We start from the raw sequence: 72,089 nt of genomic DNA, 5'->3' as shown, positions 1-72,089 counted from the left end.
ACAACCGTTGTTAAAATATATGTGGTGTTTTATTTTGTGTCTTATTTTCATGACACAAAAATACAAGACTTTAAAGATTATACAGGTCAGGTTGCAGCACAGCGAGAGAAAAGGCCTCATTACGACCCTGGCGGTAAGTTACCGCCAGGGCCGTGACTTTACCGCCATGGTGCTAACTACGTTAACGCCATGGCGGTAAGGGGATTTACCGCCCCATTCCGACCTTGGCGGGGCGGTAAATCCCCAATCCCCATTTACCCTTCCCCATTCCCATTTTTGCCCCATAGGGCATAATGGGAGTGGGGAAGGCGTTAATTACGCCACCGTAAATTACGGTGGCGTAATTAACACCAAGTTCCCTTACCGCCATGGTTTTTTACACCCGCTAAAAGCAGGTGTAAAAACCGCCATGGCGGAAAGGGAACTCGTAATTGGCGGTAAGGGGTCGGCGCAGCTAACGCTGGCGCTAACCCCTTACCGCCAGGGTCGTAATGAGGCCCAAAATCCCCTGTACTGACCGCTGTCACTCGGGAACGTTTCTCTAATGGCACGAACGGCACAGGCGGGTATCACTCTTCGAACGCGGTGTCCAAGCCTCCCGTGAAGCCACCATGTAAAGGAACGATAGGCCACCAGCCTGTACCACCTGTGAAAAGGAATGAAACAAACTGTTTTTAAATTGTCAATGACAATTCTTGTAACTAATGGCATTTTACACGGACAAATGCTATCTAGACAATGCACACTATTCAACGACTTACATGCGTTACAATGATATGTAGATGTAATTTTGGATATAGTAGAAGACCATGAAATAGGAGTGGCAAGGCAAGCAGAGTATACTTACTCGTTACTCAGATTACGAGGACGAACAGTTGCTCGAAGTTCGTGCATAAGCACCATCATTATTCTCAACACGGCCCGTGTGAGGCAGGCTGCCCTGAAGTCTGGCAGCTCGGTGTTGCATTGCGGTCGTGGCTCGCCTTCCGAAATGTAGGCCAGGATTCCCGAGTTTTCTCAGCAGCAGCAGTTCTCGTCCTCGGTTGGCATTAGCTCGCACCGATTGCATGTGCACCAGGTGGAGACGCCGTCCATTCGACTAGGCCCAGGCTCTTCATCTGTTGATTCGTCCTGCCAACTGCCGTCCGAATCCCCATCGTTTTCGCGTGCTTCCCTTTCCAGTAGTTCCTCCTCGGTATACTCGGGCTCGTACATGTAGGGCATTATTGTAGCCATTGTGTGTTAAACAAACTAAAATAATTTATAGCGGTGGTAATGGTATCTGTTCACACGGGCTACAAGCGGCGAAGGTAGCTGACCAGAGCACTGAAACGAGTCACAGAATACTCAAAGTAACACAGAGAGAGGAATGGAATCGAAAATCGGCTGCTGTGTGTTGTGAAACGGTCTGTTTATATTTATTGAGGAGAGAGGCGTCCTGCCATTTCCATGGCAACACGTCATTAGCTGAAGCGCAGCGAATGTTGACACGAGACGTGCTTTGGCGTTGGGAAATGGGTGGTACGAGTCTGCTGATGACAGGCTCAGGGGCGGGGGAATTGATTTTAGTGCCGCAAAAGCAGGTCAGCCAGGGCGATCGGGGAAAAGATAGGATTATCAGAAAATGGCGGCTCCCTGGTGCTTGTTTTCGCGTGCGTTCAATGGACGAAAACTCGGGTAAGGACCATAGGAAAGTTTTCTAAAATCGAGCCACTTAGGCTTAAAAAAACATGGCCGACCCATAGGGACAATAAAATTTTTTACTAGACCATGCCTTTAAGTACATGCACAAAGACCAGAATGCAACACTGGAACAGAACAGGGAATCATGACAATGTCAGGTGCCCAAAGAGGAGCACCCATAAAAAGGGAAAATAGATGAAGGTGTGTCCGAAGTGAGGGTTGAGCATTGAAAAATGCACACGTGAAACGCAAAAGCAAAAGTTGAAAGGCACAACACATCTCCTCCTGATGATCAGAGTAGAAATAGCAGGACCAGAGCACAAAGAACAGATGCACACAAGCAACCATTATGTAGTGCCTGTGAGGAATAGGTATTCCAAGACAGCGCAACAAAATATTATATTTAGTGGGATCGCAGGACCAGTGTTTAAAAAGTGCATGAATGCACCCAAACCTGCCCCTTAACATTTCCTGCAGAGTAGTACAGTCGTTACAGGATACCACAACCAATCTCAAGAAAATTCTAAGTGCATCATGGGAATTCTGTGGACTTCCCATTATGCTATTATGGTGCTTACTGGGAAACAAACGCTCACATCTTAAGGTGATGGCCACCACACTAGCACCCCCGGCCTGCAATGAGACCCCTGATGCAGCATTGCTATCCTGTGATGTTCCGGAGACGAAACGCCAGCAGACTACTTTTGCCGCTCCATTCATTGTTCAGGTAAACCCACTGGGGCTATTATCCACTATCTGCGAGGAACGCCAGCTCCATTCCAACATGGCCGCTCTGGGCTTGCCTCCAGGGACCTGGCACCAAATCTTTTGCCTCGGAGATTGGAATAAAGGGAAGAGATTTGTGCACAGCAACATAAAGCATTACCAGTGATCCTGCAGGCGAAGCCAGTCCACAGCGAAGGGCCACTGCAAAGGGCTGATTCTAACTCTGTCTGGGCCTGTCAGGCCCAAGAAGGCCAACACTCCCCCAAGTTCCCAAGGTACTTGCACACAGCCGAATTATGCAAGCCATCCTGCTTCCTTCCTAAGCTGTTCTCCCATTAGGCAAGCATCATCCTGACCCCACACCCCCTTTCACGAGACTCCCATCCACGTTCGCACGAACGCCCACCCTCACCACCATACAGCCCCAACTCCTATGGCAACTCCATCAGTGAACATGTCAATTCCAGACCTCCCTAGTGTGCCTGCCAGAGGCTCGTTAATATTATCCCATCTGTCGGCACGTAACACCCCTTATTCCTATGTACCACAAGCTCTGATATTGCGGAACCTCTGACTAAAGTCCTGTTCCACTTTCTTCACATGCTGCAGCTCATCCTGTGCTTCAGCCCTAGTAGATATCAAGCTGCACTCTACTAAGACCAATGCTCCAACTGAACCCAACTCCAGGGCTCAGTTCACAACACTGAACAGACACTGCGCCCTAAGCAAATTCCTCTGCCAGCCTCTCTCTCTCTCTCTCTCTCTCTCTCTCTCTCACACACACTCACATCACTGTGAACAGTACCTTAGTGACACCTATGCAGATTACTAACAATGGACCTCATTACACGGACGGCGGTAAGGGTTTACCGGTATCGGTAAAACCTTACTGTCTTACTACGAGGTCGCTTTGCGGGTTGGGGAATTTAACGGCTGCTTTTTGCAGGCGTTAAAAACCAACCCGCAAAGGGACCAGGGAGCTAATTACGGTACCGCAATTTGCGGTGCCATAATTAGCACCTTTCCCATTCCCATTATGCCCTATGGGGCAAAAATGGGAATGGGGAAGGGCAATGGAGGAAGGGGGAATTACCGCCCCACCAACCTTGGAATAGGGTGGTAATTCCCCTTTCCACCAAGGCGGTGCCGGTATTTTACCGGCTTGGACCAAGGTGCTAATAGCACCTTGGTCCACCGCCGTCCGTGTAATGAGGCCCAATGACTCCAAGCATGCTCGGTCCACTAATACCCCCCTGTGATGCAAGCAACTCCCAGTCTGCCCATTTTTAGTGCTGCCCTCTGCCCAAAACAGCACTCTTGAGGAATGTTCCCAATTTTTCCCTCAGTGCGGAAATGTTTGGTTTCGTGCACACATTATTATTCTATCTGCGCATCTTAATAATAAGGTAAGCCACTTTTTGAGCGTGTGTAGTTAGTGAGCTACCATCTCCAAAGACCTTGGAAGGAAATGTCCCTTTCCCAACCACTGCAATTTGTTACTAATCAGTGTAAAAGTTGCATTTTACAACATTTTTTCCAAACATATAGGCTAAAATAACAAAATATTGTATATGTGATTATAAGGGGAGTTCATCATCCAGTGCCATAATACCTACAAAGAGTACTCCTGTACAGAGAAACAAAAGTGTATGTGCACAAAAAGATTTGTATGCTCAGGATAAACACTAGATTTAATTCCGGTTATTTATTTGTCGACATTGCTCAGAGACATTGCAGAAAGTGTCTAATACCACTGGAAAAGAACACTCATGTTCATTACAAAAAACACATATTGCTTATCACTGATGTGGCTGTCAAAAAATGTAGACAGGTTACGATTTTTCCAAAGGAAATAATGGCAACTAAAAGGAATATGTCCGAAAACAATAGTTCATGTGCAACTTTAATTAAGTAGTTCAAGGGCAAGGAGAACATGCCTCTCATAATCTATGTACTGACAATTGCATCAGAATAGCTGCACCAAAGAATATGATGATCAGAATTCCTGGGGCTCTGCTTACTATCCACGTTACGCTGCCATGTGAGTTGTGACAGTTGCTCAAAACCAGTCTTACAGCTAAGAGGCATATACACCATCCATTTTATACTTCCTAAAAACAGGCAATGTCCCCAACAAAAACGGGAAACTATGAACATATAGGAGCCTACCCCCTGCTTCTACCCACAAAGTTCCACTGATATTTTTTCAAATCTGTGACCAGTAGAGCAGTGGCATTGGTAGGAACTCAAATATTATTACTGTCCGATCTCAAGAGGAATATTAAGGGAAATAGAATTTTAATAAGCATGAAACTCAGAAAGCGAGTTACTTTTTTATTCCCTGAAAAATCATTTGATTCCAAGCAGGGAACAAAATCAAATTAGAACCATGCTCGTAACCCTGACATATGAAGTGAAATGACAAGGCACATAACAAAGCTTATAGTTTTGCCCACCCTTCCTCACCACAGCCTAGACAAAATTCAACACGAGCCTTTCTGAGGTTTCTTCAGGTGCCCTGTTGAAGAAAATCACATATATTTGCCTTTTAAGTCAATTGATTGCAGCAATGCTCAGAGGTACAACAGATTCATAGCCTTCTTCTTTAACTAGGGACCACTCTTCTGCAATTCACTGATATTAGCTGAACAAGATGCATTAGGGTTGCTAGAGGCATTAAATGCAAACACATGATTATATCGAAAAAACCCTCATCAGCAGAGCATAGACAGAAACAGAAGGTGCAGTTTCCTACACTGCTACTAGTGTTTCCAATCTTTTAGCAGACAATCAATGCATTTGCTTCACTGTACAGTGCTGTCAAAATTTTTGATTTCGTTTTTGAAAAGTTGCTAATTTTTTCTTCACCCTGAGGGGCTGCTCTCCTGTGATCTTCCAACCATACCCCTCCACTGCTCCTGTGCTAGCCACCAATGCAAGTGTAGAGGGCTCTGTGAAAAGTGAGGGATTGTAGCAGTAAAACACTAACTGGGATATTTGCATACCCAGAATACTTTGTGAGCAAAACATATGTAATGCTTCACCATGATATCATGGTCTCGGGAGGATAGCTCAGCGGCAACGTGCTTGCCTTGGAAGCAGGAGACAGAGCAACACAGGTTCGATCCCTGGGCCTGCGCTTAGCAACCTCTGGATATGAAGCGCGTATAAATAACCTATCATATCATGTGCAGTTTAAGATAATGTCATCAATCTGATTGTACATAATTACTATGAAGTGGATACAAGATTGTTAATCCATCTTTAAATTGTTGGTTAGGATTATACAAGTGCTCAGTGCAACTGTTTTTGTATAGAAGTGAATTGCCATATAATTTGTTAAGGTCTATGCCCCATGGAACTATGAAAACTTGGGAGGGCTGCAGATTGTGTGAAAAGCATTCTAGTTATCTGAATATCCGTTGCCCTAATCGTATATACAAATAATGCCAGGCATACTCCACATCGATTATCGCCTGTAGGCCAAGTCAATGATGTTGCAATGTTGCTCTCCACTTATAGAGTAATGTTAGGAATGCTTAAGTAGGAGACATTGAGCATGACATTTGCCTACTCAAAATCCTTATGAGGGCATATTAATATTTGAGTTTTATAATGTGTTAAGGGGGCTGCTTCAAAGTGTGTGTGTGACATATGTCCAATACACATCAAAGTAGCCTGCTTACTTACAATCATTATCAGATATTTGAGCTGACAATTGGGTTACATAGCCTGGGTGACACTTTTGCTAAGGCATCATGAGTAAAGAGAAAATTAATGTGTTTGAATGTCATTCATATTATAACAAACATAAAACAAGTGGATATAGGTCAAAGTCTGGTAGCCATTACAGAGCCACGGTAGACAGTCAAGGTTGTCTGGTAATATCTGAACGTGGCCTGGGGCAGATGTTTGAGTCATAAGGTATACATGGGGTAGAGTCAAGTATAGGCGTCATGGGTGGGGAGGGAAGATCATTTGGTTAATGTGTTTATGCATATCTTATTTATACCTTCTGTTCACTGACCAACTTTTTCATATTTGTTTTTAACTCTTGTGGGTGTATTCTTTTTATTGGGTGTTTAAAGTCAAGCTTGCATAGTAGGGCACTATAAGTATGCTACACCAGAATATCAATACTAGTTATTACAATTTAGCTTCATTTTGAGAGAAGCAAATATTAGGTACCAGCTGTGGCTTGTGCCTTATTACATCTTTTTGTTTAGATGGGATTTTTCTGTGTGTGCTGTAAACATTTTTCTGAGCAGCACCCAGAAGGAAGCTCGGCAAGAGCACATGCGCACAGCTTAGAGGAAACATTGCTCTTGACCAAAGTCATGCCTTGAAGGCTGGTCCCAAGCAGCATACCCCCAAGCAGGACAGCCCCAAGCAAGACAGCCCCAAGCAAGACAGCCCCAAGCAAGACAGCCCCAAGCAAGACAGCCCCAAACAGCATAGCGCCAAACAGCATAGCCCCAAACAGCAGAGTCCCAAGCAGGACAGCCCAAAACAAGACAACCCCAAGCATGATAGCACCATCTAGCCTCACTCCCTAACATCACAAACATTCACAGTTTGTGAAACACTTATAAAGGCATCAACCTTTGGTCTCCTGCTTCACTTATTTGTGCACTAGTGAATGCCAGGTCAATACAAGCCCACCCTTTAGACATCACTGATCTCATCACTACTAACACATTGGACATCTTACCAGTATCTGAAACCTGGCTACAGGCTGCATCCAGCACCACCCTCTCTGTCGCCTTACCCACAGGTTATACCATCCTACGGAAGGATAAGCAAGCACCAGAGGTGGCTGAGTTGTAATCAAAGCTAAAGAGTCCCTGCCATTTAGAGAATGATCCTCATCTCCCTTACCCAGTGGTAAATTTCTATCAGCCCACTCAAGCTCAATCACACATCCTCAATCACCATTCATCTGGTTTATCGCGCCCCTTGCCCCCCATTTTCATTTGAAGAAGATATCATGCACCTTATGTCTACCGACACTACGTCCTCCTCCAAAGTCCTACTCCTTGGACACAGATGACAGTTATGCAGCATTACCAGCTACCTCCCCTACCTTGATTGGTTGCACTCAACACATTCTCAGTCCCATGCATTACAAAGGCTGATCCTGGACTGGTTAGTAGACCTGAACTGCCATGCATTAATCACCTCTCTCTTACTGCCTATGGACATACTATCACCTCATCACTTTCTCTATTCCCTCCTTGTTCCATAACCTTCACGCCACCCCCTCCTGCCAGCCCCCTCAGCCATAAGCTCCCATAACCTCACCAAAGATGGCATCTTGCCCCTGCTGCACGAGATTCAACCACCTCTACCTCTGTCACTTGACCCAACCATCCTCGTCAACCTCTACAACAAACCAATCACAACTGCTGCGGATACTATCGCTCCCCTGGCCATGCGTAACCTTAACCCAAGCAGTAGAGCACTGTTTTCACTGATGATCTCCACACCATCCAACATGAAAAACACAAGGCGGATATCGCCTGGAGGAAATCCCCCACAGTCACTAACAAAGCAGACTTTGCCTACATTGCAAAAAAGTAGAAACTGACAATGTTCCAGGAAAAAAGCACCACTTACAAATCCAGAATCGCAAATGTCAAATAAAGCTCCTGTGTGCTTTTCTCAATCTTATATGAGCTAGAATCACATGCAACCTTCCTGCACCAAGGATATTTCCTGGTAGTAACAACATTGAGACCTTACAAAAAAAGATGCTCTCTAAAAAGACCACCCTTGACACTCACTCAACACACTCACTCAACTCCCCACTCCCCTCAGACAAACTTAACCAGCCCCTATTCCAATTGTCGCCCTGTGGACATGGCAGAGGTCTCCCTACTTGTGAAAGTTCTTAAACCATTTCACTGCATAGGGAACACTTGTCCGGCCTTCATCGTCAAAGACTGCACTGAAACACTCTTGCCCTTTATCACCTCTTTCATTAATTTCTCATTTGCGACCAGTCAAGTGCCTTCTAGCCTGAAGGAAGCATGGATTCTCCCATTACTCAAGACACCCACATTAGACCCAGACTTCCCCACCAACTACCGTCACATTACCACTGTGCCTTTTCTTCTGAAGATCCTCGATCAAGTGGCCTATCTCCAGATTCAACAATACCTCAAAGCTAACAGCACCCTAAGCTTTCACCAATCAGGATTCAGACCTGGCCACAGAACCAAATCTGCTCTACTAGACCTGAAAAACCAGCTGGATGAAATCAAGGATGCAGACAAGGCCGCAGTCCTTGTCCTGCTCGACCTGCCAGCTGCATTCGACCTGGTTGATCACCAAATCCTGTGCCAGCACCTGTCGACAGCACCTAATTTATCACCAGATGGCATGGCTGATAGATATATGAGAGTGTTTGCAGACAACGCCTCCGCCCCCTCTGCCCGAAGTCACTTGTGGCATTCGCCAAGGCTCCTGCGTCTACCCCACATTGTACAAAGCTGTTATTTGATCTGCTGGATGAATGCAGAGTCTCGTACACCAACTATGCAGATGACACACAGATCCTCCACCCTCTCTCTGGCAACTATGCATCTGACTCTGATATGTTGCAAAGTATATACCAAAGTATTCAGGCCTGGATGGCCACTCACTTGTTGTGTTCAAACAACAAGACAGAAATCCTTCTTATCGACTCCCAAACGGTCCTAACAGCTCATTCACCATCGAGGGGATCTCCACCCCAGTATCCAGCGATGTAAAAACCCTTGGCATTGACGTTGATACCAGCATTTTGCTAATGCACCCGGTCAACACCATCGCCTCCTCAGCAGCCAACACCATGAAACTTCGCTTCGGCCGGACACTCATTGGCTCGATGCTTAATTATTGCAATGCAGTATTTGCAGGTAGTTCTGCTCGCAACATTACCAAGCTTCAAGTCCTTCAAAACAATGTTCTCAGAGGTGCATTAAATATCCTCAAGTGGAAGCATATATCCCCTGCCAGAAAACAGGCCCACTGGCTCCCAGTATGTGAGCGCATCTTTTTCAAAATTCTAGCCACCACGCAAAAAGGCCTTTCAAGCATGGCCCCTACATACTTGTCACACAAATTCAAAAAAATGCAGTCCCCAAGACCCTCTAGAGCTGCCAACACTTTCAAACTGACCATCTCACGATACAACCGGAAGAGATCTGGTGGATTTAGCTTCCCAGTCATCACCTACAAATATTGGAACTCCTTGCCCATGCACTCACAGCAGAACAATCCTCCACTCCTTATTGCAATAGTGTGAGTGCCTGGCCTTCAATGCGAACAACTGCCAATGATGCCTGTGTCTGGCCATGAAATGACAATGGCCGGTGTTTGAAAGCAATACCTGGTATACGATGTGTCATGATGTGGCCACAGCATGGCAATTCATGGCACAACCTGACCATCAGATGGCAACAGCTTGCCTAATGATATGGCAAATTCCCGTGAAATTCCTATACAAAGCAAAAACTATTGACTTTACCCATGCGTGTTCCAGCTTCCCCCACTAAAACATTCACACTCACTACTGCAGTCGAACAATGAGGTATTCATAAACTTAAAATGAAACGTCTCCTACTCAAGGACAGAGAGGAAGAACGCAAAGATGTAACACATGGAAATGTTCGTTAGAGCACTAGTCGACAGTGGCCACGCCTTTGCGTTTCTGTGCTTTGGCCTCTACTGAGGAAGCATGGCTTGGGGAGACGTGCATGCTGGGACCGCCTGTCGGCAGAGGAGAACAAATCTACCTGTGCTCGGGCGGGTCTCAGCCTAAATTTAGAGCCCCGTCGAGTCCAGGCCCCGGGTGGCCCTTGCCTACCGAGTCACAGGAACCAACGTCTGCACACCGAGGCCCTTCCAGCCGGAGCGTTTCCGTTAGCTTTTCCTCTTCACGCAGACCAGGGAAAAGGAAACTTAACAGATGATTTATTAACATAGCACTGCGCCAAGCTCGCATCCGGGCCATCTCACGCAGATGAAAACTGTAGGACACAATTAGGTTGAGTTCTGAAATTTGATGTGCACTTTCGAAGTGCAAAGCACATGCTTTTCTATCATTTAAAAAAAAAAAGGTCAGCATTGAAATCAAATTCTAACACTTTCTTAAGTACAGAACATGTTCTGCTGTGATATATTCACAACTTCTTTATAACACCGTCTCACCCCGTTCAGAAGGAGCTTATTTGCATTTGTCATCCTCAGAGTCAGCATCTCTCCATCCACCAGCACTGATGGGTGACACGTTCACTCGCGGGCGGAGCGGCTCTATCTTTGCAGCTGATCCACAGACATCAAGAGCGCCTGCACAAAGACAACAGTGCGAATTAATTGTGTGAAATATGACCCGATGCATGTTGGTGATTTAAGCCAAATATGAATTCCTAAATGTTTTTTTTTAAACTATTTTACTTTTAAACTTTATAGATAGGGTGACTACATGTCCCGGTTTTCCAGGGACAGTCCAGGAAAATTGCCCTCCGTCCCGCAGTACCAGGACTTTAAATTTCATGTTCCCGGTCCCGGGATTGGATGGGCGGGTGGCTACAGTCCCGGTTTTTGCCAGATCCGATTCATAAATCATGTTCCAGCGTGACTCTTCCGATGTGTGAAGGCTTTTCACGCCCTCATTTCCTTCCACTTCCCCTCCCTGGTCACTCTCCTCCAATGAACGGAGTGTGCCTGGAACACACCCACCAGCAACAGGCCAGCGACATAGAAGTAGGACTACAGTTTTATCTGAGTCCTGTTTGTGTTTTAATGGAGTCCTACTTCTATGTCTATGGTCTGTCCCTGTTTTATTTTTCAAAAAAATGTTGTCAACCCTAATTATAGAGGACAGAACAGACCATGTCTCTCCTTTGCATTTATAAAATATGTACAAAAGGTTAAAAAATGGTGTCATTAGTGACACTCTTCTGTTGGAATACGTAAAAAATGTAGAAAATGGCGTCATAAGTGACATTCTGCTGGTGGTATGTGTTAAAAAGGTACACAATTGTGGCGTTAGTGACATTCTTCTGATGGTATACGCTAAATATCTATACAATTGCATCAGTGACATTCCTCTGGTGTTATATGTTAAAAATGTAAACATTTGTGGCGTTATTGACATTAGTGGTGGTATACGTTAAAAAGGTACACAATTGTGGCGTTAGTCACATTCTTCTGGTGGTATACATTTTCAGGGATATTTTATTTGAGGTGTAAATAGCGCAAATGTAGACTATGCAATAGCACTAATTCCGCAGAATTATGGGGTGCAATGTTTGCTTTCAAAGCCTGTTATGAACACTGGCATTGCATTGATTGACGGAAGTGCAAATGTGCCGTTATACTACATTGTACCTTTCAGATTTGCAGTACAAATACAGAATAGTCCTGCTGGAGATGTCATGAAGGCAGCTTCTAAAAAATATTGTGCCCAGGGCGAAGAGCAAAATCGGTCCTCCCACGCTGGGGAGGAAGGATAGCTCAGAGGCGTAGACAGGGTAGGGCCTGAGTGGGCAAGGCCCACATAAAATCTGTAAATGCCCACGCAGCAGCACTGTGCCTGCATTTACAGATTTTAATGTCGCTGCAGTGGGTCCAACTACCTTAGCTTCAGGCCCCACTTGTTAGACAAACCTGGCTACGCCTCTGGGATAGCTCAGGGGCAACACATTTGTCTTGGAAGAAAGACAACGCAGCGCAACACAGGTTTGAATACCAATCCCCACTTAGAAACCACTCGTTGGTATTAAGTGTGTTATAAATGAACAATTATGATTATAATTGCTCCTCTACTGCTACCCCGCGCTACACTTCCTCTACAAAATAATGCCATAATTGCAATTTAAATACCATTTATTCGGCTTATACTTAAAATTAATAGATGGACCACGTACATAACTACATTTTAAACAGGAATTCATTTTCATTATTCCATGTTTATGTTCATTGACTAAATGAAGGGCACTCTCCTAGATTCTGTTTCTGCAAAAGCATCTATTTCAGCTCCGCAATCAGTTTTTCCAACAATTTTGCTCTCAATCGGAAGTGTAGGAAGAGACAATAGCTCTCCTCAGTTCTTAAACACAACACTTAGAGGCTGTTCCAAATGCTCCTGCAGAAGAATGGAAGACAGGTGTGAAATAAAGGGAACGCGTTAAAAAGATGGCATTTTCTAGCGATATTAAGTAAGGTTAGGCTACAAAGAGTGCCTTGACCCTACATCAGAGCTCTTTAGAGGAAGTAGGTAGGCTGTGAGGGGAAGCCTTCATGTTGCTATATGATCTGTGAACCTAGACAAAGTATAACAATGCCTGCCAAATGGTGTATGTGCATAAGCATGAAATGGGGAAACCTGGCATATGGTGAGAGTACCTGAGTATAGGATAGTAGTATCTAGTCAATAGCATGTGCACTTAGGACCTTGATGGCAACAGCTTCTTAATGGTGTGAGTGCTTAGGAATATCATGTAAATTTCTGGCAGATAGATGGTTACCGGATGGATAGCTCATGTGCAACATGCTGGCTTTATGAATGGGACAATGCCACGCGACAAGTTTGAAACCCTGGTCCCAGCAACTAGGTGATTCTTCATTCTGAGGGTCATGAATCGAAGTACCACCAGTGGGTAATAAGAGCAGTATTAATACAGAGCTTGGAAGTGGTCCATCTACATGAAACTATAAATATCACCAAATTATAATTATTGGCTGCAAGTACAATGCCAACATATCAAAATGCCTAGTAAAATGTGCCAGTTGGTGTTGTCTGATGGCAAAAGCTAACTATGTGTGTGGATATGTGGCAACGGTGTGAGTTCCGTACTGTATGATGACAATACCAGCAAAAGGTTTTATATTAACATAATCTGACAAAACCTATCAAATGATGGAATCCTGGACATGCGATTGTAACGCCAGGGAAATTGGGAATGCACATGACCATGTGATCTCAATATCTACAGTAGCTTGAAAGAAAACCTTTCACTGGGCACATGCCAAAACTGCTGGCTTTGTTATTAATTGTGGCTACAATCATTGTTTTCTACATTTGCACATACTTTTTTTCACAGTAAATAAAACACACACACTCACGACACACACAAAACAAAGGAAGTAATCACAAGAAACACAATCCCCTCATCCTTCACATTCCGGACCCCTCTGCTAAAACCTCAAGGGCAGCAAAAAAACATAGGACCTGATTCATTGAAGTACCCTCTGTACTGTGAATTAGCCCCATTTAGCGCAGAGCAAAGAGTACTTTTGCAGTGCAAAGTGACTTGCACTTCAAAAATACACTCCGCACCGCTCTGTGAATCAGGATGTTTGTTGGCAGTGCAAAGTCACTTTAGACCACGCTAAACAAAATCCACAAATCACGCCCATAATGTGTACACATATTGCTTTTTTCCATACTTACTGAAACTCTTTCTGCCTCTCAGTAAAGCACAACGTTTGGCAAGGTGGTGCCATGTCACCTGGGCACGTTTCCAGTCCTGGTCATTCGTGTGACAGATCAATGCATTCTAGGAATTGTAGTAATTTGGTTTAACTGGATCAAAATACCAGTAACAATGATTTTCAAAAGAAACCCCAGAGGTGTTGAACTGACACATAGTCATTCATTTGATTGCCCTAAAACATCCGACAAACAAGAAAAAGAGCCTAATCACCTGTTGAAATACCATAAATTAATGACATCCTCCCCTCCCCAAATTACACCTTCCTTTGCTCATTTACTTTTAACGGCGACTTCTGCCCCTCAACCAACCTCCTACTCCTACAGACCTTGATGCCCCTTTTGGTTAAGCCAACAAAAAATGCAACCCTTCCAGTCTCCCATAAACTCCCAACCCTCCAGTCTGGCATGCCAGTGCTATGCAGAAATGATCAATTAGTTTAAGCATGACTGATTTCACAAAAATACTAATTTACAAGGTGGAAGCCATCTTAAAAAATCTTTCAGCATTTTATTAAACCATTGGCTGCATCATGGGAGGTAGATGGATGTGAGCCGGGCAGGCTTTTGTCCCCTGCCTCTGTATGTGTCCTTGTAGTGCTCAACGATGCTAAACGTGAATGCTCCACACTCTCCTTGGTGGGAGATTTAACAGGCTGCCTGCTGCATCTTTTGCCCCCAACTGTGGCCCGGGCCATTTCCGGTTTGCCTGCCCCTAGAAATGGGCCTGGATACCAAGCAAGAGCAGGAACTTTGAACATTCTCAGAGGCAGAATGAATGGTTCTGAGCCTTTAGGTCACAGTTGCTGTCTCAACCAGCACCCGCAAAGATGAAACGAGGCAGATGCCCAACCAAATGACGGTAGGAGAGATCAACTCCTCAACAAAAGGTCGAGGGGGCGGGGGGGGGGCTGGTTGAGATGGCCCACAGAATGCACAGCCATGGTAGATTGCTGGAGGATCTCCAGTCCCAGTGAGAGAGACGCTGCACCCAAGCCAGAAAGACATTTGCATACATCCACAGGTACAGAGGAGGAGAATAGATAATGAGGCAGCCAGGGATGGCAAGGTAGCCACTTGAGCCTTGCACTGGTAACAATCACGACAAGGAGGAGAAAGAGAGGAAATCTAATGATATAAATGGGGATGAAAGGTTTCTGGAGGGTAGTGGAGAATTGAATGATAGCAGCAATGCTGCATACTGGAACTTGGAGGAGAGGTTCCCAAAACCCATGAGATAGTAAACAAGGGAAAAACGCTGATGGCTGGAAATGTGTGAAAGGTTTCCTGAAGCATAAGCTACAAAGAGAATGAAAACCAGATTGATGCATGTAGGAACTGGGGTTGTGAGGTAGTTCTGCATCACGCTCTAGGGTTCAATTACACACATCCTGGATGCAGCCAATATGTAGGCTGCAGTAACATTCCATGAAAATTACTACACTAATCAACGCTGGAAAATAACCTATGCCTTGAGGGGGGAGCGAGAAAGGTACAATGGAAAGGGGGTTGGCGGGGAAAGGAAAGATTAGAACAATTGTTTAACAGAAGTCAAAAGATTTATAACAAGCAATGAAATGTATACAACTGTCGCTAAGAACAGTAGTTAAACAGATGCCAGTAAATTTGAAACATGCGAAGGAACATACCCAACTCCCGCCAAACCAACCTTTGCCACTCTCCTTTTATTTCAGATGCACCACACCCCCATAATCCTTCCAAACAGTCCTTGGTCCAGAAAACCTGCACTCACATTTCCTACTCTTTCTGGGAAGCTTACATTTGACTAGGTGTTACTCACCGCAGCTTCACAGCCACGGGCGTTGTCGTCTCGTGACAGAGGGGAAGCGACAGGGAGCAGGATAAGGGTCTCGACAGTTAGCCTGATCCACCATGTCCTCTCCTTATACAGGCCTCCTCAACTCTAGGGAACTCTTTTTACGATACACCCCTCTGCTGTTCAAAGAAGACAGACAGAGGAGTCGATCACACAAAAGAGCAGGAAACACACGCACCGCTTGTACCAATGCTGTAAAGAAAGAACAAGCATTAATAGAGTCACAAGATAACAAATGCAGATCCCTATCCTTCAACCGTAGTATGGAATACCTGTTAGTTAATAGCAGAGGGTCTTAACCTGAAATAAGGAGAACCAATTAATACTAAGGGCTAGATGAAATATGGCTCTACCCTCCACCCCCTCTACCTAATGTGCCTTTCTTACCACCAAATCCTGAGGAAGTCAACTTATGTGTCAATGAAACGACAGGAAAAAATAACAAACAGGTAAGTTAGTATGTGGCAATCTACCCCGGGGGGCACGAGGGATGTGCTGGGTCTGGGATGGTGCACTGGCAGGGCAGCAGATCATTCACTGTACACGTGAAGAGCAGAAGAGACACAATACTGTAAAGGTTTGGTGTTCAGCAGCAAAGGTAAGTATAAGGTTGGTCTTTGGAAATGCAGGATAAGGAGAAGTGAAAATCCCCATGGAGATGGGTATGTCTTACTGAGTTTTCCAGTACACACGATTGCAGGAGAGGGTGTGTAGCACCAGAAGGAGTCCCAGAACGCAGAGGAAGTAAGTGACGGCGTCTCCAACCAGGTACGCAGGTTGCGTAGGACTCGATAAGCAGGTCTGAATGAGTTCTGACCTGGAGCGGAATTCAGGTATGAAAGCTTCGTAGCAGAATCGAATGGCGAGGCAGGGTCGGGCGGTCCACTTTCCGGTAACCAGGGAATCAAGCTGTAACTAATGCAAAGAGCGGAAGCAAGTCCAGTAGGCGGTCCGAAGTCAGGAAACACAGGAAGGCAGTCCGAGTAGCTTCGGAATAGACAAGGTAATTGTCTGAGAGCAGTCACAAAGTAACGCTAAATAGAAGCACCGAAACAAGGAAATTAGAGTATTTATATTTCCGGCAGGGGTGGAGTCTGTACGGACGTAACCCGACTAGGAATGTCGGTTTCCCACGTGACACGGGAGGAACACTTTGTTTGCCAGTTTCCAAGGCAACCTCCATTTCTTCCACAAGGAAGTGCTGACACACCGAAAGAAACCCTGAGGTCGCTGTAATCCACACGGTCTCTGCAAGCGTTGCGCAGATGGTGCAGAGCCACGTGTGACACTAGGTCACCAGCAGACATCTCTCTGGTTTTGCACCCATGCTTAACATCATACTAGGATTTAGATGCCTCACCACACTATTTCATCCTGTCACCAACACAGACAACACCAATGCCAACCATTTTGGAGGAATTCAACTACCTAGTTGCAAACACTGGGTTGGTTTTACGTCCCATCATGAGTTCAAATTGGGAAAAACCAGTTTTAGGATGAGGGGTAACCTCATATTGAAACACCCTCCAGATCATGTCTTTTTGCCAATCTCTGCTGTTCAAAACTGACAGTCATCCACCATCCATGACAGCACCGTTGACCTGCTCCAAACACCCATTACTCTGGGGGGGTGGTACAAAGTGGGTCTCTTATGCATCCCTCCCTTTTTCCTCCAGCCATGACCAGACCTTTGACACAAACTGTGGACCATATAACTCAAAGGTTGCATCAGCCAATCTTCCTTCCAGAACACGTTCTCCAAAAATGTTATTAGGCTCCGGTTCTTGGAAGTGATTTACTTGAGAACCCCTACCTCAGGTTTCTTAGAAATTGAAAGCACTACATAGCTATCTCTGGAGCCAGAGAAATTAAATGGCCCAAGTAAATCTATTGCGACTGTTCCCCAAGGTACCTTGGGAACTTGCGGAACAACCATGGGAGGCACCCTTTGTCACTATTACAACAGTCCTCACATTCCTTGACACACATCTCAATACATTCTTCCATGCATGGGCACCAAAAATCCAATTGAATTAAGGACTTCATTCTACATATGCCCATGTGGGCTTTATGACCCAATTCAACAACTGTCTCCCTCATGCCATGAGAAACCAGTAATCTTTGCAGATGATCTCTCCCTCCATTTTCAATTCATCCTTCACCCTCTTGTACTCACTCACACCCTGACTGAACACCTCATCACCTTTAAAATTGCTACCAAGTCTTTATGGTCAGATCGAACTATAAAAGTCCTCCCATACAAATACACAAAGAATTTCATGATGGCCCACATGACCAGTAATGCCTCCTGTTCGATAAAAGAATATCAATCTCTTTGAGTGTCTGAGACATGAAGGCAATGGTTTGTTCACCAGCACAGTCCTCCTGCGTTAGTCTGATGCATCTGTGTAGAGTATGGTCCTAGCTCCTTCTCTGAAACCCTGCAACATTGTAGCATGTGTGATATCGTGCTTCACATATACAAATTCATTCTGACAGTCTTTGCACCAGTTAAACATGACCTAATTCCGGGTTACTCATCTCAAAGCCACAGTCTTGTTCACCGACCCTTTCACAAACTTAGAGTAATACTCAATCAGAACCAAGAACAAGGCCACTTCAACTTTATTCTTAAGCAGTGACATCTCCACTATGTCCCTGGCAGTACTGAGCTTCGGATTTACACCCTGCTCAGACAAATTATAGCCAAAGTAATCTTCTGTGGACTTCCCAAATGTGCATTCATCTAAAGTCAAAGTAAGACTAGCATCATCCAGTTTCTTAAATACCTCTTTCAATCTGTTGTCATGTTCTACCCCATCACCACACCACACAAGAATGTCCTCTTGGTAACATTTTACTCCATATACACCATCCAAGATGTTATGCATCACTCTCTGAAACAGGCTGGCTGTTGAGACTAAGCCAAATGGCATCCTGACACACCTGAACATCCCATAATATGTGATAAACATGAGGATGTCATAGGAACTGAATACAGGTGAATTTGGTGGTGTGCTGATCTGAGATCTAAAAAGGAATACACCCTTGAGCCAGCCAAGTCAGTGATCAGTTCACCAATTCTGGGTAAGGGAAATCTCTCTTTGACAATATTCTTATTGACCTCCCGCATATCAACACAAAGTCTGATGGTCCCATTGCTTATCCTGACCACCACAATGGTACTGACCCACTCTGATGCCTCGGTGTGCTCAAACACTCCTTTCCTTAGCATTCTGTTGAGTTCCAATTTGACCTCTCTCCTGAACGACTTGGATACAGAGGTAAGTTTAACAGCAAAGGGAAGGACACCCTTCTTCGTTTTGTCTCTGAGCACACTCGGGGCCCATTTAGCCACCAACTGTGCATTCAGATCTACAAACTAAGAAACCTCATTGCTATCCGCAGTGTATACCTGCTCTGGGGCATTGGGATCTAGTTTGATGCCCAGCGGAGCTTGGCAGCTCCACGACAACAGGTCATCACCCATTCTGGTCCCCTTGAACACCAATTTGACTTGTAACTCTCCAATGATCACAATGGGATGTTCACCATTTGAATTAGCCTTGCTATTGGATTCTTTCAACACAGATCTGGATAATTATTCTCCCAAGACCTTTTGCTAATCAATGTGTAATCAGCTCTGCTGTCAACCAACAGCTCCACCCCAACACCATTAATCTCAATGATAATGTTGGGTTTCTTGATTCTCACCTCATAAATTGTGTTTACTACTTTCACTATTTCCAACACATCATAAACATCAGGGTCATCATAATCACCAATATTTTCACTCTACAGCATTTTGCTAAGTGACCCTTTCTGCCACAAAGCCTCCACTCAATGTAAGTAAGTGGCTGTGCACTCTTTGTCCATCACTAGGTGTTGGGTGCTACCACACCTATAACAGCATCTGGGTTGATGGTTGAACTGATGATTACCAGTCCCTTCTTTGCGAGAGAGAACTTCTCTTCCCTTTTTCTCTCACCATCCATTCAATGTCACTGTCTCCAGCTACATCTTTTTTTGCCAGTATTCCTGTACACAGTCTTATCCTTGCATACCAAGTTGGTCTCAGGTGGTTCTTCACCGCTCCATAAGCCCTCCCTGGACAATTCTACCTGCTTCACAATTTCTATGCCTATATCAAGATTGGGGTCTTTCTCCCTCCAGAGTTCTTCACTCACCTTGTCATCTGAGTATTTGATTATCAAATGGTCTCCTAAATCTTCCTCTTGAAAACACAGTATGCACGAGCACTTGGCCACTAAACCGCTCAGTACTGTCATGAATTCTTTAATGTGCTCCCCTTTCTTCTGCTCTCTACTGGCAAATCTATAACATGTGGGAATCGTAGTTTCGTTCACTTCAAAGTCTCTATCCAACTTAACCAAACTGGTTTCAGAGACATTCAAGGTAACTCCATCCTCAGGTGTGGTCTCAGGAAGTCTCTTCAAAACCTCTTGACCTCCATGTCCCAAGCAACGGTAAAGCAAGGCATCCTTCCACTCCATGGAGTATTTTGGGACATAGACAGCAAGCACACATTAGAGGAGGTCTTCTTCCAATCCTTCCATCTTACTACCAGCTCACCACCCTGTGGCAAGAAGAGAGTGGGCCCAGTATATTTGCCATGAAGTTCTAGTGATACAGCTTCTTTGCAACCTCTCAGCGTGCAACGATTGTCAACCTCCGCCAATGGCAGTGCCTAAGCACTCTCAGAGTTAATTCATTGTGATGAACCTAACCAACTGCAAGTTTAAAATCATTCGAAAAGTATGTCCACTAACTGTAACATATATAACTGAGACGAGGAGGAAGGAGAGAGAGTGCATTCTCCTTTCAAAATGGTACAAGATCCACAACCAAGATGGCCGTTCGCAATGCAACGTCCTCAGCTTGTTTCCTCTAGACTGAGTTGTGAAGCGTATGTCAGCCTGCGTACTAGTTGGTAAGGTCACAATGAATCGCAGTTACAAAATGTCTCAGTTGTATCAGCATTCCTGTTGCTATGGAAATCAACCACAATACCTCACCAAAACTGTGCAGCTCACTACAGTGATGCAGTGCCACTCAATTCCACAACCATGAGAGCGAACACAGCAAGTCCGATCCTCCAACGTTAGTACATCCGTTCTTTGAAGCGATGAATCAAGAGGCTGAACAGATTTCCACCCAGGCAGCATTAATGCCCATCCAGCCAAATCATGAACCCCAACCAGCTCCACCTCCAGCTCCATTACAAGCCCTCTTCTGCGGCAGCTCTCAGACTACAGAGATCACAGCTCCCTGACTCTCCATGCAGAGAGCGTCAGACAACCTCTGAAAAGGGAGCTCATCCCACCGATCCTCGGAGCAGCCCTCCTGCTGCTTGATTTCTGGCAACAGGTGTCAGATTCTCAATCCTCTGACTCTTGGCTCACCTGTTTCGTCTTGGATATCTTCTTTTGTAATCACAGGCATCTCCTTCTTTCTGGAAGTGCGAGTCTCATGAAGGAATGGGCGAGCCTCCGCTGACACCACCCTGCTGGTTAGTCCCAGACAGGTAGCACCCGGGGCTTCTGCCCAGGGTCAAGACGTTCCATCCAGGAAACAGGTCCAAAATCCAGGGAGGGTTCCAGGAAGCAATGAGGACTAGGATAGCCAGGAGGAAAGCACAGTAAAGTCCAGAGCCACTCCAGGAAGTGGTTTGTGCTGCCAAGTACGAGCGGTTAGGAGAAATAGGGTAAGTCGAACGGCGTGAGGCTAAGGACCAAAGGAAAAGAGGGCACAAGGATCAGGAACAGCCCCGCAAGGCAAGCGAGGCCAGGAAGGACAGAAAGGCTAAGAGTGGGCAGACAAACCAGGAAGTAAACACTATAGATGCGCTTAGCAGGGACAAGCCAAGCGTTGAGATGCGCCGAGCCACGGGGGTATGGCGCTTTTCAAGGAAGTTGATAAGCGAGTCTGGAGCTAGACTGCTTGTTCCCCCATGGCGTCCACCATGTTGCAAGAAAAAATGGACACTGCAGTGCAGTGTTGAAGCGACCAGGTCATCCAGAAGGGGTGATATTGGTGCTTCATGACAGCATGCCCCCTTCTAGACTCTGATCCCCCTGGTTTGCCAGGATGGATCCGGTGGAGTTGCCGAAGTGATTGGGGGCATTGATGTTAGTTACAGGTTCCCATGTGCGATCACTGGGTGGATAACCTTTCCATTCCACCAGGTATTGTAGACGTCCTCTTCTGTATCTAGCATCAAATATCTTGGAAATCTGAAATTCAATCTGATCATCAATGAGAAGAGGGGGAGGACGAAGAGCAGTCCTCGTAGACTGATGGTGGGGTTTCAGTAATGATGAATGGAAGACAGGGTGTATTACCGAGTTGGAAAGCAACAGGGTTGACCGTTTTAGTCACTGTGAATGGACCATAGTAATGTGGCGCCAGTTTATTAGGCCTCAGGTATTTGGGCAAATGTCAGGAAGACAGCCAGACCTTGTCTCCCACGACATAAGAAGGGGTAGGACGCCATTTGGCGTCTGCATATTTCTTAACATCTATCCTGGCCTTTGCTATATGTTCCTTAATGTCTTTGTGTGTCAATATCATTTGAGATATGCAGGAATCAACAGATGCAGCTGGGCTGGTATGAGGCAAAACCGTAGGTAGTACAGACGGGTGGAATCTTTGGTTGCAGAAGAAGGGACTGGTCTTAGTTGCAGAATGATTGGAGTTGTTGTAAGCAAATTCTGCTACAGGGATTTAAAACTGACCAGTCATCCTGTACCTTGGAAGCGAAATACCGCAGATGGTGCTCAAGGGTTTGATTTACCCTTTCGGTAATGCCATTGGTCTGGGGATGGTATCAGGAAGATAAGGCACGTTGAACACCCAATAATTGGCACAAGTACTTCCAGAATCTTGAGATGTATTGCGGTCCATGATCAGAGATGTTCTTGGTAGGCAATCCATGTAGTCGAAAGATATGCATTACAAAAATTCCTGCCATCTCTTGCACCGAAGGAAGCTTGATTAGTGGAGTAAAATGGGCCATGTGGGAAAAGAGGTCAATGATGACCATGATAACAATGTGTCCTTTGGAAGGAGGAAGATCTACTATAAAATCTGTGGCTATTACCTCCCAGGGTCAGGATGGCAGATCTGGCTGCAGAAGGAGGCCTTCCGGTTTCCAGTTATCGATCTTATTGTGGTTGCAAACAGCACATGCCTGGATGTACGCCTCTACGTCGTTGATCACCTTTAGCCACCAGAATGTTCTCTGGATGGTTAGAAGGGTGGCCTTGATTCCTCGATGCCCGGAGTAGAAGGTGTCATGGCACAGGTGGCTTACCTTATTTCTTAAGGTCCGCGTGGGTATAACCAGGCTCATGCCTGAAGAGGTACCCATCCTTGGTGTATAAGGCCCGTTGATTGGTTTCATTATAATCCTTCCAAAGGTCTGAAGTTGGGGTTTTCAGACCTTATCGTATCCAAAAGTGTGTTAGTCTGGGCAAGGAACACCGGGTTCGGAAATATCCTGGAAAAGATTTGGGCCTCTTCTGGTGCGTAATCTGGCCGTCTACACAGGGCATCAGTGATACTGTTGGATGTCCCGGGTACATGCTGTGTGCAAAACTGGTATTGGGCGAAGAAGAATACCCAACGTGCCTGACGGCTATTTCAGCATTCCATTGTTTGCAGAATCTGTAGGTTCTGATGGTCAATCCGTACCTGGACTGGGTATCTGGCACCAAGGAGAAGATGGCGCCATTGCATGAAGGCCTGACGGATAGCAAGCAGTTTCTTTTCCTTGACTGAATAATGTGTCTCACTAGGGTTCAAGGTCCGGGACAGATAGGCAATGGGATGTTCTTTGTTGTCTTCTGATTCTTGTTTCAGAACCACCTTATGGCGTACTCCGAGGCATCTGTCTCTACCAGGAAGGGTTTGGATATATCTGGCTGAGCCAGGATGGGCCCCTGCGTAAATTTGTCTTTCAATCTCTGGAAGGCTGTTTCTTGTGCATCCGACCATCAAAAGGTGTGTTCTTCTTTAGAAGAAATACGATGGGTTGAACAATGGATGAAAATGCCAGGATAAACTTTTGGTAGAAGTTAGCAAGGTCCAGGAAAGACTGAACTTGTTTTAACGAGGCAGGAGCAGGTCAGGAGGTGAGAGCGTCGACCTTGGCTGGATCCATTGCCACCCCTTGCGGACTCAAGATGAACCCTAAGTACCATACGGTGGACACATGAAAGATGCACCTTTCAGGTTTCGCTAATAGATGATGGTCCCATTACCATTGTAAAACCAAGGTGACATGCTCTTGATGTAAAGCTGGATTGTTGGAGTACACCAGAATGTCGTCCAAACAGACTATCACAAATAGAAACAACATGTGGGAGAAGGCTTGGTCCATGAAATGCTGGAAAACAGCAGGGGGATTGGCGAGACCAAATGGCATATCCAAGTATTGAAAATGCCCAAAGGGAGTCAGGAAGGCAGTCTTACATTCGTCACCCTCTTTTATGCAGATCAGATGGTATGCTCCTCGTAAATCCAGCTTGGTGAATATCACTGCACCACGTAGGGCTTCCAAAATGTCTGATATGAGTGGCATAGGATATCAGTCTTTTAGGGTACACTGGTTCAGACCCCGGTAATCTAAACATGGTCAAAGTTCCTTGGTGTCTTTTTTGGGTACGAAGAACAAGGAGGCTCCTGCAGGTGATTTGGAGGGACGAATGGTTCCATTGGATAGGTTAGTGTCCAAGTATTCCCGCAGGGCTTTCTTTTCGGGTTTTGAAAGGATGAACATTTTACCGAAGGGAATAACTGCATCTTGACCGGTTTCTATGGCACAATCCTCAGGTCTGTGAGGAGGCAAAGACTGTACGATGGCCGTAGAGAATACGTCTGTAAATTGGTGGTAGGCTTCAGGTACTTGATTGATATTGGAAACTGTGAGTGGTTGGTGGTTTTGCATTCTGCTATTTGGGGGTATGGTGAGTTGTACCTTCATGGAAAGGCAATGTGAGAGACAGAATTCAGACCCCAGGAACAGTGACCCTGCAGCCCACTTGATATGAGGGTTATGTCTTTGCAGCCATGGCATGTCCAGAACCACTGGATAATGAGCTGCTTTTATAATGTTGAATCGTAAGAGTTCCTGATGGTGGTGGACGGAGAGCAAGAGTTCCGCAGTTTGTTGGGTTATTGGTCCAGGTCACAGGGGATTTTCGTCAATACCTTCAACAGCTTGGATAATGTCCTTGGGTTCTCTGGGTATTTGATGTTGTTGCGCCCATTCGTGATCTAGAAAGATGCCCATGGCTCCACAATCCACCAGGGCCAGGACGGGATAGGATTCCTTATTGCTTGAGGTCATTGTTACTTGGAGGATCACCAAAGTGCAATTGCAAGCTGGACCCATGGCTCCATTCAGGATGGGGAGCTGGCATTTCCTGAACATCTTGTGGGGCTATCGGGCTGTTCCTGACCAAGTATTTGTCAGATCCGCAGTACATTCACAGACCAATCTCGATTCTGCGAGTCCTTTCCTGAGAAGTCAGAGGTCCTCGTAGTGCACCCAACTGCATAGGCTCGGGTTTGTGTGGAGGATGATGGAGGTGGTTCCCGGGGGCTGGGATACACCGGTGAAGGCTTCTGTTGTGGACTCTGTGTCTTCCTTTTCTCTGCCATTCTTTCTTGAATCCCGAAAATCAATCTCTAAGGATAAGTCCAATAGGGCCTGGAAAGACCCAGAGCGGGCCGCTCTAGCCAACTCGTCTTTGACTTCCTCATTGAGGACACAGCGAAACAGGGTAAAACAAGCTTCAGGCGTCCAGTCAGCATCGTTGGCTAATTGTTTAAAGTGAGTTACATATGACAACATATCTTGGCTGCCTTATTGGACCTCCAACAGCTTCTCTTGGGCACGGAAAACCTGTTCAGGATGATCGAACATGGCCCTGAATGCAGCAATGAAGCCATCATAGTTATCCATCAATGGGTCTCCAGAAGCCACCAAGGGTGAAGCCCGGGCTAGGGCATTACAGATAAGATGGGATATGACAAATCCAACCTTAGCCCTCGGGGTGGAAAAATAATAAGGCTTGAAGGTGAAGTGTACGAAACACGAATCGAGGAAGGAGCGTAATGCCTTTGGTGTGCCATCATATTTATCTACAATGCCTCCCACTGAGGCACTCTCCTGGTATGCCGAGTCCCTGGATAATACAAGTTGTTTCAGGGCTGCATTTTTTGCCTTGAGGTTCTGAAGCTCTGTGTCATGGCCCTCGCCCATAACCCCCTCTGGCAAACCCATAGGCCAGGTAGAGTCAGGACTCAGGCCTCTAGAGCCTGGCATCCTCTTCAAAAGCCCTCATGGGGCCAGTCCTGGCGCCTATGGCGCCAGACTAATACACCATGAAAAACAATGTGCTTTGGAACTACTTTATTGTATGGTCAGCCAACATGGAGGCCTCCACATAGCTTGGTTCCTAAGAACCAAGCTATGCGGTCTAATGTTTTGGGTGTGGTAGCCTAGGGACTACTTTACCTGGACTATTTTGTTGAGGCTATTTAAACCACACCCGAGCAATACAACATGCTTTGCGTTACTTTGCAGCTTGCAACGTGACGCTCACCGTGTCCAGCTATTACCTCGAACCTCGGAGAAGCAGAACTTGCAAGGAGACAAAAGGAACATCATTAGCAGCAGCATCTTACCTGCAGTCTTCATCTTTAAACACTTGCAGCTACTGAGAACAGCTTCCTCGAATCTGCACCCTTCCCTGACAGAACGACCTGAAAGAGGAAGATAGAGGCAACATTAAAGAAAACAATAGAGACATTTACAAATTACAAACTGCTCAAAAGGCTTACCTGGCTGGTCGCCTCTCGGCTGGCACCACTCTGGACATTCCACTCGCGCTGAAGAACACCACGACCTACAAGGAAGGAAAACACAGGTTAGCAAAGGCAAGACTTTGCAGCGCTGCGCATAGTGCTTACTTACCGCATCATAGCGCTCTTAATGCACCATCATTTACCAGCGGGGCTCAACCAAGCCAGTTCGCCGTGCTGAAGCTCTGCATACCCAAGGGAGAAAAAAGAGACATTTTAAACAAAGAAAGGCATTCAGGATAGCAACAAAACTAAAGAACAGCAATAAGACCTACCTGAACAATATCACACGGGCCGGCGTCAGTGAAATAACTGGACCGCACTCGCCCATGAATGACAACGCGCCCCTGCAAAGAAGGCAGGACGGAGAGCACGCCTATTTCTACCACAAGGTGAGGAGAGGGTGCCAGAGGGACTGAAATCATACGGGGGTGGAGGTAGGATACTTACCCCAGTCGTTCAGTCTTGAACACAGTCCTCCTGTATTTTCAGGCAGAACTTTCCCCACAGACCACATCAGGGCAAAGCTGAGAAGCATACCAGTGAGTAACCCGGCTGGGTGGTGTCCCTGTGGATACCAGATGAGCGTAACACTCGGTTGACAACTCCTGCATACCCCGCAAGAGGTTATGAAGAGTGGATTCCATCCTAGGGGCTGTCTTAGATTTGTGGCATCTCAAACTGTCAGATTCTGAATCCTCTGACTCTTGGCTCACCTGTTTGGTCTTGGATATCTTCTTTTATGTAATCATGGGCTTCTCCTTCTTTCTGGACGTGCAAGTCTCATGAAAGAATGGGCTAGCCTCCCCTGACGTCACCCTGCTTGTTAATCCCAAACAGGTAGCACCCAGGGCTTCTGCCCAGGGTCAAGACGTTCAATCCAGGAAACAGGTCCAAAATCCAGGGAGGATTCCAGGAAGCACTGAGGACTAGGATAGTCAGGAGGGAAGTACAGTAAAGTCCGGAGCCGCTCCAGGAAGCGGTTTGTGCTGCCAAGCATGAGTGGTTAGGAGAAATAAGGTAAGTCAAATGGCGCGAGGCCGAAGAGCAAAGGGAAAGAGGGTACAAGGATCAGGGACAGCCCCGCAAGTCAAGCGAGGCCGGGAAGGACAGAAAGACTAAGAGAGGGCAGACAAACCAGGAAGTAAACACTACAGATGTGCTGAGCATGGACAAGCCAAGCGTTGAGACGCGCCGAGCCTCGGGGGTGTGGTGCTTTTCAAGCAAGTTGCTAAGCGAGTCTGGAGCTAGACTGCTTGTTCCCCCATGGCGTCCATCATGTTGAAGGAAAAAATGGACGCCGCGGTGCGGTGTTGAAGCAACTAGGTCACCCAGAAGGGGTGATGTTGGAGATTCATGACAACAGGGGGTCCATCCTGCCACTCACCCTTGATGCGATTACAAGAGCAGCATTTCATTGTCACTAAAATAATGACAGCCTACTACAATACAATGAAAGCATACTTCATTTGATGTGATGTATAAAGGCTCAAGACTGCAGTAGCCTCTGTCTCTCCAGGTGCTCAATATCAATTGACTACAACCATTATAGATCTTCCACATCACATTCTAAGGTTCAATTACAAACATTCTAGTTGAAGCCAATAGCTGCAGAAACATTCCATCAAGAATACTGCACTATACAACAGTCAGCAAGAAGGGTCAACCAGTATTGTGGATCCGCTGGCTTCACAGGCATTGTCACCCAGTCCATCTATCATAGTGACAACAATGGTGCATAATGTGGCTGGTGTCAAAGACAGACTTGTACCATGAAGCTCCTATTCCGTGTCATGATTTGCCTCTATAGTTGTCTAGACTTCATTTTGGTGAGGAGAATTTGTAGCCTGGAAGGTGATTTCTTAGAAAAACAAAGGTTGGAAATTGCCAAAGCTGGCACAAAAACCTGTGGAAGGGAAAAGCTCAATAAAATATTTTTTGAAACCACTAAATGCCATGCTCCATGCCCACCCTGGATGATTCCTATTTGAATCTAAGTATTCTTAATGAACATTCGTGTGAGGTAGTAGAGGCATTAGTGAGATTAGAAAACTTGATACTTAATCAAGATAATGGAACTATAAATAATAACACAGCTGATACTTCTGTCTGAAAATGTGACTCAAGGTGGTCCTGTGGGTATCACTGGAGGAAATACACCTTCATCCCTTGTTTTTCTGACATTGGAAGCGAAAAACACAGAGCTATAACAAACATGGGTGCTTCACCTTCGGCACATATTGTGTGCAATTGTTTTTGCTGTTGTGGGAAATAATGATAGGTCTGCAATTACGAATCTTGTGTTTGGGAAGTTATTTATGACTTGCCCTATGACAAAATTAAGTGCAAAGGTTCAAGTTAATGGACAATTTAAGTCTAAATCTATTCTGGAGGATAACATGTACAAGAGTCAAGGTGATATTTATATTTAAAATATGTCAGTACACAAGAAAACTGAGAAGAGTTCATCCCCATTTAAGATGGTACAGTCTTCAAGGAATGTGCCTGGGAGATCATTTTGCATTTATATAGAAATAAGCTTTGATAATTAGACGTCTTTCCCTTTGAACAGACAAAAAGTATCACTTCTGTATGATATCCATCGTTTGCGTTTGATGACGTTGTCAGATATTTTGGAAGTATAATTTATCTATGAAAATCGTACAGATTTAGCGATGCTACACTTTGCTTCTAATAGTTTTTGAACAATATTGTTGGAGGAAGATTCTTCATTGTTATTGCTGGTTTTTTTTGTTTTGTTGCTAATTTGGGTGAGAAGCATTAAGTTGTGAAGCAAGTGGCACCCCTTAAAACTGTGTATTCTCTGGCCTTGTTAGATTCATTGACAATAAGTGTCCGGCCAGATAGCATTTCGAACCACAGAGTTATAATCTTGTGAAATCCTCAGTTTGCTAGGCCATAAAGACTGCATATTGATTGATTGATATTTTATTTCTATCGCGCTCATACACAAGTGTTTCAGAGCGCGACCAGGCAGGGAAAGGGAACAGCGGAGAACAAAAACAACGATCTTACTAGGCCCAGTGACATTGAGAACGTGCAAATGCAGGGTAGAGGGAGAAGGGGGAGAAGTGCATGGAAGGGGGAACAAAAGGAGAGTGCGGAGCGAGAAGGAAAAAAAATAAAAATAATAAAATAATAAATAAAAAGGCAACAAACAATGGGAGTGCAGCCAGCAAGTGGCAAGTGCAGGGTTTATAGCAGGAGGCCGTGTAGGTCTGAAAGTGCAGGAAGAAAAGGGGAGGGCTGTATGGGCACAGATACAGACCCCAGTGCAGGGGGTGGCTCGGAGGCAATGCGTGAGGGTGGCAAGATGAGCAGGTACCTGGGCCCAGAGGACAGAGGGTGGCCAGGTACATGGTGCCGAGGGAGAGTAGAATCAACAGGGGAGAGGGGAGGAGAAGGCAGAAGCAAAGAGGAAGGTTTTGAGGTGCTTCCGGAACCGGAGATGGTTCTCCTCAAGTTTTAGAGTGACAGGGAGGCTGTTCCAGAGGGAGGGCCCAGTCACAGACAGAGATCTACCCCCAGCTCGTTTCTTTGAGAAACGACTGACCCTGAGGGAGTTAGAGGTAGAGGAGTGGAGTGCTCGATATGGGAAGTATTTGCAGAGGGATAGCTGAAGGTATGTTGGACCCAGGCCCCAGAAAGCCTTGTGGACAATACAGAGGGTTTTGAATTTAATCCTTGCATCCACAGGGAGCCAATGGAGAGATTTCAGAGCTGGAGAGATACGATCCCAGGGCTTGAGGCCAAGGACAAGTCTCGCAGTCCTGTTCTGGATAAGTTGTAAAGGGCGGAGAGAGAGACAGGTAGATTAAGAAAGAGGCTGTTGCAATAGTCCAGCTTAGAGAGAACCAGAGCTTGGGAGTCAGTGAGCTTCTGGGGGAATGAGAGGAAAGGAAGAATACCTCTGAGGAGGTGCAGTAGGAGGTTTGACTTTTTTGATACATCAGCAATGTGGGCAGAGAAGGAGAGTGTGGAATCAAAGGTGACACCATGGTTCTCGGCCTCGCAGGTGGGGATAGGGGGAGGGCCAAGGGAGGCCGGCCAGAGAGTGAGGGGAAAGGAAGGTGATGGTGTGCCAATGAGGAGGATCTCTGTCTTGCTGGCATTAAGACAAAGATCGTTGGCGACACACCAATCCTGGATGGCAGTTAGGCAATCAGTGATGAGAGAGGTGGAGGAGGAGGCCGAGGGCAGCCTGAAAATGAGTTGAGTGTCATCTGCGTAGCACTGGAAGTTTAAGCAGAAAATGGCAATACAGCAGGCAAGAGTTGCCAGGTATTGGTTGAAAAGCCAGGGCGAGAGGTTAGACCCCTGGAGAACACCACAGGTAGAGAGGAAGACAGTTGATAGGAAGGACCCAAGTTGGACATGGGTGGGTCGATCAGAGAGGAATGGTTGAGAGATCAAGTAAGATGCGTACAGAGGGAATGCTAGAGTCAAGGTTGGAAAGCAGATCTTCACGGATGTTCAGGAGAGCAGTTTCAGTGCTTCTGCCAGATCTGAAGCCAGACTGATGGTCATGGAGACAGCCAACAGAATCAGAATGACGGTTTAATTGAGAGATGGCCAGCTTTTCAAGGAGTTTGCCTAAGAAGGGGGTAATGGAAATTGGGCGATAGTTGGCCGGACGGAGGGATCCGCTGTGGGTTTCTTGAGGAGAGGATGCACAAGGGAGTGCTTAAGAGGGGAGGGGAAAGATCCTGAGGCAAAGGAGTGGTTGCAGAAGTCAGCAAGGGCCAGAGCGAGGGTATCAATGTGGTCCTTGAGAGTTTTAGAGGAACAGGGATGAACCTGTTTTGACGAGGCTTTCATAAATCGGACTTGTCTAGCGACCTCATCAGGGGAGAAGAGAGGAAAGGAAAAGAAGGCGGGTCGGGGGGTGGCTGGAGGAGGGTCAGTGAGTACCGACGGAGAGGGGAGAGGAGAGGGGGTGGATGTCCTGGGTTATTGAGATAAAGTGTGAGGCCAGGGCATTGCAAAGAGCCTGAGAGGCAACGGGAGGGGTAGAGACTGCAGCAGGGTTGGCCAGCTCCTTACAAATTTTAAAGAGTTCGGCCGAGCTGTTAGATGCCGCAGAGACACGGGCTTGAATGTGGACTCTCTTCTTGGTACGGGCAGAGAGACGGTATTGCCTTTGGAGAAGGCGACAGGCCAGTTTGTCATAGGATGAGCAGGAATCCCTCCATTTTCTCTCAGCCGCCCTACACCTACGTTTAAGTATAGCTAGGTCGGAGTCATACCAGGAATTGCACTTGGCTTTTGACTTCAGGCGGATCCTCATGACAGGGGCAAGAACATCAAGAGTATCAGAAATAGAAGAATAGAGAGAAGACAGTGCTGTGTCAGGGTGTGAGTCAGCCAGAGGAAGAGGGGGTGGGAGAAGGTGGAAGCAAAAGCCTCGACTGACACACGCTTCATGGGCCGGATGTCCAGGAAGGTAAGTGGCAGTGTTGGGGTATGCTTGGCTTGGGGGGAAGAGAGAGAGAGATGAGAGGAGAGGAGGTAGTGGTCACTCCAGGAGAGGGGAGTGGAGAGAGGGATAGATAGGGGGAGGCTAGAAGAGATCCAGACATCAAGTGTGTGCCCTGCAGAGTGCGTTGGGCCAGATGGGAGGATAGAGAGGGAGAGGGAATGGCAGAGGTCAATGTTGAGGGACAGGGAGAATCAAGGTGAATGTTGAGGTCACCAAGTAGGAGGAGTTGATTGGTTGAGGCCAGGAGAGAGGAGGAGAGGTCAGCCCACTCAGAGAGAAAAGAGGTGATTTGACCAGGGGGCCGGTAGAGAGTGGCAACAGTAAGAGAGTGGCTAGGAGAGATTGAGAGCCTGCAGACGAGGCATTTGAAAGAGGAGTAGATCTGAGTGGGAATTATAGTGGCAGGAATACACTCAGGGAAGATCAAGGCTACACCCCCTCCAGGGCGAGTGGATCTGGGTGCGGAGAGGATCTTGTAGCCATCACGGAGGAGAGTGTCAAATCTCGTGACAGAGCTGGCCATGAACCATGTCTCTGTAAGACCAAGAACGTCAAGGTCAAGTTCTTCAAGGAGGTGACAGATGTCAGAGGAGTGTTTGACAGCAAAGCGAGAGTTGAGAGTGGCAAGATAAAGAAGGTTGCTGGCCTTAAAGACCTTCCAGGGAGGGGTACAAATCAGAGGTACGCCCTGCGGAGCTGTGGAGGTAGCCAGAAGATGGGCAGAGGAGGGAAGAGTGGGCAAGGTAGCCAAGGAATGAGAGGAGGGGACAGCCAGAGAAGAAAGGAAGTTGATGAGGTGAAGGAAACGCCTATCGAAGAGAAGGAGATTTGCCTGGGGACCTTGGACCATGACAGTGCCATTTAGGTAGACTTGAAGGATGACTCTGGAGGAGTCAAAAGAAGCCATGAGGATTTCCCAGCGAGTGCTACCATTTATGGGAGAGGAGGAGACAGGACAGATCACAGAGATCATATGGGGGGTCCATAGATCAGGCAAAGGAACAACAAAGAGGATATTGGTGAGGGTCTGTCTGGAAGAGGCAATGGTATAGGTATCAGCAATAGGGAGACCAGGGTTGGAGACCAAGATATCCTTTTTAAACTTCTTCTTTCCAGACTTAGTGAGAAGGGAAGGAAAGTTGATAGAGAAGCAGTTGGAAAAGATGGGAGAAACAGACAGCGCCATGAGTATGAAGAGAGGAGGCAGGGGGAGGACAAAGCAGGTGCAGTGGTATGGAACAGTCACTGGGCTAGCAGGATTACAATCAATGGGCAAAGTTAAATGCAGAATTACACCCAAGTTTGACTTTCAAGTTAAATGCAGAATTACACCCAAGTTTGACATACAAGTTAAATGCAAAATACACCCAAGTTTGACTTTCAAGTTAAATGCAGAATTACACCCAAGTTTGACTTTCAAGTTAAATGCAAAATACACCCAAGTTTGACTTTCAAGTTAAATGCAAAATACACCCACGTTTGACTTTAAGGATAGATGAAGGTCCTGTAGTTAAGGAGACAAGAGGGAGTCAGATGGTAAGGGTGAGTACAGACACGACTACAATTTGAGAACATAACAAGGAGAACTGAAGGAGTACCAGCAGAGTAGGTAGTACAAAGGAAGTCAGAAAGGAGGGACTAACCACGGCAGAATGTGTTGTAAGAGTCATGGTAGTCCAATAGTCCTGGGGTAGCCGCCTCAGGGAGGGTTTGGCTGTGGCAGAAATATCATGTTGCAGCCTATAAAGCAGACAGTGAAGCTGACAGGAGCCTTTGGAAACTAAGGTACAATAACCATATACTAAAGTGACACGTCAGACACGAGGTTCGTTTTTCAAACAAGCCTGGTTTATTTTAAAGTATTCTCAGTCGGCCGACTGGGTCTCACCGCCTCACGACGTGTGTTCCCAAACACTGTGAGATGCGAGAGAGAGCGAGCAGCGCTCAAGCAGCAATATATATACATTAGACATAATCTTTGTGAAGGCAATTCGATCCGCTCACATACATGTCGTACACGCTAGGGTTCAGTGATTGACAATTATGACAATTATGACACGTTATGACAAGTCTTCATTCAGCCTAAACATAGTTATTCTAGAAAAGGCAGCAGAGACAGCTTTCTGTTATGGGGAACATGAAGCACTGGTTGAGCAAGGATATTGGGCCTCATTCCGAGTACGGCGCTAACCAATGGCGCTATTAACGCCTTGGTTGACGCCGTACCCGGACCGGCAGCGCCTTGGTGGATGGCGGAATTACCGCCCCATTCCAAGGTTGGCGGGGCGGTAATTCCCCAATCCCCATTTACCCTTCCCCATTCCCATTCTTGCCCCATAGGGCATAATGGGAGTGGGGAAGGCGTCAATTACGCCACCGTAAATTACGGTGGCGTAATTAACATCAAGGTCCCTTAGTGCCATGGTTTTTAACACCTGCTAAAAGCAGGTGTTAAAACCACCATGGCGCAAAGGGAACTCGGAGTATGGCGGTAAGGGATTACCGCCACCGCTCTCGTTAGCGGTGGCCGCTATCCCTTACCGCCATACTCGGAATGAGGCCCATTGTGTTCTTAGCAGGAAAACGTTCCTTACTACGTTATCTGTATGACTTGGGTCATGAGCTAAGGGTCAGATAGTTCTGAAGCAGAAAATACCATTCTCCACGAAGGAGCATCGCTAGAGGTATATAATTTGTGTTTTAACTGCCTTTTAGTACAGCGTTTGCAAGATAACCTGGCACCTGGTCTGCTGATTAGATGTGGCTTCTGATCGGCTTCAAGGACTTGGTGAGAGAGAAAAACAATGTATTTCTGCACAGTTTGATATTCCTGTCTGTGTTAGTATTTCAGCATTCAGGCCGTGGCCTCGCACTGTGTGTGAGTTCGAAGCAAAGCGTTTTGACAGAAATGGCCGACATTTATACAAAATGGATGCCCTTTGGTTACGTTGACAATTCTTTTGTTGCAATGTTTGTCTCATGATGAGATTGGTTTCAGGCCAACATACTATACATATCATTTGATTATAGGGTTACTTTTCTGGTCTAACCTGTTGTCTAGAAAGTACATTTTTGATTGGTCACCAATTTTGAAAACTTTACTTGCTGAGAAGTATTCATGTGAGCTAAAAAATTGAGATAATATTTAATGGGAGCTCAACTATGCCTCCTGCAACACGCAAGGTTTTTCTCATATGTCGACAATGCCTTCTCGACTTTACTGTGTTGTCCCTCTTCAATTATATGTTTACAAGAAACCTGGTTGCATAACACTCCTCTCATAGATGGCTTTTCTGTTTTATATGCTTCAGCCCAAAAGGGAAGATTAGGGAGACCATATAGTGGGTTATTATGTGCTGTGCGTAATGATATTGGAATGTCAGAGGAATACTGGGGTGCTGCATGACATAATATCTTGGCCATTAAATTAATGTGGATTAATCCTTGGTCAAAAGAGCAGGAAAATTGTTTATTGCTAAATGTATATATGAATCCAGAAATCATGACCGTGAATGCTTTTATGGATTTTCCTGATGAATGGCTCTCATTTTTTGTGGTTCATATTATTAGAAGGCGGGATTTTAATAGTGAATGCTTGGATTCTGGCTCTTATATTGGTCATCCCGTATCTGCGTCTTTTCAGCAAGCAATCGCTCGTGGTGACACCATTTTGTCAAGAGATATTTAAGGGCCTATTTATTGATTGTATACGTTGTGAGGCTATGGGTAGGAATCATTATATACACTCGTCAACGCATCCATACAATCTAAAAAAAAGGGTGTTACATTACAATATTAGGCATCTATATTGTAAAGACAAGATAAGGTTAAAAATGAGGTATTGTGTTTTAAACAAGGTTTAAACATTGTAAAGGCCACAAAATGTTAATGTTTCACCATTATTCTGAAAATATGCTTAGGGCTATATTGAGCAAGAACACCTGTTCTTTTGAGTCCTTATTAAGAATCCATTTATCACTCAGTGTTATCTGCAAGCACAACCCATTTCAGAGTCATGTTGGGTGGAACATTTCTCGAATGTAAATGGTAGGGTAGAGAGTGTGGTTAGTGACAGCGCCATTTTTAATAGGCATGCATTGAGTGTAGGCTTCTACAGATTATTAATAAATGTAATTCATCCAGAGCTCTGAGGACTGATGGCCTTTCAAATGCCACTTTTAAATCTAACCCAGATCTTTTGGCTACAATTTTGGTATCTTTGTTTCAAAATATTATCCACCAAGCTCGTGTGTGTGTGTACAAATTATCCTAGTGTTTAAAAAGGGTGATAGATAAAATCCTCACAATGATAGACCACTCTCGCTTTTGGATACATCCATTAAGATGTTTTCAGGGATTGTTTTAAACGATTTACAGGCTCGGGCTCTTTTTAAAGGGGTCATGGATGGACGCCAATCCAGAAGTCTGTAGGAACTGCTTAAAACTGTTTTATTTTGCATCTGTTGTCCCAGCAAGCAAGCCTGTCGAAATGCGCAATATATTCTGCATTTGTGGACTTAACATTAGCATTTGTCTGGGTAAATTGTGACAAAATGTGGCTTAAGTCAAAACAGAAAGTTTGCAGAGTAATTTGCTTAACATCATGGTTACTATGCATACAGATACTAAGGTGAAAGTGCGGCTTGACCAGGAAGGTCACTGCTCCTGTTATATACGAACCATTTGAGGTCTTCGTCAAGACTGCGTGTTGGCACCTTTCTTATTTAATTTTTACATAGCAGATGTAAACAATTTGTTATCAACTGCTAATGCTTGCCCGCCCGCATTGGGTTCAATCAGACACATATAGGTCTTCAGAGATCATTAAATGTTCTGGAAAATTATCTGGAAGCTCTGGATTTGGAGATCAATGGCTCTAAGACAAAAATGCAAGCTTTAACGGATACCTGGTGGGTAACTGTGTGGGACATACAATTGAAGTAGTGGAACAATTGAACTATTTGGGTGTTACGTTTTGTTCTAAACATGGTGACATCCACGTTTTAAAATTGTTCCATTCAGTGATAAATGCATATGTGGGCCAAATGAAAGTAGTAGACCTAAGATTTAGTTGATTTCCTATTCTCCCTCTAATTAGATTTTAAAAATCTAAAATACCGTCTAGCATACATTTTGGGGCAGAAAAATTACTGTTAGCTTGAATTGGGGGAAATTAGAGGCGTCATTGTAGCAGTGATGCTTAGCCCTCCCAAATGGGGTCCCTAGGAGTGCTGTTAGGATGGAGCTGGATCTAGCATCTATACAATCATTAGTGAATGCAAAAGGATGCAATTATTTTATAAGATTCGTTCCCCTCCCTCAAATTGATTATTTATTGATCTTCATGGCATGTATTTAAATAAAAAATAAAATGACTAGATTCCCAAATCGCTCAACCCAAATCTAAAGAAATACTGTCATTAAAAATAAATAGCAAATTGAGGAAGCTGATCGTCATTAATAGATCACATAAGTTATTTGTATTATATGAGCCGACACCTGTTTCAAGCCATAAGCTCTTCTTTGGGGATCTATGAATATCTAATTGAAAATTCAATTGATATTAATCAATTATTGTGATCCATATAAATAATAAAATGATGTTAGTAAATGTGTGACAATGCAATGTTTGTTAGAGAAAAAACGCAAAATCATAAAAATTCCACATATTAATTCAAATATTTCAGGGAATTTATAACTCTGATATAGTGAATGACAAAATAAATGACAAATAAAAAATAAATAAATGTCAGAGAGAGTAAGACTAACAACAAAAATGTAAGGAAAACAAATTATGTGAAAGGTTAATGCATTTCGATATTGTCTTCAGCTATCAAAATAATGTGTGCTGCAGTGAAGCTCAAACATACTCTTTATTTAACGAACTGGTGCCTCACATTGGGAGAGTCACCACAATTGTGCAGGGTCCAAGTGTTACAGGAAGCAGGGCATCACCCTGTGTTAGATCTGAATTCACTTAGTGATAAGATACATGCCAAAATCATTGTAAATTGCAATATAACCCAAAGCAAAACTCATTCAATACACCAGTGAAACTGGTTGAGATAGCCCACATCATCTCTTCGGGGGGACGTGGCCTGAGCTCATGCCGTGAGGCCGCGTACGCTTTGAGCTCCTGCTGAGATCCTGCAAGATCCTGCATTATCTAAATATAAAGCTGACTTAAATTATAAAAAAAAGAACATAGCTGGACGCGGAAACCAATTCTCATAGCCCAGAGCCAAGAAACGCAAAAAATTGATGCCGGACAACAACAGGAGTCAACGCTGAAAAGGACCCCTCTGTGCCCCCAAGATGGCAGCCACGGCGTCCCCGCAGTGAGGAAGAAAAACAGAGATGCAGAGCAGAGTGGGGAGCCCAGCCACAACAACACACCAGTGGCTGTGGTATAAGTGATTTCAATCCGGCACACACCCAAATCAAGCCCAGCATGCAGTCTGCAATTGAAAGCCTTATTTATTTTGATCTGTAAATTCAATATTCTGAACGATACATCACTCGTGTCACACCCTTCTCCTGAGACCCCCCGGTCACACCGAACCAGGAATCAGGCTAGTTTGCAAAGGTAAATATTTATTTATGTATTTCAAATTTAATCACAATACATTTTAATAGGTAAACAGCAATCACCAATGGGTGACAGAACACTGAATAATATATTTAATACACTAGGAATCAAGGAATGAGCACAAAAACAAATGCAGCACAGAAAATAATACTTTTGTGCTGGTTTGGAATAGATAGCACTTTTGTTAGAGGTTCCCCCTGCAACCTCCCTCAACCCCCCAATAGACAATGTAAAGAGATGGGAGGAGAGAGCAGGTATTCAGTAATAGCACAAATAAAACAGAATATCAGTCCCACCTTCCCCCTTCAAACACAAGAGAAAAACGGAATTGACTTTTCAGCTGTCAGTATGGCTTTGAAATTGTCTTTGGAATTGAATGAGCAAAAACACCAAATGTAGTCAAAAATGCTTAAATGATTATAAATTCCTATGGGAGCCGCTTTGAATAGTTGCACACAAGCACAAGCAATGATGTAGTCCGAAGAAAACTTTTGAAATCTCAAAGTCCGAGTCGGAAGCAAATTAAAGCTATTTCACACGTGTAAAATTTCTCAGAATGTAAAATCGCGGCAAACTTTTCCTTGTGCGATATTCCCAATAACGGGAGAATCGCACTGTTTTGCAATGCGGTTTTGGATTCTATGGATAGCTCAGGATGTTAGGTACAAGTAGGAGTTGAAATGTTGTTTCTATCATAAAAACCAAGGGAGTTATAAAGGTTTTAGTAAGGTTGTTTTTATAAAATAGGTGCGAGAATGGGAAACAGAAATTCAGGTTTAGAAATGACAGGTAGGTTTTCTTATGCTATATTAAGGACTACAAAAAGGAGAATGCCACACAGGAAGGTCATTCATGGCCGATCATAACAATTCATGTGTGATACTCTAGTTGCCGTTTGGTTTGGGAATTACTTTTCTTAATCATTCAATAAGAAATGAGGGTTTAGGAACACAGATGAGAGAAGAGTCAGCGCATAGATAGTTCTAGCAATACGATGGTTCTGACTTAAAGATGGGTTGGGATGAGATTGGGATAAGACAATGCAAAATATACTATGCGTCACAGTTCTTCCTATTAATACTCACAGAATAAGTTATTAAATTGGACCGTCAGTTCTGGTCAGGGATTGGATCTGGTCTAGGAAAGACAGCACATCAGGCACGGGATCGGATCAGCTAAACCGGTCACTGGATTCACACACGATTTGCCCTTCTTGTTAGTGGGTAGTTCAATCAGCTGGATAGTGAGTTCCTCAGGCAAGCCTTGTGGTGGCAAGCCAGAGAGTTTCAGGATACTAGTTCAAAAGGCTTTCTCACCCCACAGCGCGTCCCTGGGTGGTGAGAATAAGTTTGAGAATGTTGACCTTGCTGAAATCAATAGTTCTCTACAGCTGGCAAGAATCTTGGCATCTGGATCTGGATCTGGAAGGATGTTAAAGGCTGGATGTAGAATGCTCGATCAGAGTGCTTCGCTGGAATCAGGAAAGTTAGTGGATCTGTCAGTCCCTTTGTGTTGTCAGCTGTCTCTATTTATGCTTTAAAATGACATCCCAAATTGAGTGTATGGGCTGGCTTAGCTAAACTGGCCCCTGGGAGCTGGGATTGGATCAAAAATTCATCTCCGCCTTGCCTTTGAGTGATTGGATCAAGGCCGGATGATGTCACATTCTATGGTTTGCTTTACAGTTCTCAGAGACCTCCCTTCACAAAGATGACATATTTTATGTAGTAGCTGTTCATCAAAATCTCGCAGCTGTAGGATCTTGTTTCAACTTTCTACAGAATTTTGACCTTTTTGCTATGATCTCGATTTGCAAACTTTATGCACATTTCCACAAATGTGTGTGTTTAACATAGGGGTGTGTGTGTAAATTTTCACAATTCTAGGATTCATACCTTTCACATAAAACCACATATATTGCCATTCCTGTCCAAAACATGTTACACGGTTCTGCCGCCTCTTAAAACGTGCATCCAGAAAATAGACTAACAAATATGTCCTTGGTATATTTTTCACCATTTTGAATCATAAGTTATGAGACTTTTTAAAAATTGTTCTTTGTTCATGTTTAACAGCAAATGCCATGCCCCTTCTTCTCTCCATTTAGTCCAGGAACATACCCCTCCTGGTTTGTTCTTTCCAGGAGCCATTTACGACCCTCTCACACCTCCGTTTCCTGGGCTGAAAGGCCTGCTATTGTTCATTCTCTTTCTGTAGACAAAAGTCTGAGTTACCCCACAATTATCATCTCCTCGTAAGTTTCAGCTGAGAAGATATCCTTCCCCCTGGGAGAAACCTGTTTGTCCACTTACAAAGGGCTGCAGCTCAGTCAAGCTAATGTATTCTTAAAAAGAAAAAACAAACTTGTTGCATCACACATCAATACATTACTTTCTTAGCTTTAACTCTGTGGGATAAAACGCAACTGAGATCTGTATTCTTTTTAGCCACAATCCTTTTTATGTTTGCTGATCCGGCAGACTTTTTAGTTTAGATCACTTTAAAGTTTCATCAGTAACTCATCTGTCGGAATGACCCAGTAAGTCCCCATTGCAGGAACTCGATAATGGAGCCCGGTTTGGAGGCCCAAAGAGTCAAACACAAGGGAGGGGGAGGTGGAACTAACTAAGATACGAGGGGATTGCCAAGAAGCATGGGGAAGGCTCACCAAGTTTGACTACTCGGTAAAAACCGTGAAAGCACACGCCGAGGGTGACAAGCCAGGCAGACTGCTAGCGTGGCTATGAAGGAGAGAACACCCAAGATCTCAGACTTTAGAGATCAAAGACACAACAGGCACAACACGTAAAACGCAGCAAGAAATCAATGACACTTTCCGAGATTTCTACTCCCACTTCTACAGTCATGACCACCAGGTGCCACAAATAGACATACTAAACACACTGGACGAAAGAGGCCTTCCCAAAATAGATCCGTCACAACAGGAATCCTTAGAGGCCGAAAAAACAGGGGACGATATCGCAGAGGCAATAAGGTCACTCGCCTCCTGTAAAACACTGGGAAGCAACGGACTCCCCCCAGAGGACTATAAAACATATGAAGCAACCCTCACACCGGTACTGCTTGAAGTTTTCCGGGAGGTATACACCAGAGGGGAATTGCCGGAATCCATGAGGGAGACCCTAGTTATACCAATACTTAAACGTGGGAAACCAGAGGATGAATGTGATTCGTACCGCCCACTGGCGAAGCTGAACTATGATGTCAAAATTCTAACCACCATACTAGCCAAGCGCCTGAAGAGGATAATGGGGGGTTGATACACATGATCAAAATGGTTTTATACCAGGGTGCAGCACTGCACTAAATTTACACAGACTACAACATATACTCGAGCAAACAGCGGCATCCCAAGAACATTATGCTGTGCTCTCCCTGGACGTCAAAAAGGTGTTTGACTTGATATTTTGGGAATGGCTAGTGGCAACACTGAGAGCATTTGGATTTGGGGAAGGATTCATCCGATGGGTGCATATATTATGCACGAACTCAAAGGCCAGGGTTAAAACAGGGAGGTTGGTGTCGGCAATCTGGGACATTAAGAGAGGGACGAGACAGGGGTGCCCACTATCCCCAATGCTGTATGTGCTGGGACTCGAGCCTGTAGCAATATACCTCAGGAAGCAACACCTGGATGCTGGCATCTGGGTTGGCGGAACAGGACACCTGCTATCACTCTACGCAGACAATGTGCTGCTGCATGTGAGGGATCCGCACCTGAATGTACCGGTGATCCATGACATACTCGACAACTACGTGAAGGTGTCAGGGATCCACTTCAGCAAAACCAAATCCTGCATATTCCCGTTGGTGGGCCTGAGGGGCAAGAATGTGGATGAACTACCTGCAGTGTGACTCAACTGGGAGGTGGACATGTTCAAGTATTTGGGGGTGAACATTAGACATACACCGGAACTAATGCACAAACATAATACGGGAAAGGTGGTGCAGGGTTTGAGGAAGCCCATGAAGTTCTGGTTGAAGCTGCCACTATCACTGTTCCATAGGGTAGCCATCACCAAAATGATCATCCTCCCGAGGTTCCTGTGCTTCTTCAACAATGTGCACTGCTATGTAAGGGCATCCTTTTTCCGCTCCTTAGAAGGGTTGCTCTGAGATTTCGTATGGGGCACCAACCGCCACAAACTCCCACTGGCGATTCTATACCTACCACATGACAAGGGCAGGTGAAGTTGCCTGATCTTGAAAGGTGCTACCTGGCAGCGTAGCTTAGTCACGTAACTAAATGGCTAGCGCATGAGTCCACTTCGGAAATAGACCTACTACAACACCTAGTGGCTCCCATCAGATTGAAATAAATACTGTGAGTAAAACAGGAAGGCCCGAAACACACTCCACTAATGATAACACTGGGCAGGAAGGTATGGAGGAGAGCACACAACCTATTGAAGCTAGCAAACCCATACTCACCGTATGTGCCGATAGCGGCTGACACATGCAGAGACAGCATGGACATGGCAATAGTAAGAAAATGGGAAGGAATGGGGATATACACATGGGGTGACATATATTGGATGGGGTCTTCCAGGAATTTGACTCATTGCAAGAAAGAGAGGAGCAGCCGAGCGGACAATTCCTGTGGTACTCTAGAGTCCGGGAAACAGCCAAATAAATATGGGAGGACTGGCCAGAGGAGCCACAGGCATGCCCACTGCTGACTCTGATGTATAATCTGAATGACGGCTAGAGGCCGACTTCTAGGCTGTACAGCATGCTGAGACACACACCTAACCCCGAGGGCACGGCACTAAAGAAACAATGGGAGACAGACTTAGGGGCAAACATAACGGAGAAGGAATGGGAGAGAGTACTGGGCTTCCTTAAGGCTGTATCAAGGAACCAACGCTTCAAATTAATGCAACTGAATGTGTTGTACCGCACTTACAGGACCCCACACAGAATAGGTATGTTCAAATAGGAAGCAAGTTCCCAATGCCCGTGGTGCAAGGGTGAGAATGCTGACATGCTACATAAGTTCTTGGGGTGTGCATGTGTGTGAAGTTGCTGGGCATGCATAGAGCGAGCATGCAGGGAGGCTGGAGTAAGCAGGTATGAGTGGTCACTGAAGGAATGTCTGCTTGGTTTCTATCCCAGGATTAGCAAACACAAACATGTGGTCAGGTTCATGGACCTGGCATGCATACTTGCCAAAAGAACCATCACCATCTCCTGGAAGGCCACTGCCGGGCCACAATACGAAAAATGGCACAAGGAATTTGAAAGATGGGCAGAGGCGGAGACCAAGGTGTGGGTGGAGGGAGCGAACAGGTCTGAAGCAGATGGTACAGACAAATGTGTGGCATGGAAAGCGCTGATCTGGGACATGTTCCACCCATCAGATGACAAGCCCCCCATGAATGCACTAACTAAAACAAGGTAACACCTGAGTAGTGGCCAACTAATCACCCTCTGACAACAAGTAACGTTCCCCAACTGGAGAGGTGAAGGGCAGAAGCTAAGGCCCCCGTCAGCTAGCGTTTGCCCCAACGGTGTCCATAAGTAACACATGCACATGTAGGAAGTTGTTGTTGTTGAATAAATGCCGGCATGTAATACGGAAACTGAAATGCGCGATTGTAATTACACAAATGCAAATAAAAACATTTAAAAATAAATAAATCATCTCTTCGGGGTAATACAGTAGATTGAAGCTATTGTCCTATCTTTATTGACCAAATATGTATATGTATATGGTGTTCCTGCATTTAGAACTACTGCAAAAAAGGTAAGTGTGCTGTCAGAGTGAACTACATAGTTCAGTGTGGTTATACATGTGTGGAGGTTCTCACATTCTAAACAAATCTAGACTTAGGAACACACAAGGTGCTACTGACCTACTACATAATCCACTCCCATAAGGGTTCTGAAAAGTAACTTTGCTTTATTAACCAGGCCTTCATTACAAAGAATTCATTATTTGAGTTTTAACGCTGTGGCACTCATTTTCTTTGAGGAATAATGTAAAAATAATGAATATAATATACACATTGTACGCATTATTTTTACATTACTCCCCATAGTCATGTATTTGTATAGTGGAGAGTGACTTTCGATCGTAACTTTCGATTACGCCTCCCCCTTCCTCTATGCCATGTTCATGTTTGCATAAATGATGTGGCTAACTAAGGAATTCATTTTACACCAGTTCAAATCAAGCAGACTCTGCAGGTATCCATTGTAAATGCTCCCTGCCATGTGTAAATGGCCGGCAGAATTTACTCAATTTGCTCTGTGGAGTGCAAAATGGCAGCATAATGGTGATTTCATCTCCACTTTACACCTCCCTTTTGCATGTTCAAATGATATACATTATGTGAAGGGGGTCTGCTTGCATCCGAGCGCAAATGTAAGAGGTCCCTTCAGTGTAAGGGAGAAATGAATAAATGAGCCTCTACGTTTTTGGTAAGTACTTAGCACCTGAAGCACAGACTTGGGCAGAACATCAATGGTCTCAGGGAACCGGCACAGGGCTAACTTGTGCATTGTATATTTACTCATTTCCTAGTTCGATCCCTCCCATGTCTCCATGCAGTGAACGCAGGTACTGAAATCCCACCGATGACCAAAATGGAGCCTCAATTAGTCAAAATGGATACTACCTTTGTTTCCCTACTTGACATTCCTAAGTAAACAGACATCACCCATCTGAAAGGTAGAAATCCACACCATGAAAGAAGCGAGGTGAACACATGTTTTCCTATCTGCCAAGGTTCCCCAGTCTGTATTAGAAAAGCCTGTGAGAAAGAAATCACTGCAAGAACATGCAGCCCTCAGACAAGACAGGACACCAACAGATCAAGTACAACATTGGGCATGGCTTCATGTAAAAATAAACATAGCGGAAGACTGGCAAAGAAGTCTAACCCCAACTCCCATGGATGCTCCTCTTTGGTGCTTCCCTGTAATAAAACCCTTATTATATAAACTTCGTTTTAGGTCATAACAGTTTACATTATAAAAATAATGAATAATATATAGTTGATCACTGACATACATGTTCGAGCTTAGGATGTAAACATATATTTTGCACAACTGTTCATATTATTATTTTGTTTCAATTGTACACAATGTGAAGGAGCTTTCTGGTTATAACAGTTCCCGTAAGCACAATCATTAATTGGATGGTTGCTATCAAGTTTTCAAGTCAAACGTTAAAATATATACACTAGCAGCACAATGCTCATGAAGCACACCCTAGAGTATATGAGCTAAAGCATAGCACAGTGCATCACTCTGCACCCTGAACCATCTTGGTGGTAGCACTGGGTGCCTGACATACAGGACACTAGATAATGTGACTTGTTGGGTATGGATAAAAGAAGCTGTACTGTTAGATCTATGCAGTTACTTTGCGTACATGAAAATGGAAAACAAGGAAATACATGTTTGTAAGACTGCTCACGGAGGTGCACGTTTTCATATTGCAGCAGAGGTTACATAGGGTGCCCGCCAATATTACAAACATTGATGGCAGTTAGAGTATCTCAGCAGGTTAAACTATGCCGCTACCTAAGAGGCAGTCCTGTTGCACCAGAGGGCAATTCACAATTTCACAAGGAATATCTCCTTTACAATTGTAGTGCAGGTAAGAGGGAGCTATTTTTATTTTATTGTTGAAGTTCAAAGATAAGATGTTAAGAGAAGTAAACTTTTTGAAGCGGGTTGTGTGGGTGTCAGGATTGAAAGCAGATGGAATCAATTGTTTACCTTCGCTTACAGTGTATGTTCTGGTCGGCTGTGGAGAAAAAGAACCCCTTTAACAGAGACTAGATCATCCAGAAAGAAAGTACAGTACTTACATACATTTGTAGTGTTCGCTGACACATTATGTCCACTTTGTCTCGAAAAGTGACGATTAGTGAAGCTATTTATTATGCTCTTATCATTGAGAGAAATAAAGAGAAGCTAACATCAGCCCCCACCTTTTCCACTGTGTGACCCCAGATGGAAACTGGGCTGTGCACGTTCAGGGTCTTGGCTGAGCCAAGCATGTGGCGAAGTAAGATGATGTTTATAGCTGCATAAAAGCTTTCATACACATATACTGGCCTCCTTATGGCACTCACCTACAAAAAAGAAGCAAGCCAAAGAAGCCAGATTCAAATGTAACCCTCGGGTGTCTTTTTGAATTGGTCTTTATTGCTTTTCTTTCCTTTTGTTGCTTTTGAATGTAGTCATGTGTTAACCTCCTGCAAGTCACCTAGTACTGGAGGTCTGGGGGCAGCTGCCCCTTTGTCTCCTGCAAAGATGTGGGTGTTCATATTTCTACACCCTGTGAATCGCTGATGTCTGTCTACCTGGTAAGTCTGGTGAGTTCAAGACAGATTTCTACTTACATCACCTAGCCAATAGCTGTTTATTCGTAGTAGATTGTCAAGTGAATGTCATTACTGAATAGACTCACTTCCTTCCCACATGCGCAAACAATTCTCCACATCATTGATAAGCCCAACAACCTATAACGGATTGGAGCCCTACTACTCTGAAGATTGGTGGACTGCTGCCACAGCATCTTTCTGAATTGCCCAAATATGGCACCCAACCAATTGCAACGTCTCATCAACAAAGCCGCAAAGTAGGCCATGTGGCTCAATTAACATGACCATGGGGTCATTATGACCCTAGCGCTAGCTGTGCTGGTAAATACCGGCACGGCTGCAGCCGGAGTCATGAATTTACCGGCACCCAGCAATGGGGACGTACCGGAGCATTACAACCCCAGCAGACCCGGTACATCCCCATTGGCGGGTGCTGGTAATTATTACTCCCCCTTTCCCATTTGAATCCCATTGGACTTAATGGGAATGGGGAGGCCAGATGCACCGGCACCATTCATGAATGGTGCCGGTGCATCCGTTGAGGACTGCTCACGGGGGCCAGTCTGCCTGCCAGGTCAATACCTGGTGGCCGGAAAGGCACCCGCGAGCATAACATGTAGTTTGCCCGTCCCGTCACAACAGTGCTGGTAGCTTACCGGCACCATTGTTACCGGACTGGCAAACTTGTAATGAGGCCCCAAATCTCCCTGGCAACAAATCTGTAAACTGGCTACTGGTGAAACAGGCAATTGCTTTGAAGTCACTCAGCCCGATTCACCAAGCGATTTCTGGAAACAGCCCAAAATACCTATGCCGGCGCTTTCAAAAACACTCACTCTCAACATCCTAAACGCTGGCTTCTCTCAGCAGGATTTGCACCGCAAATGCAAAAGTCTCAATGAGGGAAGAAGATCCCTCTCAGTTCATGCCTCCAAACATTTTAACAACATAAGCTCTGCCATCAGAAAGAAGACTAAAAGTAATTGGTTTAGAAAACTCTGCAAAGCTGAAACCCGAGCCAGTCATTCCAGACGCAGTCTGATCCTCACCCAGACAAGAGCCTCATCTCCTTTGTCACATGCTTACGTTTATTATTTTATTGTCATTTAACTTCCATTATAATAATTCGTGATGTATAATAATTTATTTATATAGGGCCTCATTACACGGATGGCGGTAAGGATTTACCGGTACCGGTAAAATACTGGTACCGGTAAATCCTTACCGCCTTACTACGAGGGCCCTTTGCGGGTTGGGGGATTTAACGCCTGCTTTTTGCAGGCGTTAAAATCCAACCCGCAAAGGGACCTCAGAGCTAACTACGGCACCGCAAAATTGCTGTGCCGTGATTAGCGCCTTCCCCATTCCCATAGAGCCCTATGGGGCAGAAATGGGAATGGGGAAGGGCAATGGTGGAAGGGGGATTTACCGCCCCTCCAACCTTGGAATGGGGCGGTAAATCCCCTTTCCACCAAGGCGGTGCCGGTATTTTACCGGCATGAGCCATGGCGCTAATAGCGCCATGGCTCACCGCCTACCGTGTAATGAGGCCCATAGTGCTTTAATCCAAAGCCCTTTCCATAGGACATATTTACATACATTAATAGTATTACACAATCCAAATTGGCAATCACTTTATTGAACTCGGAAAAATAAAGGCTTAGTTGCCAGGATTTGAACCTGTGAACTGAAAATCAAATACAGATTACAGCAGCGAGCCACTGAGCCAATTTACCGGCTATTATCAGGTGTAACTTGCAACTCTGTTGACCTGGAATGTTTGTATTCTTTGGTAAGGGGATTGTGTTCTTGGGCCCCTCTGTTCCTCTCTTACTTCTTCAAACGTGGATCCTTCCCTTCTCCAGTCACTTCTAAAGAACATGATGTAGTGAGTGAGTGTGTGTGAGAGAGAAAGAGAGAGATAGAGCGTGTGTGTGTGTGTGAGAGAGAGAGAGAGAGAGATAGAGAGAGATAGAGAGAGAAAGAGAGAAAAAGAGAGAGAGAGACAGAGAGAGAGAGAGAGAGAGAGAGACAGGCTGTAATAGCTGGAATGGTACCATCCAGGGAAGGTAGTTTTGTAAAGACACATTAAAAGAGAATGCAAAATACAGTACAACATTTATTTTGCTTTACAGTGTTTTGTTTTGTACAGTACCCATACCACTGGGGGTCCTGGCACTTTGCAGTGTTTTTTGAGGATGGGAGGTGTGGGATGTATTGCCATATAGGAATCTGCACTATTGATGCTTAACACAGTGCATGATGATAGTTTGCAGGATGTAAGACCGAGAGCCTGATGTACAAAGCGTTTTAAAGTGGGATTGTGCCATCGGAAAATGCGTTTGTAAATCAGGCCCAGAGTGTTTCGAAGAATCAGAATTGTAGAAAGGAATAATTTGACCAAATGACAGGCGCACAGAAAATGTGCTAGTTTCATTTTCGCTTCTTTCTGAAATGCTCAGGTCACCTTAATCTCAAAGGGGATTTGAGCATTTTAGTAGGGGCAGAACTGTAGCACACAGTTAATTAGTATTCAATTTGCATGCATAGATTTAGGGAGCAAGTGTTATATTGGGTTTGATTGGGATCGCTCTTTCCTAAATGGCCTGACATAAGCCATCTTCTCGCTTCCCCCTCTCCCTGTGTGCAATGTTCGGTGCCTCAGGGGTCTATCTTGTTCCCCATTGTTTTCAATCTTTCTGTGGATCCACTGTGGGTTCTGATTGCGGATTGCGGATTTGCAGTTCATAAGCATGCCCACGACGCCAACCTCTACCTTAAGGTGTCCCCCCATGACAATGCCGCCTGCATCAAGGGCCATTGGTATGTTTGGTTCAGATTGTGTCTTGAATGTTGGCTACCAACCTTAAATCTAAATCAGCCAAGACAACGTTTCTTTGATGCTACTCACTTCACATGATGATGTGGCCTAGTACTGTCTCTCAATCTTGAGCAAGTATGGGATTTCACTGCTGCTACTTCCATCTGCCCATTGCCTAGGCTCCTAGTTACACAGTACATTGTCCATGAATAGACATATGGCTATAAAGACCCTAACAGCTCTCTGTCAGGTTTCACTGCTTTGAAGGATCAAACCTAACATTCCACCTGCATTTCACACAACCTTTTCCACTCAGTGGTTCAGGCTTGAGTTCTCTTCCATATTGACTGGTGCAGGTTTTTTTAATAGGGTATCTCAAAGTGTGTTTTGAGACCCCTTAAATCTGTTCGCCATGCTGTTGCTTGTTTAGCAATTAGTGCCAGAAAATGTGATCCTATTTTTCTGATTCTGATCTTTTTACGCAGGCTCCAATTTGAATCTGGAATTCATTGAACGCTAAGTTGTATTGCTTTCAAAGCTGCTTGATTGCTGCAACCTTCCTATCTTACGACAAACTTACTCCCGGCAGGTAGGTGGTCGCAGAAAACTGTGCACACTTTTCCACTTTGATATCTCCGAGTGAGGAAACGTCTACAGCCACACCAGCCATTTCTTGTGTCATTTAATGTGTGGAATGCTTTGCCTGTTTCTTGGCATCTTGCAGCTTGACTTTCCTCTTTCCAAACTCTGTTTACTGTCTAAGATGTCTCCCAGACTTAATGGATATTTCCACACTATTTCTATTTCTAATGTTTTCTGTATATTTTACATCTTGATGTGAAATGTCTACTGTTGCAGTGCATATCATGTGTGATTTCATTTGCATTCACTCTGTATACCCTTTGGGCAAGGCGTGCACTATATTAACTGTTTTATAAATTAATAATACATATTAACGAGTGATTGAAGATAAGAAGCAGAGCACACAGAATCATATGTGAGCAGCAAAAACACATCCACTTTTGCTAGTTGCAATTGTAAGACAAAAACCCACAAATTGAATCCTGACCTTAATTATTCATTATTGGTTGCACACAACTTGTGAGAGTCTTTACGTGAGTGACTTCGACACACCGGTATAATTAAAAATAAACTCTTTTGCATAAACATAATACCATATGGAAGCAAATTCATACAGTGATGGAATACAATAAAGAAATACTTGATTCATAGATTGCCATCAGTAGCAGGTGGTATTCATTTACTATATCAGATTTTGTGTGTTGCATTTCACGATGCACAGTCTCCTATGTCATTACTTTCTTCCACACTAATAAATATTTGACTTCTTCTAATGTTATATATATGCAGAATTTCTATTTTGCGTTATAGATGTGATAAAGGTATTTGTCACAATTTCATTGCAGTGTGAATTTAGGGGACTGTTGGCAGAATAATCTAAACTAAAATGAGTTTGTAAATTGAGACCCAGAAATAGTTGTTCTTTATGAGAACATCAGAGGTTTTGGCAGATCTGTAGAACATTGAGTCACATTGTGTACGTGCCTAAATGTTATCAGTGTTAACAGCAATCAAACACGTGTGATAAACCAGGCCACATGCAATGTATCTTGATAATGCCTTCAGGCGAACACTGATTTTCCTGTATCATGTATTGATGAGACCCGGAGAAATTTAAAATGACCTGCTCCGAATATATTTCCCTCTATGGAGAAGAACATTTTTTATTCCATTGGATGCGTTCAGGATACAGTACATTTCACGCGAGAACTTAGAAATGCCAAGCTCTCCTCTCACCACCCTTAAATATCCATGCAAGCTCTCCCTGGACTCTCCTCACATGCACAAATGTAGCTGTCATCTCAATGCACCCCCTATCAATGTGTACTGCTTTATTGATGTATGTCATTACAGTTAAGAAAAACTAAACTTCAGTTGAACTGTGTGTGTGCGTGTGTGCGTGTGTGTGCGTGCGTGCGTGCGTGTGTGTGTGTGTGCAGGTCAAGTAGTAATAATACCTGTGGGATATCAAAAAAGGGTAGCATGGCTGTCCCTCCAAAATAGATGCTTGTGTGTCCACAGTGAGGCGTGGGTGGTACAGTAGCTGAATGTGAACACAGTTGATTTGTACTATTTGTATTGTATTATGATATTTTTTATAGTTCCATTTGGCATCATCAGTCTTTTGCTGTGTGTGGCAAGTGGTGCTTAAGGATTGGCTAAATATTCAAAGTAATTTTGATGTGTATTATTACTATTAATATGATTATTATTATTATTATTATTATTATTATTGTCCAAATGATTTCATACGTTTTTCAACACAGACTTGCTCTGTGGTGTACTCAACTTGAAGAGGAACCTCGCTGTTTCCCTTGTCTCCTTCCTTTATAGCACCACCCAGAGAAGCTTCTCCCAGCCTTTGGTTGAGTAAAACATGGCATGGCTAACAGCAGCACCCCCGCAACATCCCCATCCCCTAAAAGTCCTGTTTGCATGTGCAAAGTGAGAATTACATTTTCAGATACAGGATCACATATTACTCACTGTCCAAATGTGTTCAATGACCAGATAGGACCTTTTAAAATGGCAGATTGTCCTACAGAAAATGACTTGAGAAGGTATTTGTGATGCCATCCACTAGATCGGACATTTTCATGGATTTCTAAGGTGGTCCCCATACAAAATTGGATGTATATATGGATACTCCAGAGAAGTCCTGACCAAATGAAGGCCCTGGCTATACATGAATGCTGCAGCCAAGAAAAGGCTTGGAATGTTGGCATATTCCGACTTTCAACCTTGATCAATTTAGGCTTTGGAAATTACTGGACCAAACCAGAAACTTTAGATAGCAACTCAAAGTGATCTATCCTAACTGAATTTAGAAATCGAGCAATAGAGGATACTATCTTCCAGAGGATCCGCTATCTGTCCCTTATATCCTATAGGTCAATAAATTGATAGTGGGCTACATAGCATATTTGGATTATGTTAAACCGCAAGCTGTGCACTCACTTCTTTTAGCTCAGAACCAGTGCTCTGCCGCTGGCCATTCACACCCATAAGGGGAGATTACCTCAAACAGCTAGTTGTCCTCGCTGTACTGAGATTAGGGAGACTGATATTCATTGGGCCTCATTATAAGTACAGCGGTAAACTAACAACTGTGCCAGTAGCGCTACCGGCACTGTTGTTACCGTACCGACATTCTACAAGCTCTGCACGTGGGTGCCTGTCAGCCCACCTGGTGGGCAGAGCGGCACCTGCAAGTACAGCAAGTTTGATGCACCGGCACCATTGAAAACGGTGCCGGTGCATCCAACATCCTCATTCCCATTGAGCCCTTATAGGGCTCAAATGGGAATGGGGATGTACCGGTTCTGGCAACCACGAAAGGGCAATTACCGGGTCCGGCGGGTCCGGAATACTCCAGTAATTGCCCATTCGCGGGTGCTGGACCCGGTTGCGAGTTTGGAGGTAGCCTTGCCGGTTTTACCGGCAAGGCTACCTCCAACCATGTAATGAGGCCCATTGTCTATTACTCTGTCCTTTATATAAATGTAAGCATACATACTTTTTAAAACCATTTCTGAATGCATCTGGAATTTGCAATGTTAATATGGCTGTAAATATGTGCAATCAAAAGAAAACATGTTGCATTTGTTAATGTGGTGGCGACGTTTGTTTACCTGTGCATGGATTACAAGAAACACATTAATTAAGCAGGATCATGTAGGAATCCTTGCACGTTAATCGAGTACTGTATCAGCCTCTTCGGGTATCCTGCTGCTTCGTGACATTTTATATTATCTCTCTGATCAAATTGATACTAATGACCCAGTTGGTATGTGGATTTTGGGGAACTCTTTTAGTTTATGTTTTTAGTTGAGATGTATATGTATAGTATCTTATGATCTATTAATGGTTTTATATTCCTTATCATCTTTTGTTGTGCTAATATACGTATATCTTCGATGATGAATAAACTAATGCAAACGCTAGGATACATTGAGATTATATATATATACAGTTTTAGCATATATACACACTCCCTTCCAACATGGCCGCCCCTGTTCCCTTTTAGTTGGTAGCAGTCGTTGCCATCAACATAGTTGAGGGACTGTTGTTGATGGTGTATTTACCACTGTCTAACCCTCTCCCCCTCACGTGATCAAGCGCTCAGTATAGCGCGAAACGCGTTGTTTGCAGGCTGCTACACCTAGGTGTCCTGTTGTTGTTCTGTCTTCTTTGTGCTGCTTTGTGTCGTGCATTTGTTCTCTGCACGATGCTTCTGTTTTTTAATTTGATAAAACATTAAAGACATCAGTAATTCTTATACTGTGTCTGTTGTTTTTTCCGAACCTTTATTGAACCTGGTATCTGTTTTTGTACCTGCGGGAGTGCGATTCGTTTTTTCCTCCCTTTCTGTTATTTTGTCTAACACGGAGCGTTCCGTGTTTGAATCTGCACCGGGACCGTTACGTTGTGCGCGTCCTACTTTTATGCTTCGTGTTCTGAAGAGGATTGCTGCCGCTGGAGGCAGATGATACTGCCGATAGGACTGGGAGCCAATACACGCACGGGAATATAACAACTGAGGCCACCTTGTCGGCCGGCGCTTTCACGTGTGCCGGAGGACGCACAGGAGATCGCTGCAAGGTAAGCGTGTGCTGTCAGTTTGTTTCCATTTCCCTGTTGCTTTACACGCATTCATTGAAGTTTGGCTCCTTGCCCAGACCAGTTATTAGGTCTCTCTGGTTACCGTTCTCATCACTAATAGACGGTACTCCGCTCCTTGGGTTCTTGTTTGGACATTTTTTTGATTATATTCATGATTTTTGCAGCCATAGTATGACGAGCATGCAGGACGCCTGGGTAGCAGCCTGGCTACTCCAAGCCAAGGATTTATTCTGCGAAGAGCAGGAATCTATCTCCACACTACCCACTAGTGGGGTAAATAAAAAAGTCAGCAGCAATGTGAGCAAGGAAGTGTTCCTGCTGAGGGAATACGAGAGACTCCGACGAAGGGAAATATCCAAGTGGTGGGAGGAGCACTCTCTTCAAAATTATTTAGACATTGAGAGAATACCACGAGGCTTACGCATTATGACTACTCCGTCCTTTGAGGACCAAAATCCACTAATGCTCGAGGAATGGGGAGAAGCTAGCAAAGGTTGCTCTGGCAAGTTTCTGACAATCTTAGTAAAGTATGCCAAATTGGATCGTGAACAAGCACTCAAAGAATTAGGTAATGTAGAGGTTGATCTTACCAAAGTCCCCACAACAGAGGAAGGCAAATCTCTACGCAAAAAAATTGATGAAGCTCTAATTATATATGAAGATGAAATCAAACAGCGTAAACACAGGAAATTTCTACGAGACAAAACAGACTATGAGCTGGGTCGTGTTTTTACATTTGCTAAACGTTTTGACTCTCTCCGCAAAACCAATGCTACACAGTCAATGTCTGTTCCATCTGGTGATCTAGCCGCGACCACCTCTGAGTCAGATATCTCTGCATCTGAGACTGACGAACCCATTCCTAAAATGAATTTCTTAGATGAAATGAGACTTTTATGTCAGGATGGGAAAAATCAAAAAAGAGGCAGAGGTCGTGGTAAGCCTAAAGGACAAGGAAGAGGACAAAAATCGCAGGCAAAAAAGTCATCCGCCGAGGCCGACGTGGGAACCGGTCAAAAGGCGCAGCAATAGGGCAGAGCAACACGCTCTGGGGCCAAAAACCAACTATAGACAATATGAAGATTCACCAAATTATCAACTTGTCTTCTCATGTCCTCACGAAATCCCAGACCTCGTTGTTATCACTGGGTCTTAATTTCTGTCCCACTGTGAACTATGATTACACCCAAGTACGCATAGACTTTGACAAGTTTATGCGTAAAATCAAGCTAAAAAAATTCTTTGCCAACACTGATGCCCCTATAAAACGTTCTATACCTCGTATGGGTGGCACCGATCTTTTAATTTCGGACATTCCTTCACTCATGGATCTGGCATGCCTTGAAGATGATAAATATGATCCATCAAATATTGACTTTTCTGATTTTGACATCAATCCCAATTGGGATATAGGGACCAAGCTAAAAAGTAAATCCAGATTTAACCCTCAATTTCCTGTTGGCGGCTGTATTGAGGCTTTCCATGACTTATGCATTGACAATCTCAGAAAACTTCGTCATAAGGCTGGTACCACTAAACAGAATCTCACTATTGCCCAACGCCAGGCCATGCATGAACTCCAGCTGCTATCTAATATTGTCATCAAGCCAGCCGACAAGGGCTCAAATGTTGTTATCCAGGACAGAACTAAATATGTTATTGAAGCCAATCGACAATTACATGACCGCCAATGTTACACTAAAATGTTGAAGGACCCATCAGAAGAAATCAGGACAGATTTGATTGCTTTGTGCACCAGGTGGATGAATGAAGGTCTATTGGAGGATGATCTGGTTAAATTTCTTACTCCTACATGCTATACTATACCTACCATTTATTTCCTCCCTAAAACGCACAAATGCCTTATCAATCCCCCAGGTAGGCCCATTGTTACTCTATGTGGCTCATTATTGGAACATCTAGCCCAATTCATTGATGAAACATTGATCAAATTTGTCACAGGATTACCTTCCTACCTGAGGGATACTAAGGATTTTCTACAACACGTTACTAACACACCCTGGGAGGAAGGTTTACTTTTGCCCACCTTAGATGTAGTTTCTTTGTACACATCTATTAGTCACACCATTGGTATATCTGCATATAAACACTTCTTGGACACTCGTTCCTTAAACTACCTTGGACACAGCACTATGATCTTGGATATGCTCTCATTCTGTCTACACAACAATGTTTTTATTTTTGAAGGCCATTTCTATCGGCAAGTAAGGGGGACTGCGATGGGGAGCACCTTTGCACCATCCTATGCTAATCTCACAATGGGGTGGTGGGAGGCTACTTTCCTTTCTGACCTATTACTATCTTTCTTTCCGACACAGATTATTTCTTGGTGGCGGTATATCGACGATGTCTTTATCATTTGGAAGGGCACCAAAAGGGATTGGCAATCATTTGTCAAAAGTATCAACAATAACCAGGTCAATCTCAGTTTTACTGAATGCCACAGCCGCACTAAAATTGTCTATCTGGATGTGACCGTTATGATGGATGACTCAGGTATCGGTACGGCATTACATAAGAAATCTACCAATACTGGTTTACCACTCCATGCCAATAGTTGTCATCCTACACCTTGCAAAAAATCCATCCCTTATGGGGAATTTATTCGATATCGTCGCAATTGCTCTAACATCGCCTGTTTTGACTATTATTGTGCACAGGCAGCCATGGATTTTTTGAAGCAAGGTTACCAAAAAAGAACGATTGAAACGGCATATCTTCGAGCTTGTGGCATGTCTAGAGATGCCTTGATTTATGATACTGGTCCCAAAATTGTGTCAAATGATGATCCTAGACTCATCATTACATTTGATACTTCGTCCAATGACATTCGTAAAATCGTGGCAAGGCATTGACATGTTCTCACCCTTGATGCTGACTTGAAGCCCATTTTGGGCAACCGTCCAACTATGACTTATAAACGTGCTCCTTCTTTAAGGGAGAAACTTGTGTCTAGTTTTCTACCTCCCATGGGCAAGATCCAGCGTTCTAATACATGGCTTCCAGCCTCCAATACAGGATTCACTAAGTGCATGAAATGTAAAGCATGTGCCCATGCCACTGATAAGAAATTCTTCCTGCATCCTATCACACAAATCCAGCAGATGATACATCATTCTATTAATTGTGACACCAATTTCGTTGTTCATGTACTTTCGTGCCCTTGTGGGCGTTGGTATGTGGGCAGTACTACCTGTAAACTAAAACTTAGAATTCTGCAACATCTGAGAGCCATTAAGAATTCTGATCCGACATATCCCATGGCTAAACATTTTAAATCTGAACATAACAATGATGCTAACGTGTTAACATTTTTTGCTGTGGCACATGTACCCCCTCATCCGAGGGGCGGTGATCGTATTTTGAGGCTGAGACAACTCGAAACCAGATTTATTTTGGATCTTGACACTAAATTCCCCAGAGGTCACAATGCAGACGAGGAATTGTATACCTTTTTGGGTACCTAATCTTGTGCCCACATGTATTTATCATTATTGCTTTTTCCTGCCATTTATGCTCTGTTTTCCGTTGTTGGGGTCATCTTGTTTTCCTGGTTTAACACTTTTGTATCTCTGTATTCCTGCTTCACTTTTGTTGGTTTGTTCGCAGGTATTGACTGATCCATTTTTGTTTTCGCACTTATGATTATTATTCTGTCTTACCTGCCTGTCTTAGCTGATTATTTTGCAATAGGGGGAGCGCTCTCTCAACTATGGGCCTCATTACGACCCAGGCGGTAAGTTACCGCCTGGGCCGTGACTTTACCACCATGGCGTAAACTATGTTTACGCCATGGTGGTTGGCGGATTTACCGCCCCATTCCAACCTTGGCGGGGCGGTAAATCCCCATTTTCCCATTTACCCTTCCCCATTCCCATTTTGCCCCATAGGGCATAATGGGAGTGGGGAAGGCGTTAATTACGCCACCGTAAATTACGGTGGCGTAATTAACTCCATGGTCCCTTAGCGCCATGGATTTTAACACCTGCTAAAAGCAGGTGTTAAGTCCGCCATGGCGCTAAGGGACCTCGTACTCAGGCGGTAAGGGTCGGCGCTGTTTACGCCGCCGTAAAACCCTTACCGCCTGAGTTGTAATGAGGCCCTATGTCTTGTTTATTTTGGGGACCTATATGTAGTTTTTTGTTCTAGTTATTTGTGTAATTCCCTTAATTTCCTGACATTGTTTTACTATTCTTCAATGTTTTGAAATTACTGTTCTAGTCTACTGTGTGCTCTGGATCTGTTATGTTGCGTTTCTGCCTTCGGCTTTAGATACTCTGACATCATGGTTTGCACTTGCACTTTGATGACTTAGCTGCTATTTTTTGCAATTTTGCACAGTCTATCAGGTCGATGCACTTGCACTTTATTACATCCTCCACTTTTGAGGTTGGACAGGCGCACTGTTGCCTTGCTGCTCTATTTTGCTGATTTGCACTGTATAATCGACATCTGATGATTTAGCTGCTATTTTTGCTGTTTGCACAAATTATCTTGCCGGCTGTATTACCTTGCTGCAATATTTTAAGATTTAGGTCCAGTTCTACTGTTTTTAACCTGATTTTATATCTAATCTTGGTTGACTAGTTTTATTGTTATTGTATTGTATTTTCTATTTAAGTGTTGGGAATGACATGTTAGTTCATTAGGCTGACTATGCATTTACATGGGGTGATTTTTAATGTCGGTTCATTTATTTTGAGTGTGGCTTATTATATCTTTCATGCTATGCGGTCATCACACTGCTACTTTATGCACTGTGCATTGATGTCTAGCAAGGTCCCCATGCATGTATTGATACATGTTTGGGGGCCTTTTCCCCAATTTGGAGACTGTGGTGTTACATACTATAATTTTACACCTTGGTCAGTTCTAGTTTATCTCTACTGATCACTGACAAAAGCATTTGCAAAGCACTGTGCTCTAATTCTTCAGTTTTAGCATATATACACACTCCTTTCCAACATGGCCGCCCCTGTTCCCTTTTAGTTGGTAGCAGTCGTTGCCATCGACATAGTTGAGGGACTGTTGTTGATGGTGTATTTACCACTGTCCAACCCTCTCCCCCTCACGTGATCAAGCGCTCAGTATAGCGCGAAATGCGTTGTTTGCAGGCTGCTACACCTAGGCGTCCTGTTGTTGTTCTGTCTTCTATGTGCTGCTTTGTGTTGTGCATTTGTTCTCTGCACGATGCTTCTGTTTTTTAATTTGATAAAACATTAAAGACATCAGTAATTCTTATACTGTGTCTGTTGTTTTTTCCGAACCTTTATTGAACCTGGTATCTGTTTTTGTACCTGCGGGAGTTTTTTCCTCCCTTTCTGTTATATATATATATATATATATATATATATGTATATATATACATTAGATTTTCAGTCCCTAATCTGGGAAAGGAAACACTGTAGCTCTCCCCATGACCCTTGCCATGCTAGTAATTTCAAGAAAAATGCCCAGCTTCTAGTAATGTCAGAATGGCCTCTAAAACGAATACATTCTTCTTTAAGAACTAAAACACTGCCCAAAGCCCTTAAAAAGGCTATAGTGAGACTCCTTATAAAACATAGCACAGCCAAAGGACTTGGCTTATTACTGACCAATCAAATACCCCATATACCTTTCACACAATTACTAGAGGAAGTGGTGATAAAACAACTAGCCAACTATGTTCAGAACAATTATATATACTGTCGCAATCCGGCATGCTTTCCTTCCACCATCCCAGAACACTGAATCTGTGGGGGCCCAATGCTGGATGACAAGAGAGAATTGCTGGATAACAAAGGTGACTGTGCCTACTGGATCCATCATCAGTGTCCCATGCCATGGACCACCAAACCCTCTTAAATACATTTAATGACATGGCATTATGGCATTGAAGTGAAAAGTTCCTTTTTGTTAAAGTGTACAACCCTGTCACCTCTAAAAATCTATACTTGTTACAACTTCTGCAACTGTTAACATAATTTGGCACACACCACATTTGAATTATTCAGATGACATGCAAATCAAAATACATCCAACAGCATCAGAAAAAATGGCTGATCAAAATGGACAATGGCTAGCCAGAAATATGATGCAAGCAAATGTTGGTGGAAAAACAAAATATGGTAATAAGAGCCCCAGTGAAAGAAGGGCCAATAGAAATGTGTTCTGCTCCTGTTAACAAAATAAGAAATGTAGGTGTCCCATTGAAGTTACTTCTGAAAATTCAAGTGCGAGCTGTTCTAAAAACAGACTTCCATTTTCTTCGATTCTTTTGTTGAATCCTCCTTATCTGATTTCACACGATAGTAACCAGACTCCATTGCCATTGATAGTCTCTCAATAGCATTATACCAACAGTATTAATCTAGGCCTCATTGATTACCCATTGACATGTCTGCAGAGAAGACTAAGTGCAGCAACATGCATGCTTAATCAGATCAATCGTATGAATCTGAATCTGGAGTGGTTTGCAACCTTCACTGGTTACTCATTCACAAAGAAAAGTGTTCAAAGACCTTATCTATGCAGGCATTTTACTGAAAAGTCGCTAAATTCATTACTGACAGTTTTGTCCTCTGTACCCCTTGCCACGGCTGGTCCCAAAATACTTCACTTCCCAAAATCTAAACAGGAATGAGTGAACAAGGTTTCACTGTAAGAGCAACATCCTCCTGGATCACATTGCCAATTTCTCTAAAAGGCACTGTTAATCACCTATCCTATTAGAAACTATTTAAATCTCAACTATTTCAAATGTAGGTCTGCAGGGCAAAGCACGCTGAAAACCCATCCTGTGGTTGTAAGGTAAAGAAATGACCAACACAATAACCTAGTTTAGCATCTGGTGAGGTTTTGCATGACCCAACTCCCCAACTGTTGCGCCCCCCAGAGCATTTGTCTGCCAACGTCAGCCTGCTTCCATCTTCCATCATCAGTCCAGCAGTTGGTCATGTGATCCCTACTTGTTTCCTATTCTTCTGGGCTTTTATTGGTGATGAGGTGCTGCATAACCTGTCTGTCTTGCTGCCACAACCCCACCCCCTCCTGGAGTATTTGTCCTTGTCTGCCTGCTTCTGACTGATTGTGTTTTTCTATGACCTTGAGGCCAGGCGGACAGCAGGCCAAAAAATCATTTCCCTAACTGTTTTCTGTTCTTCTGGTCTTCATTTGAATGTGTGACCTTCAGTGGGTATTCTGTTTCTCTGTGTGTGTTCCCGTCTTTTGGGGAGTTGCTGGTTGGTCTTTCCCTCCTGTTTTGTAGCCTCCTTCTCTGCCCAGAATATTTGCATGCCCTTGTATGCTTGCTTCTTTGTCACCCTTTCACCCCCCAGCCTGGGGCCAGGCTGGCAGCAGGTCATGGTATCCCTACCTTTTGCATGATTTTCCAACCTATATGAAGTGTTAAAAGAAAATCCAGTTGAGGGCACATCTGGCTGGGATCATCCATAGAAAAGGTGTGTAAGTTAAGGGAACGACCTGTGCCTGCACCTGTTTCCAGGCTTTGCATGGCTAGATCTGGTGCAGTATGTCTCCAGGTGATGAAAATCCAGACTCATGTTAAATATGACCCAAAAGCAATATTATTATTATTATTTATTTTGCATTTTAGTTGATTAAAACCCTAGCAAATGATTGACAGGGTAAGCCCCTCTAGTGAAAATGTATCCATCCTTTTACCTGACATTCTTATAAAAATGTGACTGCTGCTATCATCAAGGAGGTATTTTCCCCTCTCAGTAGTAGGATTCACCATTCTTCCGCTGATAAGGTTGAGACCGCATTTCCAAAAATGTGCAAAGAATCATGTCCTCATCGATGTCAAGGCAGTGCAGAGTGTGAATATATGCTGCAAGATTTCCGCCGAGCCTTCTTTGTTACAAAATATACATGACACATTTCCTGGGATGTTCACGGTTCTTAGAGAGAGAACTTCCTTTGTACTATAAAGGTTTAGTCTGATTTTCATAAATCTGGGGCCATCCTGAAATTGGCTCCATAAGTGTGGCTGAAAATGCCTTCCTAAAATCTCTTATATCGCAACCGAGAAGCGCCACCCAATGCAATATTGCACATGGAGTGTGCCTTAAGACCGATTAAACATCTTATGTCCACTAAACCATTTATTTTCTGGGTCCGGGTATGGACAGCACCGCGATAACAGTTGTTTAGAGAGTTCCTGACTAACTATTTGGTGTTGGATGGTAGCTATTCAATGCTGTGGTTAAAGCACATTAAATTCTGGTGCATGAGATTGTGTGTTGGATCGCCCTGGACAACCTGACCTGTATGCAAGCCAACTCTAAGACCATGGTAAAATTGACATGCAGACAGGAGTGCAGGCGAACAATCAAGGTGGCCTGCAGCAGGCTCTCCTGTGCTCAACAATATATTCATGTCATGGTGATCTTTGGGTACGAGCAATACCTGCATGTTATACAGCCAGCCTTTGCTCGCTCACTTTTTTATGATCTCCGAGCAGGGATGGTGTGTCTGGCATCTTTTACGCGGATATGGAAAGGACAAAGCAGCACTGAATGCCTGGCGTGTGGGGCACTGTATGAGTCTGCACTCCACTTCCTGCTACTCTGCCCAATATACAAAAACCTTAGAGCTAAATACTTAAAGCCAATTTTTAAGAGAAAGGGCTATCCGAGGCACAGTGAAAGCCATCAATTTATGCAGGAAAAGCGATGATCGCAATCTGGTATTTTCTGTGACCAAATAATTGCAGGGGGCTTGGTTATTGAGGTTGGGCCTGATGACATCTTTTTAAAGATTTTTATAATTATGTATGCAATATTATTTTATATTTGTGCTTTTAAATGTTGATACTGTTTTGTATTTAATGTTTTCTGCTTTGATGGTTCTATTGCCGAATAAAGCTAAAAAAAGAAAGTCATAAATTTTGACCTGTAGTACGGGTCTAGAAATTTTATCAGGTATGATGGAAAATTTCCCAAGGCTTTCGTTTCATATGTTAAGCTGTAAAACAATTTATTTTTTAGAATCCAATCAGTTTCCCACAATCTACTTTTAACTTTATTTGGGTTGGTCGGCAAGTCCTCCGTTGACACACTGAGATAATGCAATAGGTCTCTGCAAGGCAAATCCCAGCATGCCACCACTTCCACTCTGCCCTTGCTTTCAGGGAAGGTAGCCCCAGCTCTCTTCTAATAACCTGGATTGGCACTGATCGTGGGAGCCCCAACTCTATTTACCAAATCAGACCCTCCAAGCTTTCCCAGTGCTTCTTTGGATACCATAGCAACAAATCTGTGCCATATGACAAGATGGCCACAACCTTTGACCTGTAAAACTCCAATATCGGCAGCATCAGATAGCAACAAAACCTGTTTTTCAGGGTGAGGGATTGGTTAGCCAAAAGTTTTACTTTGATTTTTAGGGTGAGGAAATGATGGACTTCAACCGTACTTTTGCAAATTCACATCCTCAGGTACTTAAATGATTCTAAGTACCTGAGGATCAAACGCAAACTTGGAACAAACTTCCCTTGGATCTCAGAATGGACCAACCTTACTCGAGTTTCAGGCGAAAAGTCCTTACCTGGATCCGTGCCAATGACACTTAGCTGGACCTCCCCCTCCCACATAGACACTAGATATCTGCAACCAGCTGAATGACATCCGATCAACTAGACTCAACCCTAGCTCCGCACTTTTCCCCTTTTTCTTTTTTTTTCTTCTTTTCCCGTTGCTTTCTCACTATACCTACCGTTGATCTAAGGTGAACTGTATAAACTGCACTTTCATGATCTAACTGCGAATGTATAACGTGTATTTCTCCTGTAACTAAGTTCTTAAGCAACCTTGTACTGTTTGCGCCCAGCTACCCCTTCGGGTTTGGTTTCTGCGCTATACCAAATAAACAAACAAACAAACAAACAAACAAACCCTTTCTGTTGCTAGTGGGCAAGGTGCAATTTAAATGCCTGTCTCTTCTTGCCTCTTCATAGATAGTCTTTTCAACTGTCTTTGTAGCCTTTAAGCAGTGTGGTCTAACAAGACGAGATCATCTGCATACAGTAGGTGACCCATATTTTCTCCACTGATTTTATGTGGGAAACATCTGGTTTTCTCCATAAAGGGTCCTGGTCTGAAAGATAGTTGTTAAAAAGGGCTTTGGCTAAAGGGCACCCTTGTTTGACTGCCTGGCATGTCAAGTATTCTTCTGTCAATAGTCCCCCAAAATTCATCAAGGTGGTGTCTGTGTGGAGTGCCTTCAGTTGGTCCACTAGATCTGCAGGGCAGTTCCAGTTTGTCAGTTTATGCGTTAAATGTTGTCTGTTTATGCTGTCGAAAGGTTTTGCTAAATCAACAAAAGCTGAATGGATTTTACAGTTAGTTTTTAAAACTCTATGCTTCAGTAATGGCAGCAGAAAAAATCAGTGGGGCTGTACCCAGCACACTGACAAATCCTGTCTGCCAAGTGTCCTGTCTGCCTTCTTCATGCAACCAATCCTTCAATCTCTTCAATAGGAGCGATGCATAGATCGTACCCATGACGTCCAAGAGGGCAATAGGGAGATAGTTGTTTGGGTCCTCCCTATTGCCACTCTTGAATATTGGAACCATATTCGTGGACTTCCATGAAATAGGCAAATTTTGTACGAACATTATTTTTCTAATATCATGCCTATCAATTTAGCCCATTGTTCCAGGTTTTCTTTTAAGTCCATATTCGGTAGACCATACGGTCCCGGTGCATGAGAGGTGTTTATCAGGTTGATTACATCTTAATGCTCATATCATAAGAGCCTGGCAGGCTGGACTTTTATTGGCCTTTCTTAATTTATGTCTCGGTTGGAGTACAGTTTCTTAAAGTGTTTTATTCAGTCTGTCTCTAGGACACCATTTATTTAGGTATGCTTTGGGGTTTTTCCCATCAATTTAATAAGTCCCCAGATTTCGGATTAGTTCTTTGTCCTTATGGCTCTCATCATTCTTTCTGCATCCTGTTGTTTCATGGAACTCTTGTACCAAATGAGCCAATTTTTATATTTGTTTCGTAATTAGAACTCTTTAAAGGTTTGGCTGAACTCTTTAAAATCCGCAGTGAGCTGGCCAACCCTGCTGCAGTCTCTACCTCTCCTGTCACTTCTCAGGCCCTTTGCAGGGCCCTTGCCTCACACTTCATCTCTAAAACCGAAGATATCCTGTCCACCCTCTCATCCCCTCCCCCTCTCGTCTCCTTCTGTAAACTCTGGCCCTCCTATGGCCACCCCCAACCTCTTACTTGTCATTTCCTCTTTTCTACCTTGACAAGGTGTCTATACAAGTGCAATATATGAAAGTCTCATCAAAACAGGTTCCTGCCTGTTCTTCCAAAACCATCAAAGACCACATTGACACCCTTGCGCCTGCCTTGGCTGATTTCTCCAACCACTACTTCACCTCAGGAGCCTTCCCCTCCCCTCTGAAGCACTCTCTTGTGCACCCTCTTATCAAGAAACCCACAGATGACCCTTCTTGCCCTGCTAAATATCACCCAATCTCTATCACTCCTTTTCTGGGAAAACTCCTGGAAAAGCTGGCCATCTCACCGCTTAACCTTCACTCTGATTCTGTAGGTTGCCTCCATGATCATCAGTATGCCTTCAGAGCTGCCAGAAGCACGAAAAATGCTCTCCTGAACATCTGTGAAGATCTGCTCTCCAACCTTGACTCTAACATCCCCTCTGTCCTCATCCTACTGCATTGCCATTTTCTGCTCCAATGTTCAGTGCTATGCTCACGACACTCAACTCATTTCCAGGCTTCCCTCGGCCACCTCCTCTCCTTCTCTCATCTCTGATTGCCTATCTGCCATTCAGGATTGGTGTGCTGCCAATGATATCTGCCTGAATGCCAGAAAGATGGAGATCCTCCTCTTCTGCACACCTTCACCCTCCTTTCCTGTCACTCTATGGCCGGCCTCCATTGGCCCTCCTACTACCCCCACCTGCGAGGCTAAGAACCTCGGGGTCATCTTTGACTCCACGTTTTCCTTCACTGCCCACATCTCTGATGTATCTAAAAAGTCAAACTTCCTAATTTTATACAAACAAGTGAAAAGAAAGGAGCCTTTTAACAAATGATGGTCGTTGGGTTCAGCAAACAGACAATAATATACCATTTAGAATAGATATATTCAAAACACCAAGAAGTTTTAACAAAACATGTCCAGTCTTAATGATGCATATCGCTGACACTTCGCAACTGCCGAACAGTTATGAACCCATTCTCCTCCCTATTCTGGTTCAGCAATGAATCTCACAGGATTCACCATGCAGCATCTAAAAATGTTGATGGATGGGTTGGATATGATAATCTCATATGAAGATGCTTGCTGTGTAATGAGTGGACTTTGGGTTTTCAAGAATGTTAAACAGGACATGCTCCAAATACAATGTTATTGCACAGCACATTGTTATTGCAGGTGATTTCTATTTTGCAAAGGCTGCTGCAGCCAGTGCTTGTTCACATGGGAAATGTCCTTGCATCACCGGATCTGAAATCCCACTGTAATATGACAATGTTTTGTGTCCCATTGAGGTTTTTTCCATGAGGACATACGTCATCATGTATCCATTTGAGTGGGAGAATAAATACAATTCTTCCTTGTACTCTGGTATGCCCAGCACGGGAGCTGTAATTATTGCTTATTTCAGTGCCTCTAATACATTAATCATCTTGTCTGTCCACATTATGGAGCTCTTGTCTTTCCGCGCCTTTTTCAACCTTTCTAAAAGGGGCAGAACGCACATGCTGTAGTCAAAGACCCACACTCAACAATAGTTATATAGCTCCAGGAATTGCTGTAATCCTTTTACTTTCTCCGGGAGAGGTGTTTTTGCAAATGCCTCTGCTCTGCCAGGTGTCATCCTCCTCCCTTATTTTGCTATTATGTGGCCCAAATATATAACTTCTTTATGGCAATACTGCAATTTTCTTTTGTCCACCTTGTATCCTTTCTCGGCCAATGCTGGCAACAAAATCAATGAGTCTGTTCTGCACTCTTCCTCTGTGGTGCTACACATGAACAAGTAATCAACATATTGTATAATCTCGTTGGGTGCCTGCATATTTCCCAAGTCCATCTGTAGCACTCTGTTGAAGACACTGGGGGATTCAATGCACCCTTGTGGGAGTCTTGTGTGTTGGAGTCTGATACCGCTGTATGTAAACTCTGTAACATGTTGAGATTCTGTGTGCAATGGAATAGAAAAGAAAGAGTTATTTAGGTGAATCACCGTAAAATGTGTAGCGGTAGGCAGTATGTTACACACATTTGTAGCCGGGTTGGGCACAACTGTAAATTCTGCTTCCACAATATTGTTTAAGGGATATACATCTTGTATGAATCTCCAAGACCCTCCTTTCGCTATTTTCACTGGGTACAGAGCCATATTACATGGAGATTCAGAAGGCACGATAATACTGCGTCGCATCAAGGCAGCATTTGTTTCATAAATGCCTTCATCTGCCTCCCTTGACTTGGGATACTTTTTAACTTGGGGTAAGATTGCTCTCTCCTTTAATTGTATCCATACTGCTCCAAACCTTTTCAGCATACCTACATCATACGGGCCGCTACTCTTGTTGCAAAGAGGAGGTACCTTTTTAACCAGTATTATTTGAGGGATTTTCCTGTACTGTATCTGTAATTGGCATGGAATTGAAATCTCAAAGAGTACTCCATGATCTGTATCATCAACTTCGAATAGCTCATCATCTGTCATGTCACTCAAATGCTGCGTTGAGTCCAGCACTATGGCTGAGCATCAGCTAATACCTTCTTTGTATGTTCCGTGTAATACTAGTCTGTCCTCTCGCACCACTGCTGCTTCTAAATATATCATTATTATCTCCCTTAGTACCACATCAATGGGTACTTCTGCTCTGAACAAAAACTATGTGGGCAATCGTAAAAATGTATCCCGTATTCACAAAAGCCATTCTAGCAACACCTGTACTCCGTAAAGGAATAATTCTGAATTGACTGGCATCCCTCGTAATGCTTTCTGATCATGGAATGCTAACAGAAACTCCCTTGAATTTGCATAATTCATGCCTGGTTTGCGCATATACTCCCTTACGCAGTATATTAAATTGTCATGTTTAACTTACTCATCAAGTCACTTCCCAGTATTTTAACTGATGCCTTTCAGGAGTACAGCAATGGTGTAGCCATCATATCTACTCCCACTGTTACAGATAGCTCTTCTGTGAACGGATCCTTACTCACAGCCCCAGAGAACCCATGTGCATCCATCATTATTTGTGACAGTGGAAACCCTGCTTCCCTGACACAAGATCTCATCACCCCACTGTCAAACAAGAAAGAGAATGTCCTATCCCATATTGCCACACCCACCCAGGGTTCCTCTTCTGAGTCAGGAGTTACTAATAGCACTGGACAAATCAAGCTTCTCTGTGGGCTGTACTATTGTGGGTAAATGCTTTCCCATGTTCCTGTAATAGGGATTCCCTCCCACCACTGTCACACCCCCTGTCATGGGCACTGGAGTTTGTGGCACTATACTCATGCCCCACTGTCCAGACTGTTGTGTTTGCATTTGTAATGGATTTTGTCATTACTGTTGTACTTGTGGTTGTTGCAGCTGCTGTATCTGGGGTTTGTGCTGCTGTGGTGCATCGTGCATCTGCTGCTGTGTCTGTGGTTGCATCTGTGGCTGCTTGTTGTGCTGTGGAAATGGTTTCTCTTGCGTGAATATGTCCTGCTCTTGCTGTGTCAGCACAAAATATTGCTGGGGAAATGCAGGCCCCCTCTTGGGCCAGGTTGCTGCCAGCCTTCATTTGTTTCCTCTCTGCTCCTACATGCCTGTGCATAATGCCCTGTCTTCCCGCACATCCAACACTGTGCTCCAAAACCTCCAAACACTCCAAATCATGGCCCTGTCCTACCATAACCTCCTCCATATACAACTCCAAGCCCATAGACTCTTCCCCTCTGTGCATACTGCTCCCCCTGGGATAATAGTTAGTTTCTCCTCTTCCACCCAAATATCCCCTCGCCCCTGCTGTTGATATTCCTACTCATCATTTTCTCTCAACGTTTGTTATCATTTCCCCTACTACTGTTATCTTTGACCATTTCTTATGCACCCATGTAGCTTCCTCTCTTTGCCTCTCTTCTACCTTGTTCCTCTCCTTCTCTTGTTTCATGCGACAATAATGAACAACATTCAACTTTATCTCGGGCCATTAATTCATCTCAATCCCTACAATTTTCTTTAGTTGTTTCTGCATCACATTGTGAAGATCCTGGAATAAAATGTGACTAAGCATAGGTATTTTCTTGTCCCAAGTCTCCCTTGTTTCTAACCGCCACTTCCTTTGTATTTCTTGCATATATGCTGCTGGATCCTCTATTTTAATTTTGGGTCTCATAATCGCACTAGTGTCTGACGTATCTTGGGGATTTATATAATTGGGTACTCCCAGTTTTTTGTTTTCGGGGGGTCAACTCTGCATGTTGGGAGATTAAATATGGCAAAGCTAGTGTTCTAAACTGTTCAACATCAGTAAAGATCTGACTTTTGGTGAATTTTTCAAATCAAGGTATTTAGATTTTCGATTTATTCAATTATCTAATAATAAATAAAGTAATAGAAAAATTTGTTCATATGAACTAATGTATATTCACAGGTAGTGTGCAGCACCTGTAAAAGGGATCCAAGTTGGATACGGATTCCGTTTTGAAATTGTCTCTACGTCCCTAACCAAGTGTAGTGTGCTACAGGTCAGTAATCGTGGTGGTACCATTTGATAAATACTGTAGACATTGCCCTTTTAACATGGTTTTTTTACAAAAATAGAGTGACCCTTCAAGTAAAGTACTTTGTACTGTTTTGTTTTTAGAAACTGAATTTGAAGAAGCATCGTATTGGGAAGGAATTAAATTCCTGTTGAATCACTGGTTTTTTTTGTCCTGAAGATGGCCTATAAACAGAATAGACCCTGATTATCCAAGAGTGCTTAGTATGTGTCAAGAGGCCGAAAGATGTGTCGACATACACCAAGGAAATATTTCATCAGACATTTCCTTTTTCTTAAACTGAAATTGAAATTAGCTGGTGGTCTAACATGGTTCACAATATGGACTAACATCAGTATAACTTCCAATCAAGAAATCTAGAGAACTCGTAGAATAAAGAAAAAAAGTAATCATTCACAGCTCTCTATATTGTAAATTTCTGACGTACCAGTGGCAGACCAAAGGTTGCCTTTTTCCAACATAACTTTCAGATAGACAGGAATTTTTTGTTTTCCCGTAAGTACTGCTTTGATTTTCATTGAATTTCTATGAATTAATTGTGAAACTGTATTGAAATAGTACCAGTTATATTCGTTTCTTGCTCAGTAGTATACAGGCAGTCATGTGACTCATCATCACCGCAAACAGTATTTTGCGGGAAAGATAGGAGTTCAGCCGGATTAAGAACACAACACCTACTAATTTGTATGTGGGGAGCAAATAAAATGAACTCTTATCTCGTCAATCGTGCGGAAGTGAGGTGTTGCGTTTGGGTTTTGTTCAATAGAACATCTACAGAGTGAAGCACCATCAGGGTTAGATCATGGCCTAGGACCATTCCCTCACTCTGTTTTACAGATGCGGCAGCAGCAGCGACAGCTCGCAAACATCTTGGCAAAGCGCATGTGACAGGATCAAGGGCGGAAGAGTAGTAACCGCACAGCCTATTTTTCCCTCCATGTTCCTGCGTTAATACAGCCAAAGCACATCCATCACATTCATGCACAAACAACACAAAGGCCTTGTTGTAATTTGGTGTACCCAAAACCGGTGCAGAGCATAATGCAGTCTTGAGAAGCTCAAATGATTGTTGATGTTCCGATTTCCATGGCAATGGCAAAGAAATGCCCTTCTTTGTCAAAGCCAACATCGGTTTTATCACTAGTGAAAAGTTCGGGATCCATAACCTACAGTAAGAAGCCGTACCTATTAAGGCTCTGACTTCCTTCTGTGTACTTGGTGTACTTGGGACAGACATGCCAGAAATGTGTTTTATTCTTTCAGGTGTCAATCTTCTTCCCTCCTTTGACAGGAGGTAGCCTAAATAGGCGACCTCCTGGCACCAATATTGAACATTTTTAAGCGAAGCTTTGTGACCATGCTTAGCTAGATTGATGAGCAACAATACAGTGCCTTCTTTACAAGAGCTCTCAGAATCTGCTGCTAAAAGCAAGTTGTCAACGTACTGAAGCAGCGTACAAGTAGGGGGCAATTCAAGAGTATCAAGCTGTTCTTTCAAGGCCCTACTGTAAATGCTAGGACTCTCAGTGTAACCTTGAGGTGCATGAGTAAATGTGAACGAGCGTCCCCCTAAGGTGAACGCGAACAAATATCTACTGTCCTTGTGTATAGTAATACTGAAGAAAGCATTCTTCAGGTCCACAACAGTAAAGTAAGTAGCCGTAGCTGGAATCATATTTAATATCATCGTCAC

The sequence above is a fragment of the Ambystoma mexicanum genome, chromosome 4q (assembly GCF_040938575.1).
Source record: "Ambystoma mexicanum isolate Mex_15411 chromosome 4q, UKY_AmexF1_1, whole genome shotgun sequence".
NCBI lineage: Eukaryota > Metazoa > Chordata > Amphibia > Caudata > Ambystomatidae > Ambystoma > Ambystoma mexicanum.
Note: the sequence above shows the minus strand (reverse complement) of the source record.